A 72,089-nucleotide genomic window follows, 5' to 3' on the forward strand; every position below is an offset into this window, starting at 1 on the left:
TTTAACTCTCTCCATAGGAGAACAATGAAGACGGGGGGAGAGCTTCAAACTGCTTTTTCATGATCAAAAATGCATTTTTTGGCTAATAAACCTAATTACAAAGTTTCTTAAAATCGCCTGGACTATTGATTTCTGCAAAAAAAAAATTCACGACAGTGACACTTTAACTCCTTAACGATCTATGCTGTACGGCATAGCATCCCTAAGTGGGTACAGAGAGGGCTCAAGACATGAGACCTCTCTCTGTCGAGCCATGCCTGATGCTGCGCCATTAAAAAGGTATCCTTTGTGGTCTAGTGGCTGATCGACTTCCCACAATGTAATTGTGAGAAGCCCATCTGTTATATTTACCGGGCCTCAGCAACGATGTGATGCTGATCTAGGCTCGGTGATCATTAAAGGCTGTCTTCAACCGCCCCGAACATTCAATCCTAGATAGTATAGATCAATGCAGTACATATGAACTGCATTGATACCTATTAGCAATCACATCAGCATTGCTCATAAGGGTCCCCTGGGAAACAAAAAAAAAAAAACTCCCATACCATAATAAAAGTTTAAATCACCCCCCTTAAGACACAAAAAATTACCCCTCAAATACCATAGACCAAAAAATAAAAGCGATTTAAGGATTATATATTAGTGCAATTTTGAACACATTTAGTTTTTTTTTTTAATTATATACACTGCCTATTGTAATTGTAATGTAATTGTGTGAGGATACCATGTCAGTTTTACTACAGGGCGTGGAAAAAAAGACCCCCCTTCACTGCACAAATAATTTTTTTCCAGTTTTGCAGCATATTTTATGGAAAAATGTCTGTTATTGCGAAGTACAATTAGTGCCACAAAAACTAAAAGCATATGGCTCTGTAGGTGAAAAATGCAGGCGCTATGGCCATTTAAACACGAGGAGGAAAAAGCAAAAATTGTGTCCTTAAGGAGTTAATAAGCAGGGGGTTGCACTACATCAAAACATTGCTATAAACAATGCGCAGTAGTGAATCAGAGCCCCAATGAATCCCTGTTGCTCATATGTTAAGATGAGTGAACTTGAGCACACTCGGATTAGTCTGAACCTGAATGCTTTGCATATTATTGCCGGTGGCTGATGAATTTTTTATGCAGCCCTAGGGAGTTCTAGAAAACATGTATATAGCCTATGGCTGTATCTATGTTTTCTAGGCAGCCTTAGGGCTGCATCCAACTTCTTTATCCCCTGGTAATCAAATGCAGAGGGAATGAGCTGCACATAAATGGGGATGGTGCAGCTGTGCTGGGGGAGATGTGCAAGAGGTTGTAGGAGTATTTAAACTAGGAATTGGGGGGAGGGCAACTACAACATAGAAGAGGATGACAGGGTTGATGAAGAGCTTGGGCTAAGTTATCAAGCTAAGGGTAGAGTGGTAGGAGGGAATAGAACATTAACTAGAGATAAACACATGCGATAGATACCTGCTCCAGGCCACAACTGCATCTGAGGTTCCCGTCGGTCCCGCTCAGCCAATCAGAGACTGCGGTGGGGCCGTGCACTGAATGGCTGAGCAGGACGGACGGGAGTCGGGAGCTTCAGATGCAGCGCTGAGCAGGTATTGTATGCTGCGGCCGGTAAGAAGTTAAAGGGGCCTGCGTTACATATTCCTTTTCATGAGTATGTAATTTTCATTCTGCTGCGGGTATAAAACCCCATTGAAGATCATTGTACCAGGATTCGCAGCGGATTTCACTGCAAACTTGCAGTTTGAAATCCGCTGTGAATCTGGTACGTGTAAAGCTACCCTAACACTATTTTTGCTTCTTTTTTTATTTTAACAGTATTTTAGTTTTCACTTTAATCCAGTGATTTATCCTTTGGGAGTGGTTCTTAATTTTTTTAATCAATCTGTTAGAATTATAGCCAATTTTTTTCCCACCCCTACTCCATTACATCAATTTTTTTTCTACTGCATGTGCACTGATGACCAATTGGATATAGACTTTAAAAGAACACTTTATTATTTTTCACTCAGTATTATGGCCATATTCACTGTATGTGAACATAGTCAAGTGATTTATCAAGTCTCTATTCATTTGAGTATAATTTTGTCCTTCATGCTGTATCCTTTTTTTTTTTTACTGTGCGGACATGCTTATTTGACTATGCTATTCTATGCATAGATTTTCCACAAAAAGATATACACAGCACTTCTCATACAATGGGATACCTTGGAGCCTTTGATGTTTATATTACCTAATACTTCCTCCGTATACAGAAGTTGCTGTTAAGGAGAAACACATGTATTTCATTTCAGTAAAAAAACAAAATTTAAATATTTTCTAAAATATTGTAGTCTACAGGTTTTATGAAAGCACCAAGCAGCAATAAAGTTATTATACTCCCAGCATGCTGTTCTGAAAGGTTAGATCACTCAATGGGATTCTTGCCAATATATATGAACTACATTCTGAATTAAACTTTACAGATGTACTTTGATGTATAATTGTAATTTATTATATATACATTTGTAAAATCAGAGACATTTATCTACAGGAAGCTGTGATTTTATGTGACTAGATTTTCTAGTCAAAAATAGACGCAAAAATTAAAATGCAGAATCAGGCTGGGTTCACACTACGTAAGTTTCCGGCCGTAGCGCGTTCCGTGAATAAGCGGCCGGAAACTTACGTAGTTTGCGTACAATGTAAAGTATACGATCTACGGCCGCACAGTTCACACTACGTACGAACTTATGCCCGGATCGTATGCGTCGCCGTAAAAAATGAACCAGACCATTATTTCGGGACGGAAATGCTGTAACTTACGCCCGTAGCGTTACATGCGGTCCCATACGTAGTGGTGATTTCTTCATTTTGAAAGCTTTTTGTGCCAATACAAAAGGTTCTGTGGGGTGTCCGGGGCTAGGCGAAGATTTCCAAGTAAAAGACCGCTGTCAGATCGCTACGAAGAGCGCTCAGGAAGCGTAAGTACACTACGGGCGTAAGTTTGCGTTCCGTACGTATCCGGCCGCAACTTGCGTAAAGTCCCGGCCGGAGTTTCAAACGTATATGTCCGGCCGCGGAAAATATGCGGCGGAAATATACGTAGTGTGAACATGGCCTAAATAAGGGAATAATTAGAAGTGGATAAGGATTTAAAATAATAAAAGCCCTTTTGTAGCGACTGTCATTGCATTCTGTAGGTATACTGTAACCCTGATACTTCAGAATTGGAGACCACCTCAGCACATTTGAGAATGTTTAGTGACACATTCACGATATTCTGCCTAATACCTGTATATATTCTTGGATCCTCTAATAAGCAAATGCAAAGCTGGAATGTCTCAAGAATATTACAAAAAGATGGACTCTACCAAGTCCTGTTTTATTTGATAAATAAAAAGTGAACCTTATTTATCATTCTGTGCAATAAACACAGATGCCAAAGAGATGGCAACATGTATTCATAAGCCCTCAGTTTGTGCAAAAATGTTGCAACTTTTTGCCATGTGCGCTGCATGAGAGGCTGCAACTGCATGTGGAGTAGGCCTGGCCTCTGCTCCCTCTGCATTTATCTCAGGTTCCTTCTTCCCATAAATTGCAGCTGAAATCTACTCCAACTCCAAGCACTTGCCTGTCCATAAATCAATCATAGATCAAGGGCATTTAGATGCCCTGGCATGTGCCTAGGTGCAACCATCGGCTATAGTGAGTCACGCCGATGGTAGCAACTGGGCACATGCCAGTCACCTAGGTGCCCTTGATCTCTGTTTTTAGCATTGGTTCACAGGCAAAATTTTACCCCTGTGCAGCACCACTGATTGGCTCTGTCTGTCATTACAGACAGTAAGGGAGGCATTTATTAAGTCCGGCGTTTTTTACGCCGGACGTAAAAATGCCCCCGCAGCTCCGCCGCGACGGAGATTTATGTAGAGGCGGACTGCCTCTACATAAATCCCGTGCGCGCCGTTGCGCACCGCCGAAAACCTACGCCAGCTGAGGACTGGAGTAGGTTTTCGGCTTACATTTTGGCGGAACGGATGGTAAATCGCGCGGACTCTGAGTCCGCGCCCTCCGTTCCGCCCACTTTCCGCCCCTTCTCCGCCCCCTTTCCGCCCCCTGCGTACTCGGCGGAAAGTGCCGATTTGCGAATATTTTATTCGCAAATCCGCCATTTTTGAATAAAAAAAGACGCAAATCGGCACTTTCCGCCGAAAATCATCCATTCGCCGGATGATACATGTGCCCCTAAGATTTAATGTTTATAAATCCAATATGTCTGTGTGATAAAGGTGTATTAGTTACAAGCACTTGCCTATACATAAATCTAACATATGGGTGGGTTCACACTAAGTAATCCGCGCCAATAATTTCCCATGGATTCCCACGCTCATCCCCGCTCACGGCGGTGCGCATCTAGACACCGTTCTATGTCAATTCATTCAGCAGACATCGAACTTTGCCCGCCCATAGAATGGTGTCTATGGAATGAGCGGAGAGCGGGGACAAGCGACAGAATCAGCCGGAACTTATCCTCGCGGATTCCGTAATGTGAACCCACCCTATCTGTGCAATAGTGGGGTATTGCTTACAATCAACATGTGAGATACAAGTATTATTAAACCCCCACCCCTATTCATGCTTAACCCCTTCACGTCAGCAATCTGTATATATACGTTCCTATTGCACATGCCCCGTGCAGTAGGAATGTACATATACGTTCCTGACTTGAGGGGGCTTTGTGATGAGAGTGGGATCGCTGCAGGGACAGCGATCCCGCTCTCATCTGTGTATGGCCCCGGGGGTAATGAGAGTCAGCTGCGATCCCGCAGCCGAAACGGCGGTCACTAATGGGCCGGTGCCGCCGCTATATTTCATTTCCCCCCACCGTCAATCCACGGTGGGGGGAGATGAAATAAGTAAAATCAGACCCCAGACCAGCCCCCTTAGTGCCCCGATCACTATCCCCCCTCCCCGCGGCGGCCATCAGATCCAAGATGGCCGCCGCCATCACTGTGAACAGAGTATATCTGTTCACAGTGATCAGAAGTAAAAAATTAATGAAACACCCATGCTCTCCGCCACCGGAGGTAGCGGAGAGCATGGGGCAGTCATCGGGACCCCCCCTGTGGGGTCCCGGTACAAGCGATCAGCGGTATATACTATATACCGCTGATCGCTTGTGCCATGTGCTCCAGGCACTTTTTATCCCCTGTCACCATGAATGATTGGTGACAGGGGATAAAAAGTGATGTCCCCCCACCCCTCCAGATTGTCCGTAATCACCCCAGATTGCCTGTAACCACCCCAAATTACATTTACCCACCCCAGATTACCTATAAGCACTTCAGTCTATCCATAACAATTCTAGATTGTCTGTAACCCCCCCCCCCCAGGTTGCCCGTAACCACCGCAGGTTGCGCATAACCACCCCAGGTTGCCCGTAATCATGCCAGATTACATGTAACCCCCCATATTGCACGCAACCACCGCACGTCGCCTCTGACCACCACACGTCGCCTATGACCACCACACGTTGCCTCTGACCACCGCACCTTGCCTCTGACCACCGCACCTTGCCTCTGACCACCGCACGTCTCCTCTGACCACCGCACATCGCCTCTGACCACCGCACGTCTCTTCTGACCACCGCACCTTGCCTCTGACCAACGCACATTGCCACTGACCACCGCACCTTGCATCTGACCACTGCACCTTGCCTCTAACCACCCCAAATTGCCAGTCACCCCCTCCAGATTGCCCGTAACCACGCCAGATTACAGGTACCCACCTCAGATTACCTATTAGCACTTCAGTTTATCCGTAACCACAGCAGGTTGCTTGTAACCACCCCCAGATTGTCTGTAACCACACCAGATTGTCCGTAACCACCCCAGATTGTCCGTAACCACCCCAGATTGTCCATAACCACCCCACGTTGCCCGTAACCACAGAGGGTTGCCTGTAACCACCCTAGATTGTCTGTAACCACAGCAGGTTGTCCGTATTCAGCCCACGTTGCCTGTAACCACCCCAGGTTGTCTGTAACCACCCCAGGTTGCCTGTAACCACCGCAGATTGTCCGTAACCACCCCAGGTTGCCTGTAACCACCCCAGATTGTCCGTAACCACCCCAGATTGTCCGTAACCACCTCAGATTGTCCGTAACCACCCCAGATTGTCTGTAACCACCCCAGATTGTCCGTAACCACCCCAGATTGTCCGTAACCACAGCAGGTTGCCTGTAACCACCCCAGATTGTCCGTAACCACCCCAGATTGTCCGTAACCACAGCAGGTTGCCTGTAACCACCCCAGATTGTCCGTAACCACCCCAGATTGTCCGTAACCACCCCAGATTGTCCATAACCACCCCATGTTGCCTCTAACCACAGCAGGTTGCCTGTAACCACACCAGATTGTCTGTTACCACAGCAGGTTGTCCGTATCCACCCCACGTTGTCCATAACCACCCCAGGTTGCCTCTAACCACCCCAGGTTGCCTCTAACCACCCCAGGTTGCCGTAACCACAGCAGTTTGCCCGTAACCACCCTAGATTACCTGTAACCACCTCAGACTGCCCGTAACCACCTCTAGATTACCCGGAACCACCCCAGACTGTCCGTAACCACCCCACATTACCTGTAATCTAATTTTTTTATTTTATTTTAGTAACTGCGCTATTCTAATAACTATTACTAGCTGCGGTTTTGCTCCAACAAATGGGCGCTCCTTCCCTTCTGAGCCCTGCTGTGTGCCCATACAGTGGTTTATGCCCACATATGGGGTACCGTTGTACTCAGAACCTGCGTTACAGATTTTGGTTTACATTTTTTCTCCTGTTCCTTGTGAAATTTAGAAATTTCAAACTAAACCAACATATTATTGGAAAAAATCAAGTTTTTCATTTTTACTGTCTAATTTTGAATACTTTCCTCTAACACCTGTGGGGTCAAAATGCTCATCCTACCCCAAGATGAATTCATTGAGGGGTGTACTTTCCAAAATGGGGTGACTTATGGGGTTTTTTCTCTTTGCTGCCACTACAGGGGCTCTGCAAATGCCCTGGCGCTCGGAAACTTCTTCAGCAAAATCTGCAATGGAAAAGCTAATTGGCGCTCCCTTCCTTCTGAGCCCCACTGTGTGCCCATACAGTGGTTTACGCCCACATATGGGGTACCGTAGTACTCAAGAGAACCTGCGTTACAAATTTTGGGGTGCTATTTCTCTCATGTTCCTTTTGAAAATGAGAAATTAAATTTTATATATATTGGAAAATTTTAATTTTTCATTTTTTTATGGCATAATGGTGAATACTTTCCTCCACCCCTGTAGGGTTAAAATGCTCATTATACCCCTAGATAAATTCTTTAAGGTGTCTAGTTTCCAAAATGGGGTCACTTATGGGGGTTTCCAGTATACAAATCTCCTAAATCAACTTAAAAAAAGAACTGGTCCCTAAAAAAAATCAGTTTTGGAAACTTTCACGAAAATGTGGTAATTTGCTGCTAAATTTCTAAGCCCCGTAACACCCTAAAAAAAGTAAAATATGTTTATGAAATGAAGCCAGAATAAAGAGGACATATCGGTAATGTGACTTAGTAACTAATTTATGTAATACGACTTTCTTTTTTTAGAAGCAGAGAATTTCAAAGTTCATAAAATGCTAATTTTTTCAATTTTTCATGATATTTTGATGTTTTTCACAAAAAACACACAAAGTAGTGACCAAATTTTGCCACTAATATAAAGTGCCATATTTGACAAAAAAACAATCTAAGAATCGCTAGCATACGTTAAAGCATCACTGAGCTATAAGAGCATAAAGTGAGACAGGTCAGATTTTGAAAAATGAGCCTGGTCTTTTAGGTGCAAATAGGCTTGGTCTTGAAGAGGTTAAGTTTGCATATTGTAATTATATAGCTTTATTTCCCTGTACTGATCAATAGTTACATGAGCTAGCATGTAAGATTCCTCTAGTATGAGATTCCTCTAGTGACATTAATTGTGGGATATGTAGTTTTTTTTGCAGTTTTATGAACAGTAAAGTTATCACCACATTAAAGTAGCTAAACACCTTTAATCACTGATAGCTACTCCCCCCCCACACACACACACATACATTCTTGGCCTAGTGTGCATATATTCCTCCGTATTTTTTATTTTGTATACTGTATCAGTATATTTAGTGAGGCGAAAAAGTAATTGTCAGACCCATATGTAAGGCTATGTTCACACTACGTAAAAAAACACGGTTGTATGTCATAACAACGGTCGTATTTGCGCAAACAACGGCTGTTATTTTGCAAATAACGGCCGTTGTTTGTAGGGATGAGCGCACCGAACCGTAACGAACCAGATCTTTATAAAAAGTTTGGTTCGTAACGAATCTAGTTAAAACAACAACAACAATTAAAATCACTGAATAGACCAGGATACAAGGGATTATTACTCCTATAACCCCTAGTATTCTGGTTGTCTGGGAATATCAAGATGTGTGACGTCACCCCTGTTAGGGTAAGACCTAAAATTAGTCTCCTCAGATATACCTGGGTGCTGCCTAATCAAAAATGAAATGTGACAGCTGTCTGTGAGTATCAACCAAGACACATGAAAGCAACGTCAGTGTTCAAGCTGATCTACTTTATTAAGTGAAAATCTCAGTTTATATCTTTACAATAAAGCTTCAAAAAAATAATAGGAGAACCCCGTTAAGCCGCAACCAAAAAAGTTAAAATAAAAAAGGCCAAAAACACTTCCATCACTGTCCCAGAAAAAAGAAAAAAAAAGGCCCTTCGGCTGTCTCATCACTGCACAGTTGTGTAAAAAAATGTTGGCGACTCATTGGGATTCTTGGAGTCCAAGACCCAGTGCTGATGTCTGGTCCTTTATTTATGGGCAAGGGCAGTACATGTCTGTTACTGCCCATTGTGTCAACATCCTCCCAGAAGACCATCAGAAAGTTAGTCCATTCTTCCCATTGTCACCTCCCCTGTGCTTTAGGGGGCCAGTTTTGCCCACACCACCTTGCAACCATCCGCCGCTTTGACTGCAGTCCAACTGGCCCTGGTGTCTTACCAACGATGTCAGGCCCGGCGCTCTCAGGCTGTCCTCCATTTGGTAAGCCTGGGTGAATGGAGCCACAGTGGGCAGGAGCTCCTCTGAACCATCAGGGAGGAGATATATGAATGGCGGACCCCAGGTCAACTAACGGTGGGAAGTGTTGTAGCCCACAAAGGCAGGAACATTGTGTGCAGTGCAGCAGGGAGGGCTGAGTCATACAACTAGTTTGGCACATGTGATAAACCTCATAGTGCACAGGTTTCTTCAAACATGTCCTGCCAATTGTTGATCCCTTTTGAGGACCCGACTCTGTTTGTCTGTTTGTAAGCAGGCATGACTATGAGACCAACGACATCATCCCACTCGTCCGTGTTCTGGAAAGTGCGCTGAACAACATCAGCGAGGATTCCAAGGCCATCACTCCAAGGCTGAACATCCTCCTCCTCCGTTAATTGTCTGCTCTCAACCACACTGGCCTGGGTACAATCAGGTACTGCCTCTTCCTCCTCCTCCTAAGTCTGTTCACAATCATACTGGGCCTGGGTGCAATCAAGTGGTGCCTCCTCCTCCAATAGTCTCTTCTCAACCGTACTGGGCTGGGTACAATCAAGTGCTACTGCCTCCTTCTCCTCCATCAATTGTCTGTTCTCAACCATACTGGGTCCAATACAGTACTATTACTGCTAATGGTTCCACTGTCAAATGTCTGTTTTCCACCCTACTGGGTCAAAGGAACTTTGTGTACTATGTCCCGTGTAATCACTTACACCTTGGCTATTTTTTTTATTTTTTCCACTTCATTGTAATAGCAACTGCAACTTAATGAAACTATACCCTATAAGACTCCCACTATTGTAGCTGCAATTATTCAGCCGTTTTAGCAAGGTTCGTTTAGGTTTGGTTCGTACGAATCTGAACTTCGCGAAAGTTCGTCGGATCGAACCGAACCGAACTTTTCAAATGTTCACTTATCCCTAGTTGTTTGCGCAAATACGGCCGTTGTTATGAAATACAGCCATGTATTTTACATAGTGTGAACCCGGCCTAAATGTGGGTTCTATAGACTTTGCAGTAACATTATCTATTCATAGCATTTTAGTAAAAATAAAGTACAGATGAACACAGCTATGGTAGCGTCACAAAAAAACACAATACCATTAGATCAACCAACGTAAATGAACGCTAACAGGTTCTGATAGTGGGGTATTTGAATCAAGAGAAATGTCAATAGAGCATGTATCCAAATAAAAATGTTCATATGATTACACATACATCATGTTATAAAGTCACACAATTATTAAAACATATTGTTTGAAAACTGTAAATTTTTAGATATATAAAATAGGTGTAAGAAAAGGGGCATTGGCACAATTAAAGAGGGATTAATAGGGAAAATAAAATAACACATTGACTAACAGCTTTCCAAAATATAATGCAGAGATTATGTAAATACAGATAGATGGACTGGAAATGGTATCAATAATTACCTAGTAATTAGTTTGTGGTTTTCAACTATCTGTAAACCTTCTGCATAATATACTCCCAATTTTTTTAAATACACATAATCAATCCAAAATATGAAGATATGTAACTGAGGTAAAAGGGGTCAAACATGGATTTAATTTATTGCTACTTTAAAAAATAATAATAATTAAATCAGATTTACGATTTAAGTTAATTTAGTAAATTAAACTTTGAGGAGTAAATTGGGAATTAAATTACAAATAAGATGCTTCCAATGCCATTTCTAATGTATTTCAAACAGCAAAAAAACACACAGCTTTGAATATAGAGCAATGCAATTATTTTATATAAACATACTAAAATGGATTGAAAGAGGGACTTCATGTACAATGGTCTCTTTGGTTAAACAAATATGGTTTAATTAAATGTAACTTCTTAGTGACCAAGAAAATAATTTCATTCTTGCTTTTTTACATTTATTTTCTCCCCCTCTTCTCACCTTCTAAGAGCCATAACTTTTCCATCTATAGTCAAATAAGGCTATATTCATTAAAACTTAAAAAAAGGGAAAAGGTGGCCGCTTTTTCTATTTAAAAAGACGCCCGTTATTGCCGCGATTTAACTGGCTGCAATGCATTTAAAGCGACTCTGTACCCACAATCTGTCCCCCCCAAACCACTTGTACCTTTGGATAGCTGCTTTTAATCCAAGATCTGTCCTGGGGTCCGTTCGGCAGGTAATGCAGTTGTCCTAAAAAACTACTTTTAAACTTGCAGCCCCGTGCCAAACAAGAGTTTCTGTGCCCTAACTTTGCACCACCCCTCCGTCCCTCCTCCCCACCCTCTTCATCCTTAGGAATGCCACTGGCAGATTGCCTTCTATTCCCCCCCTATGCAGTGTTTAGCATGGAGAAAATGTTCCAGTGGCATTCCTAATGATGAAGAGAGTAGGGAGGAGGGACAGAGAGGGTGTGCAAAGTTAGGGCACAGATACTCCCGTTTGGCACGGACTGCAAGTGTAAAAGTTGTTTTTAGGACAATAACTGCAGCTCCTGCCGAACGGATCCCAGGACAGATCTTGGAATAAAAGCAGCTATCCGAAGGTACAAGTAGTTTGGGGGGGGCAGATTGTGGGTACAGAGTCGCTTTAAGTTAATGGAATGACATACGTCCAGTGCACACAATGTATAAAATGACAGATGTTGTCTGCACGGATGTCAAAATAATGATTATGTCAACAATTTTCGGACGTCTTCTGCAAACAGTGGATGTTATTTTGTTGATGTTCACAAACAGTTTTTCTTTTTTCACCGTCCTTTCTCAGTTTTACTATTAAATTCAATGGACTATTCAATTAAAGACACACCCAAAGGCCAATTAGTCCACCTGAATAAAAAAAAAAAATATGGTGGCTAATCCTCTTTGAAACCAACAAAAGTTTTTGTAGATAAATTGCACATGTATTCAGAAGCAACAATAGACATGAGAAAATGTTTTATGAATCTTGCCTCATCTTCAAAAAAAAATATATAATATAAGTGTTAAACAGGCATATTGCATTTCAAAGGTGGTTCTGCCTTGAAATACAAGTGGTATCTTTCTACTTTTTTCCCAGGGGTGCACAAATTGCCGTCATCCAGCTGTAAAAAAAACTACAATTCCTATGACGCCAGGACACCCTCCATGCATGATGGAATTTGTAGTTTTTAAACAGCTGGAGGACTGCAAGTTATGTACCCCTGATTCTTCCGAACATACATCAAGTCTACCTATGCAACTGAAAATTAAAACTTGTTAAGAATTTGTCTTCAATCCTTTAGTACCTTTATTGTCTTCATAAAACAGTGAAATTTTTAATGACTCATTGTTAATTGTGTTTCACTCCCCTTTAATGCAAATTGGCTTGAAATGATTATACGAAAAATGGCAACAAAAGAGAAAACAGATTGAAAAATGATAATGTATTACCAATTATAGATGAACCTAATCAGCGTGGTGATAGATTGTGGTTATTAAATCATCAAGAGTGATATATTGTTCTTAGTTTTTAATATCATTTTTTCCCACTGTCTATTTGCAATTGTATATTTTTATGTTTTCATCAATCTTTTGTCTAAACTAGGCATGTCATTTTGTTTTACAAATAAGAGAATTAAAAGAGTTACTTTTTTGCTTATGTTCAGCTCACAATTATTAACCCCTTTGTGTCAGCAATACAGTATATATACATTCCTGACTGTCAGAGAATATTGATGTGTGCGAGACCACTGGAGTGTAAGCGGCCCTGTACATATCAGTGTCCACAGAGCCGAGGATATTGACAGGCAGCTGTGATCTTGCAGCTGCCTTTCATTAACCCCTTAAATGCCACAATGCATAGCTATTGCAGCGTTTAAGGAAGTCACAGACAGGTTAAGCACATGTCACTGACTGATCGGGAACCCCGCAGCCATGACACCCCAACCAGCCCTACAGGTGGAAAAATTAAAGAGCTATGGCTCTTAGAAGTCATGGAGGAACATTGCAATAATTTGACTTGGACATCTGGGCATCAATGACCTTTGTCATGAAGGGCTTAACCCCTTAACGACCACAAGCGTACATTTATGCCCCCGCTGCCTTGGCCCTGGCGCAGGAGGACCTAAATGTATGCCCTGCTGTGGTCCCGGGCTATGGAGCTGCCTCAGAAGCTAAACTTGCTCCCTAGCCGGTGAGGACCAGCTGCTATCTGCAGCTAGGCCTTCACCCTCAATGGTCACCGCCCATTAACCCCTTAAACACCCCAATCTCAGCATTTAAGTGTAAGTGACAGGAGCATTTCCTGTCACTTACCGATTGGGACTCCCGCAGCGGGGTCTGTGGGGGTCCCGATCATATGGCCTGACAGCCGGAGGCATACTCCTTACCTGCGTGCAGTCTGATCTTCTGATAGAGTCTGCGACAGGCCACAGGTAGGCTCTATCAGAAGATCGCAGATAACACTAATCAATGCTTTGCTGTGGCATAGCAGTGATCAGTGTATGAAATCTAATGTATTGATGTAAAAGTCCCATGATGGGACCTAAAAAGTAAAAAAAAAAAAAAATCAATAAAAGTTTTAAAAAGTTCCCCAAAGCCTCTCCCTCAATAAAAGTGAAAATTTAAAACACATAAAAATAATAATGTAAATTAACATATAATATACCGCAGCGTGCCGATCTATTAAAATAAAACAATATTATTCCCGCTCGGTGAACGGCGGGAACAAAAAGTGCTGAAAAACCCCAGAGATTGCTTTTTTTAAATTACAATATACTATGTATACATTTTTTTTTATAAAAAAACGATAAATATGATTGATCTAGAAAAAAAAGTTAAAAAATTAAAAACTAGAGATCATGGCACAAAAAATTAGGCCCCATACGACCCCGTAGGTGAAAAAATGAGTCACTGTAGGGCCATTGTAATTTTACCTATTTGCAAAAAAAAAGTTTTACTGCTTAGAAAAATATTCTTCTAAAACAACCCTGTTAGCCCGCCTCAGGCTAGTATGCAATGTTTCCTAAAAAACGAGGTAAAATTCACTGATAAACCACATATAATTTTATTAACAAATCAAAAGTTCACAATAATTAAAATGACACAAGGTGAGGTAAAATTATGCACAAGGCGGTATGATCACTACAATATAAATAGTCTATAACAAATGCATATCTACCATGTATGAGTGGGGCTAAACCAAAATTGTAACTGAATAGTACCAGTGATGTAACCTGACCCTGGCTCTGCTGCCCAAAAAAAACACACTGATAATGTGAATATTGCTAAAAAAGATACTACTGCACCACCCCTAATAAGGCCTGATATAAGGTGCTGTTAGTAAGCAATAGAGAGCCATTCCAAGTGGTGTCCGAGATCTCCCACCCAACACATAGTGACCATACCTGATGTAAGCTGCGTGCTACACCGCCACCAACGCACGTTTCGCGATTTGCTTGCTCACATTTTTTTACCCAAATTCACCCCCAAAAATTAATTTTGTTGATTCCGGCATTCATTTTTTGGCAGATTGAAAACAACAGGCACATGGCCTTGTAGGTAGAAAAATTAAAGAGTTATGGGTCTTAGAAGGAGAGGAGGAAAAAACGAAAATGCAAAAGTGAAAATGGGTCCGGTCCTTAAAGGGGTATTCCAGCAAAAAGCTTTTTCTCAGTAATTGAAAAATATTACAAGTTTATATAACTTTGTAATATGCTTCAATTACCTGTCTGACCCCTTCCCTATCTTTCCCCCCTCAATCTCCCACCAGGAAGTGAAGTAAATTCATTCTTACCTAATGACTGTTAACCCCAGGCTTTTCTGTGGCAGCCATTTTGTGACAATGTCATCATCAAGAGGGAGGCGGGTCTTAGCTCTGTTAGGCCAGCCTCCCTTTGTCAGATGACTCAGGTTGCTCAGCTCTGATTGGCTGAGCAAGATGTAAGCCATCTAACAGTTTTACAGAGTCAGTTAGACATCACAGTAGACAAACTGCATCATGGGAAAGAGCTTCAGGGACCTGCAAACAGCAGGAAATTCAAACAGAGACAGACACAGGAGGGATAGTTAATGTAAAAACGATGTCGACTAATCTCCCTCCTTGCCCCTCCCCTCTCCATAGAACAGACAGGGCCCGAGTCGGTATTTACTGATAATGAACAGTGGATGAGAGAGAGGAGGGAGGGGGGACCTGGGGAAAGTCTTTTTGAATGCAGATAATGGCATATTTGCCTAATAAACCCAATTACAAACTTTCTTAATATCACCTGTACTATTGATTTCTGCAAAAAAAAGAAAAAAACAACAGTGACACTTTAACCCTTTGAGGACCAGGCCCAAAATGACCCAGTGGACCGCGCAAATTTTGATCTTAGTGTTTTCGTTTTTCCCTCCTCCCCTTCTAAGAGCTCTAGCACTTTCAGTTTTCTATCTACAAGCCATGTAAGTGCTTGTTTTTTACAGGAATAGTTGTACTGTGTAATGGCGTCTTTCATTTTACCATAACATGTATGATGGAATTCCAAATATATTATTTATGAAGATATAAATTGGTGAAATCGTAAAAAAGAATGCAATATGGTAACGTTTGGGGGGTTCCTGTGTCTACGTAATGCACTATATGGTAAAAGCGACATGATACCACTATTCTATAGGTCAGTCCGAACACAACCATATGCAAGTTACACAGATTCTCTAATGTTATATATTTTTTTTAAATGAAATCCTTTTTTTTGGCAATTAATTATTTATTAATTATAAATAAAATGGGCCTATTGTGACGCTTATAACAGTTTTATTTTTTCACCTACGGGGCTGTATGGGTTGTCATTTTTTCCGCCATGATCTCTAGTTTTTAATAATACCATATTTGTGAAGATCGGACGTTTTGATCACTTTTTATTAATTTTTTTTATATATAATGTAACATAAAATCAGTAATCCTCGCACTTTTTTCCCTCTTTTCGTGTATGCCGTTTACCGCTCGCAATGACGCTTGTTATATTTTAATAGATTGGACAATTACGCACGCTACAGTATATTATATGTTTATTTGTTTATTTATTTTTATATGTTTTATTTATATAATGGGAAAGGGGGGTGATTTCAACTTTTATTGGGGGAGGGGTTTTGGGGTAGTGTGTTAGTGTTTTTAACTTTTTTTTTTTACACATTTGAAGTCCCTTTGGGGGACTTTTACATCCAGTACTTTGATTTTTACACTGATCATTGCTATGCCATAGACATAGCATTGATCAGTGTTATCGGCGCTCTGCTCCTTGAGCCTGCCTGTGCAGGCTTAGTGCAGCAGATCGCCGATCGGACCGCACGGAGGCAGGTAAGAGACCTCCGGCAGTCCGTTTTACCGATCGGGACCCCCGCAGTCACACTGTGGGGGTCCCGATCGGTAAGTGACAGGGGACCCCCCCTGTCACTTACACTTAAACGCCGCGGCGTTTAAGGAGTTAATGACACGCGGCAGCGCGATCACTGCAGCGTGTCATTAACGGTGAGGTCCCGGCTGCTGATTGCAGCCGGCCCCCACCTTCTATGAAGCGCACTCCGCTCCGGAGCACGCTTCATAGCCGGAGAAACACCCAGGGCGTACAGTTACGCCCTAGGTCGTCTGGGGACAGACTTCCATGGCGTAACTATACGCCCTGGGTCGTCTAAGGGTTAACATTATTTTTTTTCCATATATGATTAATTGTTTTTATGTGGCCTTTCAATAGCTATATCATTTTTTTTTATATGGGCTCGCGCTGGCTCTTTTCAAAGGAGTGTATCTTTGGTCTCCAGCTACACCAGCGTTATCTTGTTGTATTGCTTGTGATTTGACTCTGCTATTCTTGGACTTCGACCTCTGCCTTATCCTTCTGTACTGCATTACCTCGTGTGCTCGACCTTGGACTGGACTCTGTTAAACATTTGCTTGCTGATTTGGATTTTGATGTTACTTCCTGTTGCTGACTTAAACCTGATTTAGTGTTATACCTGTCTGTGTGTTCTGCCTACAGCCCCATATCCCTAGTTAGGCTAAGGGACTGTTGCCCAGTTGATGACCTAGGGTTAGCCTAGGGGGCAAGTAGGCAGGGACAGGGGTTGCGGGTTGAGAGAAGGGACTGCCATCTTCCTGGGCCCCAGGACTCCCTGACAATATGTTCTCTTTAAGCATTTTGGAAATATATTCTTGGTGTAGATGTACTTACTCATGAATGATTAAGATAGCATTGATTTCTCTGTATAATTTTGACCCAACATTCACCAAAAGTAGTAAAGACTGGCAGCACTATAATTCAAATGCAATTCTTAATTACATAGAATAGCCCACAGGTGCAATAATCTTGTGGAGGTGCTCAGTCACACAGAAGCAAGCGCTAGTAATACATATTCATATCATTTTGTAAAGAGGACAGTAGAAAGTAATAGTACGCACCACATGTAAAAAACTGCTTCAGTTTAACCCCTTGCCCCAAAATGACATCCTGGAACGTCATGAAATGCCAGTGCTTAATGCATCATGACGTCCCAGGACGTCATGAAAGTAAACAAGCACCGTGCAAAATTGCACAGTGAAGTTTACTGTTTCTGGGTGCCGGCAGGACCCAGGGTCTCCTAGCAACAGCCAGGAGACAAAGCTGAGACGGGACAGTCAGTTTAACCCTATAGATGCCGTGGTCAGTACTGACCGCGGAATCTATAGGATTCACAGGAGGAGGGAGCTCCCCCTGTCACCCATCGGGACCCCTGCAGTGTGATCGGGGGTCCCGATGTGTGGCTGAGCCTGCTTATAATCAGTGGAGCATGGCCCCCCGGCGTATCTGCAGATCCGAACCCCCCCCCCCCCTCCCCGTGAGTACATATAGTAGTATACAGGAGTGACAGGAGGAGGGATCTCCCCTGTCACCCATCGGGACCCTCGCCGCGCGATCGCGGGGTCCCGATGTGTCCCCAAGCTTGTGGAATCATTGCACCAGTAACTGCTGCTACTACTACACTACAGTAACTACTGCAAAGAAGCCTGTGAGATCGCGCAGGCTGTCACTTAGTGTGTGAGACAGAACCATCGGCGCGATCTCACAGGCTTCTGCAGTTACTGGTGCAATGATTCCACAAGCTTGGGGACATATCGGGACCCGGCGATCGCGCGGCGAGGGTCGCGATGGGTGACAGAGGAGATCCTTCCTCCTGTCACTCCTGTATACTACTATATGTACTCACGGGGGGGGGGGGGTCTGATCTGCAGATACGCCGGGGGGCCATGCTCCACTGATTATGAGCAGGTTCAGCCGCACATCGGGATCCCCGATGACAGTGCAGGGGTCCCGATGGGTGACAGGGGGAGCTCCCTCCTCCTGTCACCACTATAGATTGCACACATCAGGATAGCTAGTATAACACATAGTAGTACATCAGAATTGCTATGTTCTATACCTGTAAATGTCAGGCTATAGCACATAGCAGTACTGATAAACTACTATGTGTTATACTAGCTATCACAGGGTCCTGATGTGTGTGTGTAACAGTATGGTTGTGTAACAGTATGGTTACCTGTGAGAGTGAGCGTTAAGTCCCATAGGGCAACAAAATAATAAAGTGAAAAAATAAAATAAAGTGCAAAAGCATAAAATAATAAAGTTAAAAAAAGTAGATTTTAATTTTCATGGCAAAATGCTTAAGACTCTCCAACACCTGTGAGGTCTAAATGCTCATTATACCCCTAGAAGAATTTTACGTGATGTCCAGTTTCCAAAATCGGGTAATTTCTGGGGGGTTTCCTCTGTAATAGTATCATGGGGGGCGCTGCCAACGCACATGGTCCCTAAAAACTGTTACAACAAAATATGTGAGAAGAGCATCTTTCCTTTCAGAGCCCTGCCGTATGCCCAAACAACAGTTTGTGACCCCGTACTCAGAAAAAATTGGGGAACACATTTTTTTGTATTGTTTATTTCCTTGTCTTTCTTGTTATATGAGAAATTTCAAGCCAAAAATGAATTTTACTGGAATTTTTTTTTTATTTTCATTGCCCACTGCTAAATACTTTCTCCAAACACCTGTGCAGTGCTTATACTTACTACAGCTCTGGATGAATAATTTGAGGGATTTAGTTTCCAAAATGGGGTCACTTGTGGGGGCGGTCCACTTTGCTGGTACTACAGGGGCACTCCAAGCGCATGTTGCACCCAGAAACTGCTCCATGAAAATATGCACTGAAAATGCAAAAGAACACTCCTTCCCTTCTAAGCCCTGCCATATGCCCAAACAGTGGTTTATGCCAACATATGGGGTACTTTTGTAGAATTTGTGTTACACATTTTGAGGTGCATTTTTGCCTATGAAATTTTAAACTAAAAGAAAATATTAATGAAAAAAAGCTAATCTTTAATTCTTTATGTCCTAATAAGAAATGCTTTCCTCAAACAACTGTAAAGTCAAAATGCTCACTACACCTCTCAATTAAATCTTTGAGGGGTGTAGTTTTTAATATGGGGTGACATATGGGGGTTTCTAACATAAAAGCTGCTCCAATTCAGTTCACAAATGGACTGGTCCCTAAAAAAATCGATTTTTGAAATTTTCATGAAAATGTGAAAATTGCTGATAAACTTCTAAACCTTGTAGCGTCCTAAGAAAATAAAATATGTTTACCAAATCATGCCAGCACATAGCAAACATATTTCTTATATGACTAAGTAACTCATTTATGTGGTGTGACCTACTTTTTTAGAAGCAGAAATTTTCAAAGTCATACTAATGCAAATTTTTCTAATTTTTCATAACATTTTGCACTTTTTTCCCCCAAAACACCAAGAATATTGACTAATTGAATACAATAACATAAAGTACAATGTGTCACGAGAAAACAGTCCCAGAATTGTGAGCATACGTTGAAGCATTGCAGAGTTATAATGAAATAAAGAGAGACAGGTCAGATTATGAAAAATTAGCTTGGTCATTGAGGCCAAAACAGGCTGCGGAGGCAAGGGGTTAATAGACAAACATTGTTACAGTTACAAGAATGCAGCACAGGATCACATCCATTTTGCAGCATTGGTGAGTCCTCTTATTCCTGAAGTCACATCAGAAAACCCCACCCTTATATACACAGCTTTATTGACAATGAAACACATCACACGTATTAATGCATATACAGTATCTCTGACATATAGGTAAGTATTAATGTGACCTACACTCACTACATAGATGTAAAAAAAAATGCCAATAAACTAAATGAATGCAAGGAGAAACGTACATTATATAGATGATCATGCTCTTTATTTAGGCCCAAGAGTCCTATAGGCTGAGCACTAAAGATCATTTCCATTTCTTTATGCAATATTTATTTGTAGAAAGATGCTTCGGCAGCTTGGTTGAGTCCAACAATATTTTATTCAACCTTCACATAAAATCCAAATATAAATCAAGCTTCTGACGCATTTCGGTTACAAATGATCTTAGTATATATAGTATCTTTAATAGGGTACAATCCGCCCCCATATGACACCACAGTCCTGATTAAATCACCGACTGTGGAATACTCCACCTCTAACAGTCAACATTCAAAAGCGTACATGACATGTATAAAAAAAAAATAAAAAATACATAAATATATATATGCTGTATATATAACAAATCATTAGGAACAAATATGCAAGAGGTACATCCACAAAAATATATAAAGTGAAAAACATAAAGCATGATATTAAAATTGCTTTTATGACATGATTTGAATGACAGGAGCTGGCATGTAGCAAGGTGTTGCCATTTTTTTGTACCCAAAGTGAACTTTAAGTTCATGGAGTTGCTGTTTAAATATTCTTGAAATAGGGTTATAGCCGCTACATCATCTGACCAAACTTGTAATACATCCACATGTGTAAGTACTGCAGGTCTCATACACCAACTATAATCATTACAATGCTTCTCTGTATGTTTCCTGAGCCAGGATAAGCCTTTTCCAGTACACAAGAATCTCATATGTTTAGAAAATCTCATGTATAATGGGTGGATCACTCTCCCGATATAGAAAGCCTCAAGTGCAAAGCTTGATAAATGTTTCTCCATAGTGCCACATTATACCCTACCCATACTGCAGTTAAAGAAATTGTATTGAAATAAAATTACAACCCCATTATATATAACTTACTAATACGTGTTATTATTAATAATACTGGTTTTAACATGCTTTTGCTGATTTGCCCTTGACAGGAAGTTGAAAATAGAAGAACCACAAAATGAGTATTGTCTCCAGCTCCCAGTCCAAATAATGAAACTGCTTTGTAAGCTTGTAAATGTGTTGCCTGTATTTTCTTGCATATAAATGGCTGGAGCCATAGGGGAGGGGCAAAATAAAAAAGCTGCTGAATGAAAAGATTCTCCACAATACAGTCAATGGCTATGTCGCCACCATGGGATTTTAGTGGCAAAAGGCATCCGTCTATTGATAATGGTGGCCTCAAATAATGATCATGATAATTTTTTCCTTCTGTCATTATTAAAAAACAGACGCCTTTTGCCATTAAATGATGGTGTTCCCGAAGTGGGAACTTATCCAATGAATATGGAACATTGAAAAAACAAACAGATGTTGTTAGGAATATGACTTTACGCTCCTCGTCTGTGTCGGGCGGCCGAGGAAGCGCAGAGTTTCTGTCTGTTTTTTGTCTGTCTGAATTGTGTTTGAATTTACCAGCCACACCCGCCTAGCCTGTCGGACTTATGGCGGTGCAGGGGTTGTTACTGCACTGCTAGATCTATTCAGCTGTACTTGGTGCTGCGATCAGGGCTGGTCTAATCAGCTGCTGGACCTAGTCTCTGATCCTGAATAAATAGCAGCAGGCTACTCATTTCCCTGCTGACTATTAAGAGTTTATTCGCCTGCTCAGCTTCCTGTTCATTTACTCTGTTCTCTGTGTTCCTGACCTTCTGCGCCTGACCTCAACTATTCTCCTGCTTACTGTTTTTGTACTATACCAACCGACTGCTGCTGACCTGGTTTGTCTGACACCTCTTATTGTGTTTGTTTGTCTGTCCTTGCTTTGTGTTCCACGAATCAAGAGTAGGGAATGCCTTTGTGGTTGTCCGGAGTCACCTAGGACTGTCTTGTGGCAAGTAGGCAGGGACAGTGGGTGGGGTCAGCTAAGGGCTCACTGTCCGTGTCTTGTCAGACTGCCTTTGCCATACCTGATGGTAACTGTCAGGACTGACTAGGGGAGACACAGACAGTGTGGTCCCTGATGCTGAACCCGCCCCAGCTGTCCCTACCTACTTGCCACACTCTGCCCTAGGTGCCAGCGGGCAACTGGGTGGCGTTCCCTATACTGCAGCAAGTGGTAACACACAATGAGACAATACACACACAATAAAAGGGGGGTCAGCGGTCCAAGTCAGCAACTTACGGGAAGCAAAGGTACAAAATCAATATCCAGAAGAGAAGTCGAGGTCACAAAAGCCAAAGGTCAAAATACACAGAATAGTCAGGTTACAAAAAGCTAAATCAAGGAGGCACTAGGAAACTAGGCTCTTTCACAGACAACCCCAACAAAAATCCTGCCAAAAATGTCCTATATTGCAACACATAAACCAGAAAACAACAAAAGAAATTGCACAAATAGATAGAAAAATATATAACAAAAGTCTTTATAACAAAAGTCTAAATAAAGACTTTTGTTATATTTTTTTCTATCTATTTGTGCAATTTCTTTTGTTGTTTTCTTTTTTAGGCTCTTTAACAGGCAAAGAACTAGAGACAAGTGAAACAAGTCCCAGCCCAGTCCAGATACCAACAGCTAACTGGGTGAGTCAGTTATCAGTCAAATCACTGTGATAAGAAACACCTAGTGCTGATCAGAAGAGGGAGAGCAACACTGGACTCTGCTACATCCAGGAATAGCAGAGCAGAGAAAAACATAAAAACAGTCTGACTCCTATGGACGGCGAGCTGAACGCACGGCTCGAGTCCTAACAGTAACAGATGTCATGACAATATGAATTGCATCCCTGATAATCAAGAATAGCTGTAATTTCCAAAAACTACTAAACCTGTTGTAACTATGACTTTGTAAATCCACCAAGCTGAAGATCATAAATGTTTACTTAATCATAACTTACTCAAGATCATAAATGTTTAAATAACTATATGGCCAAGACCACATAATATCTTTAATAATAAATCATAATATTTAATGGCCGTGGCCTACAGTATCTCATTATTGCCACTGTGTCATTCTTTTGTGAGGCAGTTACCACAAGACCCCTCACCTTGACTAATCTCCTTACATTTCAACTCTCTTAGATTTCCAATGTATTAAAGAAAAATTGTATTACTAGCAGAGTTAAAAAGAAAGAAAGAAAGAAAGACATAGACAATCATGTCATGTGACTCCAAGCTTCTGAATTAGTATTTCACTGGTGTTGATGCCAGTTCAGTTTAGCTTGTAATGCAGACTAGTTGTTGGTAACACCAGGGTCCTAGCTAAGCAAAATATACAGTTTGCTGCTGTAGCATAGTACCTATATAGGCTATGTTCACACAATGTTTTTTCAGCTCAGTATAAAATAAAATCCGTTATTTTGAGTCTAAAATAACGGACGTCATTTAGCAGCCTGGCCTCCCCATGACGGCTGTTGACACATTATTCTAGTTTTGGATTACTAATTGGCCTTTGGGTGTGTCTTAATTGAAAAGTCCATTGAATTTAATAGTAAAAACAGAGAAGGGTGACAAAAGAAAAACTGTGCGTGAACAACTAATAAACAATGTCTGCTGTTTGCAAAAGACATCTGAAAATAATGATTATGTTTATTATTTTGACGTCTGCTGTAAAAATGTCCGTTATTCAATACATTGTGTGCATTGGACGTTTTTTTTTCAATTACAATTGGATGCCTTTTCTCTACTTTTGACACAGTGTGAACATAGCCATGCCCTGGTCAAAACAGAATGGCTTGTGTGAGTTTTGCTATAGTCATGTGGTAGACTGACTAACAACCATAATCTTTTTAGTCGGGTGATATGTTGCTACCAAGCAGTCTTTTGCAAGCAAGCTGTCAGGTAGAGGGTCTGGGAAAACAAGACAAGTGCAGCCTTACAATAGCCCTAAGTAGCTGCGGACAACTTGGCGGTGTTCCCTCACCTGGCACAAGTGAATACATGAAAACAGAGACCAGACTAACAAACGAGCATGGGAAAGTCAGAGGTCCGAGTCGATAACAGCCGGTCAGTAAAGGTACAAAATCTTGATCGAAAGAATAGTCAAAGTCCAAGCCAAAAGGTCAGGTATCAGAAGTACAAAGTCACAGTAACACTAGGTCAAGATACACAGGAGGAACCAGGTTCTATCACAGGCAAGAAATGAGACCACAGGGCTGATATTTATGGAGCCTGGAGTCCCAGCCCCAGACTTGATTGGGGCTGAGGCTTCAGGTCCTGCCAGATACAGACAGCTAACTGGTAAGTCAGCTGTCAGTCAATAATCAGTGCACACACACACACCTATGCTGAACAGCCAGGGGAGAGAAACCCTGGCCTCTGCTATAACACAGAACAGCAGAGCTGAGTATGTGAAAAACGTGAAGCATTATGGCTGAAATGAATGCCGAGCCGAGCGCACGGCCCGAGTCCTAACACAAGCATTTCATAACAATATTTCAATTTGCATGTATCTACCCAATAACCTAACATTTGATCTTCCGTAGTACAGCATGAGGCTACTATAAATATGCATTTAAATATATGTTAATGTGTGCCTTAAATATGCAAATATATTTATTGTCAATCACTGGATGCAAACATTGCTAAACAAGGGACAAATAATTTACTTGCATGTTCATAAAAATAACAGCATTTTGGACGATATTATTGGACCCCAGAGCAGTTCCACAATGTGGTGTGTACATCATTTTTTCAATGACTATAACCTGTTTGCATTTGCTGTAATGTGTCCTTAACGTATTGTCCAAAACTGGGAATGAGAGATTTAATATTCTGTTCTCCCACTGAGGCAATGAAGCTTGAGAGCGTTCATTAAGCAGTTTCACTCTTCACAGCTGCCAAGATGAAGTTTGCTGCAGTTCTAAGAGTTCAGCATATTTGTAAATCTAACTTGCATATTTTACTTTCTTGCAGATTGACCCCTTTTTTAAGTGAAAATAACAAATTCACATTTTCATTAGAAGTTATTTGTATTGGAGATTGAGGCTATGTTTCCACGTTTTGTAGGTGAAATAACGGCCATTGCTTTCATTTTATTTCATTTTATAATGATGGCCGCAAATAACGATCATGATTAGTATTTAAAAGAGAAAGAGACAGGTGCGTCCCACTACTATTATTACTATTGTTAAAACCGAATGCAAAGTGAAAAATATAGAACAGAGAGAGTCCTCAAGGAAAAAAACATACATACATGACCAAAAATGGTAAATTTAATAATAAAGTATAAATAAAACTAGCGAATGTAGAACATAATAATATGTGTATATTTAGCAAAAATAAAACGTCAATAAGATCATCATAGAGTACACATTAAAAGTCCATAAGGATAATAAAAGTCTCTAACAAATCCATATGCAACTGAGAAGACGCTCACGCAACAGCTAACTGATGATGGCTAACCAGTCTCCCTTTAAGCGACCATTGTTAATAACATTATACAATGCCTTTTATTTCGATGGGACAACAGCCATATTGTATACACACTGTATATACTACTGCTATTGTTCACTGCAGCAGCAGAAAATAACTGACATGTCTATTTTCTACCATCGCGGTCCAGTGAACAGCGGCCGTAGTCTGTGCTCACAGTGTAAAGTATGGCTCCTGGGCCGTACTTTACACTGTGGCCAATGGTAAATTGGATTGCGGGCACACCCCCGAAGGTGCCCGCAAATAAAATAGTAAAAACATAATGTTCCTACGCCTGATACTGCAGTATCAGCCATAGGAACATGCTACATGCCGGCTGGTCCGTAAGTTGTACGGATGTTAGTATCATCTTAAAAAGACAGCTGTAAAATAGCCCAAAATGACATTACATGAACATAGCCCCGTGCGGCGTATTTTGTTTTTCATAATTTTTCAGGCGTTTTTGACTTTACGTGGTTCAGCTGTTTTGTATGCACCAAGATGTCTGAACTTTCTTTTCCTCGGCCATCACATGACATAGTAGCTGGACCAAAACGCCACAAAAAAAAAAAAAGGCATACATACAGCAATGGTGTTTTTGAGATTACCAGAACATGGAATTGAAGTCTATGGGAGAAAAGAAAAACACAGTTCAGGGGGAAAAGCCACACCCTCAGCATGCTGCGCTTTGGAAAAATTGTCCCAGAGCCTCAAAAATGTCAGAATGGAGGGGGGAAAGAACACCTTGCCAAAAAAAAAACACCATTGGGGAGATTTATCAAACATGGTGTAAAGTGAAACTGGCTCAGTTGCCCCTAGCAACCAATCAGATTGCACCTTTCATTTTCCAAAGAGTCTGTGAGGAATGAAAGGTGGAATCTGATTGGTTGCTAGGGGCGACTGAGCCAGTTTCACTTTACACCATGTTTGATAAATCTCCCCCCATGTGTGTAAGGCATATCATAAACTTCCACTGACTTTCAGCTAACCCATGGTGTTTTTGCTGGCATTTTTGCTGGCGTTTTTTCCTGAAGTGTATAGCCTGCCTTAAAGGGGTTTTCTGGTTTAACAATACTTGATCTGTTATCCAAGAGAAAGTACAAAGTATATGTTAGTTAGCTATGATCTAATAGAGATTACATGGCTGCATGCATGGCAACAATACATAAAACAGCCTACCAAGGAAACTCTACTCTATACATGGCATGCTGTCATATTTGTGACCCCCAATTTAAAGAAGATTTTTATTAAATATGACAAAAAGTTTTTGTGTAATTAAAAACTGTATGCAGTACTACACTGTGTTAGAGGCAACTCACATAGAAATGCTATGGGGGGGCTTGTTTTACAGTACCAAACACTATCACCCCCCCAACCCCAGGCTTCTATCTTCTCCCTCTTCTCCGGCTGGGCGGTGGTGTGGGTGGTCCTTCCATAGCTCCGTCCCTCATTGGTAAAGCAGGCGGGCTGCTTGTTCTCTACTGCTCCACTAATGGCAGGAGGAGCTGCAGACAGACTAGCCATGGAACACAGGTGCCTAGTGGCAAATGGGGCCCGGTCTGTTAACAAATAATCTTTGATCAGAAAGTGTTCATTTATTCCTATTTGGAGAATATGAGCGAATGAGTGAATCTATGAGTGAATCTATTAGTGACCCTGCCAAACGTCCAGGTCTGTATTTTACTCCCAGCTGCTTGAAAAGTTGTATGACTGTATGCATATCTTCCTGATTAGACTTGAATCTCAACACTAGAATCTACTAATTTGTATAGGTATAATATAAAAGTGATTAGTTATCAAAAACAAGGGGAGTAGTGTTATTATGCATTTTGATTTTTTTTTTTTTTAATCAGCCTTTTGTAGAGCAGGTTGAGCAGGTTGGAGCACTGCAAATTTACTCTAATTATAACAATAATTTTGCTCATCATTTGCAACTATTACAAAAACAGGTAATGAAATGTCTATCAGTACAGTGCAGTAACATATTGCGCAGTACTGTGGAGTTACCTACACAAGTCATCACTGCCATCTAGTGTTTCGAGGTGGCGTGCTGTATTGACAGGAGTTTTCTGTACGCTTGGTTGTTTTCTTTTTAGAGATGGCTTTTCCCTTTATTTCTGTCACTTCACAGTTAAGGAGTACAAGGCAGATTAAAACAATTGAGTATAAAAATGTGGATATTTTTTTACAATGATTTTGCATGGGGAAAATCGGCAACATTGTCAAAGAGAATTTAAGAAATAGGATTGCCATTGAATAAGAAGCACGTACTGTAAGTTTATGCCAGTTATATCATTTAATGCTGTAATGTCACGAGGGGCCTTTAAATGTCATGGAGCGTTGTGATGTCATGGAATGTTTTGAGGCCTTTTGATATCATAATATGCTGCTCATGGTAAACTGTGATGTCATTGAATATTGTGATATGTTTAACAAAAATGTATTTTGATATTGTAAAATTCCTTTCATATCACAAGTATACACGACAACAAAACTGCAGTACAAATCTTAATGATAAAAGAGGTTTCAACATTTCATCCCTCACATATTTCGTAAGAAAAGTGACTAATAAAGATTTAAGGGTGAAGTCCAGCCTCCAGGTTTTTTTTCTGTTTTTTTTAAAGGCAGGGGCACAATGGAAAGTAACAAAGGGTACTAACTCACCTCTCCCCATGCCTCTTTAGCCCCCGATTGCTGCACAAGTCACAACCCGGCTGATGGACTGGCCACTCAGCCATTCATTGACTGGGATGGGACGAAGCTCCAGTCACTGATTGGCTGAGCGGGCTGTCCACCAGCTGGGATGGGCATTTTCCCCAAAATTATCATAACTCGGGGGAAAACGCCTTCTAAAGGGGGTCCCGAGGCCGGCCCGCTCACCACAATACATTAGGATTCACGTTCCCAGCTGTCCTTTTTGAAAATAGCCGGACTTCTCCTTTAAGATTTGATCTAACTTGACTTTACAGTATTAACTGTATAGAGATCTATGCAAAATAAACAAATATATATATAGTTTTATATTAACCCCACACCATGACCCCACTCTGAATGGCACTGCTCTCAGCTGCTATCAGCAACCGGGGACTGCGACTATCGTACTGATCGTCGTACCCGGCTAATTTACAATTTAAATGTAACTGTCAAAACTGAAAGCTGCATTTAAATGCTAAGAAAGCCCCATCCGTGACAGTCTTGAGGCCAGATTGGGACTTCTAATTACAGTGTGGGGAAAAAAAATGTCATTAATATAAAAATCCCATATCATAATAAAAGTTGAATAAAAATTAAAAATTAAACATATTTGCTATTGCCAAAGTGAAAAATTGCTGATTCTTGGTTTCTTGGTTAATTAGATCAATATAAATTGTTGTAAAAATTTATCAAAAAGTTGCATGCAAGCTATCATGGTGCAAAAAAATATAAATTGTTGTAAAAATGTATCAAAAAGTTACATGCAAGCTATCATGGCTCAATTTCAACATTGTGTGAACAGAGCCTTTCTGTGTTTTCAATCCACTCCTGGTTTTGGTTGCAATATGAAGACCACAATACTGACTGAAATATACGTAGTGTGAACCCAGCCTCAGGATGTAATAGAGCATTTTTAAACCCATTTAGTTTTTTTTAAAAGGTTTTAATTATTTAAAAGCAGTCAAATAAAATAAAAGTTGTATGAGTTTCTTATTGTTGTAATTGTACTAAATTGAGGAACATAGAGAACAAGAACCCCCGAAATAAAAAAAAAAACGCTAAAACATTTTTTCCACATTTCACTGCACAATTTTTTTTTTTCACAGCATATGGAAAAATTAAGTTTATCATTGCAAAGTACAATTGGTGTTGCAAAAAAGTAAGGGTTCATGTGGCTCTGTAGGTGAAAAAAGGCAAGGGTATGGGCATTTTAAACATGAAGAGGAAAAATCTGAAGTACAAAAATAAAAATTGGCCCCGTCATCAAAGGACAATGGACAGGTCAATTAGTCCTTAAAGCAGTCACACTGGCTCTTGCCAGCCATTCTGTTCATTGTTCTGTCCATTGTTATAATCTAGATCCAGGTAGGGAACGTTGGCTCTTCAGCTGTTGCAAAACTACAACTCCCATTTTTGCAACAGCTGGAAAGCCAAGGTTCCCTTCCTCTTATATAGATACTGTGAATCAATGCTTGTGGAGCTTTGAAACCCACAAAAACAGTCCAATGTACTTTCACAATGTAGAAATGCATGGTTGGTGCGCTTACTGTTTCCACTTGACAGATGTAATGTATTAATTTCAGGTCACAGGATACAAGTAAAAGCCATTTCACTACAGATTAGCTTCTTCAAGGCCAAGGTCAAGACTGTTCATTTCTACTTTGTAAAAGTACATGGTGGGACTGCTTTGTGAACAGCCTAGGAGCCTATGGTACACTTAATCCATCACTACTTAGGATCCAGGAAGCTGTGTAACAATACAAATAAAATCTTCTGAGATTAGAAAGGCATGACCTGGGTGACGACAATAAAGATATGGTCATATTTCCCTTATTCCGAAATCAGAGGTATGCTTTAAGTTCTAGAAAACATCTGTGGGAGCTCATTGCACCCCTAAATTAATTTATTGAGGAGTGTAGATTACAAAATGGCATAAATTAACCAGAAATTATCAGAACATAAAACTGTGCCTCCAGTTTATGGGATAATTATGTAGCAATCAATACATATAGTATTCAAGAGATAGGTGGGGGTTGTAAAAGAGAGGGGAAAATAAATGGGGGGGGGGGCAGCATAGAAATAGGGACCTTCACACTGGTGAGGAGAGAATGTCAGTGGTCCAAGGGATCCTGCTATATCTGCTTTTAGATACCACATTGGGTAGCTAAATAGCTGCACAACTTGTTGTATTTCCTCAGTACAGTAGTGAGATAGAAGAAAATTTGCCACTTGAAAAAACTGGCTTTGCCCTTCTTTTTGTGCTTCTCCATTTCAATTCTATCAATCGGGGTACAGATTATTCAGGAACATTTATAAAAATTGGAAAGGGGGAGGGGTTCGCCTCTATGAAAAGTCCTGTCTAAGATCCATACTTTGGGAACATATAAGTGAGAGAAATAATAATGTGGACCTAATAGTTACCAACAAACCTGACAGAATAACCAATGTGCAGGTTGTAGGACATCTAAAAGCGACCACAATATAATACATTGTAACTTATTCTTCAGTTGGAAGTTCTGTCCAGGAACCACAAAAACAATAAACTTAAGAAAGGTGTACTTAGATCAGCCTGGGGAAACCCTCAACATTATTAGAGATAATATCCTCAAAGGGGTTGGCCATTTGTTAGTGAAATTGATCAGTGTACAGTATTTGTAAGTGTACTCACTGCACTTACTGACAGCGGCTCTCTGTGTACCAGTGGCGTAGCTACCATAGAGGCAGGGAAGGCGGTTGCTATGGGGCCAGTAGAGGGAGGGGGCCCAGGGAAGATAAAAGTCTCTTGTGTCCTTTTGCTTAACCCCTTATGTACTGCAGTGTGTAAGTGACCCACTGTGTTCTCTAAAATGCTAAAATACAAAAAAGGGTTAATACAGAAGACAATTAGCTCTCTCCCTCACTACTCTGATAACCTCTGACCTCTGTTCTCTGAGCTCCTGCAGAGGTCAGGGTTTATCAGTGCAGGAGTAGTGAAGGAGAGAGCTAATTGTCTTCTGTATTAACTCTTTTTTGTGTTGCAGCATGTAAGAGAACATTGGGTCACTTACACACTGCAATAAATAAATAAGGGGTTAAGCAAAAGTTAGTCTGCTCCTGCACCTATGTATATAACCATGAGGCTCTTAATACCCTGTTATAGTTAAATACAGTGGATGGACAGAACAAGTAGACATTAGCTTTCTGCTTTGCCAGTCACTGTTGTGGCTGCACGCAGGATTCTGCCTCTGGCCACAAGAGATTTATTTTTGGCCTCATCCTCGAGTATGTATGTATGTATATGTATATATATATATATATATATATATATATATATATATATATATATATATTAAAGTTTGTAGTGGAGGGGGGGCCCCATGCAGTTTTTTTGCTATGGGGCCCCATGAATCCTATCTACGCCCCTGCTGTGTACCTCATTGGGCTAATATCACACTCCCCTCCTCCAGGCTGTGCTGTCCTGCTCTGTGGTGATTTTGTCCATAAGATCGCCGACGTTTCCATGAGATGACCGACATCCGTTTTTGCCAGCAGCTGAAGAGTCAAACTAGTAGTGCTGAGCTGCACTCCTCCCCTTCCTGATCAACGTACAGGGCTCAGCTCCAGCTTTGTATGTTAAGGCCTGTTTCCACTTAACAAAAGAGGAAGAATCTCAAGCGGAATCCACTGCGCAGACTCCTTTCATAAATTCAGCCTCTTTTGCTCAGTGGGAATGGGCCCTCAATCTGTAAAAGTAAGATAGGATGGGTAAGAAGGAGGTGTGCTACTGCAACTCAGCACCACCAGTTTTATCTCCCAGCTGCTAACAAAAAGCCACCTTCACCACCACCAAAAATCAAACATCAAAACTATGGTATGGTTAGTTTTATTCTCAATTATTAAATCACTTCTAAAACATTACTTTTATTGATACTATTAAAATCCACATGACAAATAACATGCAAGGATATAGTCATAAAACCAATGCATGGCCCTCACTTGGGTGGCTGGAATGGGGACAGGGTTATCTAGACCATGGGTAGTAGACAGTAAGGGCTCATAAGAAAACTCACCCTTTCCTACTACAAAAGACCAATAAATGATGAAAAATGTCTCATCTATCACTCGAAAAAGTGCAACACAACTCTTCATTGCTCAGGTCTGGATGCTTTTGCTAAGGAGTTCCATTAGGGTTTTTTTTTTCCGGAAGAGATAGTGCTCTGGGTAATCTGCTTTCTTTCTTTTTCCCCATACAATTCTTTATAGGATATGGCGTTCTTTATGATGGGAACAAATACAGATTTTTCTCCGAGTGAATATGGGGGGGGGGGGGGGGGGTGAGTCACTCACCTGAATACTGTTCTATATCTGATGCAAGATGTTTTATTGAAGTTTATGCTTTTTTTGAAATACTGGTCTATCCCATTCTTTTAAGTAGCTCCGCTCGTTTGAACAGATTCTTGCTTTTCTCGCAAAATCTGTCATTGTGACAATGAGAAGGAATCAGGAGAGAAAGGATTAAACAATAAATAGATGAGACAAAATAAGAAAGAAACAGAAAACTGACAGAAAAGGAAAAAAGGAAAAAGATATAGAATTTGGAAAGGGTGCTCTGTGCTTTGAAGCTCCAACAACTAAACAAAGCGTTAGAGAAAATAAAAAACTCTCATGGGAAGAGCAGTCTCAGATTAAATAAACTGCAATGTAAAGAGTGCTAGAGCTGTTTCATCATACATTCTGTACCAGGCTTATAATAATTCCTTTTTAGTGCTGCAGACATTTCCTTTTATTTCTTTATTTTTTATTTACCTACATACTACCTATATATATATATATATGTATCAAAGCTAAGATATTGCTAAGATAGAGATTGGAAAACTGTTTTCAGATAGACAAATATTTTTGAACTTTGTTTAACAAGTGTATCTCTACAAACTCTGACACTGCATGCATTTATTTTACATTTTTCAAAGTGCGGTTAAGAGAAAAACTTGATCAAATTTGATCAAACTTGAATTTCCAGGTCAGTACGATTGCTCAAAGGGATCAATGTATTACTATAATATTACATTGAGCCATTAGATCAGTACTTAGAGCCCTTGTTTAGGCCCCAGGCCAGGCCACCACGATAGCTGAAAGACTTTTTGCGATCTTGTCTTTGGTGTTGATCCATCCCACTGTATCCTATGAGGCACATATACTTTAAATGCTGCTGTCGGTAAATGGCCGGCACAGAGTAATTGCTCTTTGCGGCCTATTAGCAGCCGTTCTAATAGCCTATCCGGAGCCACCAGATATGGAGTGGACAGGACCCTCAATCACCTAGCATACAACTCTAAAAGCCCCATAAGGTACCAGTACGGCCCAAGGGATTAATGACAGCAAAATGTCCTTTTTTTTTTTTTTTTAATTTGATACAGGTTTTCAATTTTAGGTTGTCAATTTATTCATACATTTTAAGGAGGAATAAAAGATTACACAATCCAAAGCCCTAAAAAAACAGATGTATTATTGGCTGGGGGAATTTATATATTTACTAAAAGGGGCAAATAAGAAGTAAGAGTAAGAAGAGCAGACAGGAACTCTTTAACTATCATTTCAGCCGGTATATTGTTCACTAAACATAAAGTTTTATTTATTGCTATTATCGTACAGCAAGTAAAGTTACAATTTTTATCATAATAACAGAGACTCTACACATAGAATCATGAGAAGTATATTCATTCTGAATGGGCTCTGCATTTTAACATTGATCTTTTCTTTTTTTGGTTCAGGATAAAAGTTTGTTAAATCCTTGAGGAACACCGGCGTGTCTGGAAATAAACTTGCAAATTCGTTTGCTAGTATGCACAAAGAAGCAGAACAGAAATAGAAATGTTCTAGAAGTGGGAGAACAGAAAAGTTTTACACATTGCTGGAGCTGGATAAATAGACCAGCATCAAATACAAGTACTAAGGTGGAATAGACATATCTTAATTGATTGTTTTCTCACTGTGCCATGGGAAATAAATAGTAACACATTTCAGATAGGAAAAATAAAATGTGCCGGAGCCAAGTAGGTTCCTTAGAGGCCAATGTGTTGAGCTGCAAAAACAATTTGCTTTTCCCTTTTCTGTAGAAGACACTGGAGGCCTTGGAAGCAATGACAAGTTAACAGATATTTGCATGCTTTGCAAGGAGACCAACATCTTGTCATTACTTACTAAATACATCTGTAACCCTTCTCTGGTAATGAGCTTAAGTAAGGTGTCCTTTAGAGAGTACGGTGGCAGAATTGGCTGGTGACAGACGGCTTCTCCGTCTTCTTGCCTAGAAGTGGAAGTTTGTATTCATACAATGTATTCCTTTTTCTCGCTATAGCCGAGGTCATAAATTCTCCGAGAGCTTAGTTCATAGACTGTCCAAGGAAATTTCATTAATATGTGGGTGTGGAGTTGTTGTGCAATAAGTCTATGAATTTTACTAATGAAAAATTTACTTTGGGCACTTCATAAATGATTGTAATCTAGCTAATGATTATTCAAACAGCGTGTTTAATGAAGACCAGTTGAAGCTTGTATGTATTTTCTGGCAATCTCGATTTGTTTTATTTTTCAATGTAAAAAGACAGGAGTTAAAAATGGGGTAGGTCGAAATGTATTCACCTTCTTTGTTATTATACAGATAAAGCATTTTTATTATTGTTCCAAAAAAAAAAAGACACTCACCTGTTTAACCTCTTAAAACCCATGGCGTACATATTCATCCCTGCTTGCAGAACGCCCAAATATGAAGACACAACAATATTGATCCCACATGAAGATTGCTGTAAATAAAAATAAAAAAAAATATCAAATCCCAGAATTGCTTATTTTTGGTCACATCCCATAAGAAAATTAAAGAGTTTTAAAACTCTGACTCCTATCGTATTAAGGGTAAGGTTTATTTTACTATCATCCTGTTTCTCCAGGTTTGCTTCTTCTCTCCAACAGCATTGGTTTACCCTTAAACATCCCTTTAAGGGATGAAATATGCAAAAATTTTAATGAGAAAATGCAAAAAGGTAACCAGGCACCCTGCGCATTGCAGAGTAGGGGGCACCGGGTTAAATGTTTGAGCCTCCCATAAATTTCAATGGTGCTCGTTACTCAAGTACTAAGGATTGTGCTTGAACAACACTACATCTAAATTAAGTGAAATAACTTAAAAAAAAACAAAACTGCTACACAAATAGATGATAACTTATGTGTAAGGACACTTATTTCTTTCCTTTTCTGTATGGTGATATCTAGAAATGATTACTGCACAAATTTCTGCAATTGCATTTTTCTTGATGAATTTTACCTGTGAAATAATAATACCAATGTTATGGGCAGTATGGGAGCAAGGAGTCCGGAGGTAAATCCCTGCTCCTGTACATAAATTTTGTATCATGCTAAGTAATGTATGTACTGAAGCAAGGACTCCCTGCTCCTGTACATCAGGGTGGCATCCCTCTTCTCCTGCAGGTCATGCACGATGTCATTTCACTGCGCTCCACCCAAAGGAGAGGACCTAGAGGACCTGAAGGAGACAGCACTAGAGTTAAGAGGGTGGCCTCAGCAGAGAGAAGGTAAGTGGGATTTAAATTTTTTATTTGATAAGGACCTTCTACAGGCATCCTTGGGGTTACCTACAGTACTAGGGGCATCCTGAGGGAGGGGGTAATTACAGCACTTGAGGCATCCCGGGGGGGGGGGTATCTACAGCACTAGGAGCATTCTGGGGGGGGGGGGTAACTACAGTACTAGGGGCATTCTGGTGGGAGGGAGTTAACTGCAGTACTAGGGGCATTTACCTAACTTGGGGGTTAACTACTTACTAAAAAAAAAGGCCACCTGGTCCATATTGTCTGCCCTTTTGACAGGTGGGGGGACTTATCAATTTCTTATAGTAATATTCTCTTTTTTTTGGATAACAAGCTGATTCCTGGGTTGTCCAGACTCTGCGACCCCCCACCAATCCCAAGAATGGGGATGCAGTCCCCTGCAAAGAGTGGACCACTCTATATATTCTCTATGGGGCTGAGGAAAGATTCAAAGTGTTTTGTAGGCTGCTGTAAAACTGAGATATATAACCTACACACTCTATAGTTTTAAATTGAGAGTACAAGGAATTCACGATGGGTGACAGACATTCAAATAAGCCCTTATCCTGAAATAATATTTCTTCATCAGTAAGATCAATAGAAGGTTCATGGTCCTATCATGCTTTGTATTGATTAAATAACTGCCAATCACTCCAACAAACTATCAGGTCTCTGCCTAGGGAATGCAAGATAAAGGATGTATGTTCTTTTTTTTATAAACCTCAGATGGAGTGGAATATTAATGTAGACCATCTTCAAAGTCAGCTATATCTGTATCTAATAGCATTGGGGAAAAAATGCATTTGTTGACATTTTGGTTGCATACCATCATATTTTTTACCATGTTCACAGTACACAGTTCTACATACTCTGTACATTGCACCCGGCCAGGCGATCCATGTCACTGTAGACAGTAAAGCAGCATTGGTTTACCATTAAACATCCCTTCAGGGGATGAAATATGCAAAAATTTGAATGAGAAAATGCAAAGAGGTAACCAGACTCCCTCCGCACTGCTGAGTAGGGGGCACCTGGCTAAATGTTTGAGTCTCCTATAAATTTTAATGGTGTTCGTTACTCATATCAAGCACTAAAGCATTGAAAAATGTAATAAGCACTTGAGCATTAAACTGCTTGAACAACACTACATATATATTAACTGAGATAACTTAAGAAAAAAAAATTAAGAAAAACAAAAAACAGACACAGAAAAACTCTGGGATGGACCATACTCACAAAATAAAATTGCTGCTATCACCTGAATAAACAATAAAGCAAAAAGATATAAAGAATTTACTCCAGACCCCTCACTAACCAGCCAGCATCCTGCTCTGCAATGAAGAGGGGCAACAAAACCGAAACAGTTGTCTGCAGATGGGAAATATTTTCTTTTGGAAAGATTGTTTGGCTTGGCATATATCACTAGAAAATTTTCTAAGACTCCTTGATTGAGTAATACTTGACTTGACGGGACATCTCTTTGCTTTGAGATCACAGAGAGCTGATTCATTGTCAGTGCAGCCTGAGGGTGCCTGACTCGATGACTGTTTCAGTCCGTCTCCAGCAGGCTGAAGCAATCAAAAGCCAAAATCATAGCAATATGCAGGACCTTGAGGTATTACTCATGGAAGGCCCCTAGGGGGACTGCAGAAGTGTATAAAAACACTATATACCACAATTGCATATTTTTGCAAACATGTCAACTCCTCACAAATAACAATAATTGTTTTTTAATTTTTTTACAGTATACTTTATGGCAGGGATAAGGAACCTTCGGCCCTCCAGCTGTTGCAAAACTACAATTCCCATCATGCCAGGACAGCCAAAGCTTTGATGGGAATTGTAGTTTTGCAACAGCTGGAGGGCCAAAGGTTCCCCATCCCTGCTTTATAGTAAAATGTAGGGTGTAATTACAAAATAGAATTAGTAACACACAAAATAAGCCTAAAGGGGCTTAAGGGTCTTGAATACCTTTCTGGTACTCGGTTCTTTTTGCTCCAGACATGACCTGCTACTGAAAAAGGACACTGGTTGACCTCAGGGAGATCAACCAAAACACCTAAGAGACACAATTATGTGTCTCGACGTCAGTGTATTCTAGGACATTTCCCCCTGGGAAATCAAATATGCAAAAAACACTGCAGAGACTCCATCACATGTCTCGACGTCAGTGAGCTAGCCAGACCTTCCTCCAGGAAGGAACAACTAAGCCAAGGAATGTGTCCAGTCAAGGAAACCACCCAAGCAAGGTATCCATCCACAGACAGCTGTTTCATGGTATTTGCCCCTCATCAGTGTGGAGTAGGATTCTGGCTTGTGGGAGCAATGCCTAGTTAGTGCATGCAAAAGGACACTGGTTGACCTCAGGGAGATAAACCAAAACACCGCAGAGACACCATCATGTGTCTCAACGTCAGCGTATTCTGGGACATTGCCCCTTGGGAAATCAAATATGCAACAAACACTGCAGAAACACCATCACCATGACCTGCTACTGCTCAGAAAATTTGCTGACAACAAAATAAATCCTTTAAAAAAAACTATGCTCTGCTATACTCGGTAGTCTGAAGAGAGAATTGTTGGATGCACCAACAATTACCTTTACAATTACAATTACCTTACACAAAAATGTATGTAGCATTAAATAGATATAAAATTCCTTAATCATGAAAAGATGAGTCATGCAGCTGGATTAGTTTCTCAGTATAGATCATGGAAAGTTAAGCTTCTTGTAATGTAATCTAATGCTCTAAGTCTAGCTGCTCTTTGTATTCCTACATGCCGGGAATGTAACAGATGATTCTCTGAAGGTGATTCCTGTGCATTCATTAATCTTTTGTGATCACTGAATGACAGGGAAGGATGGGGGTGTGGTGTGCCAGGAGCTAAGCAGCGGGAAGGAGCAAATCTGAGTCTACTTGAGATGAAAGTTTTACCTGCACACTAATCTTCCTGTCTTTCTGATATGTATCTAGCTGCAAAGGTCATTTTTATAAAGATTTATCCTAATTTTTTCTTTTAGTTTAGTAATTTGTAATATCCATAAAACAATCTAGTCCCTGTGATACCAGGTAAAGAATAAACCAGACAGTGCTATTCACTTATAGGGTCTCCTCCACACACTGCCAAACAAATTCACATAGAATCAGTGAGGAAAGTAACCTGAGATATGGATTTGAAGCTTGTTAATTGATGTTGCTGATTAGTGATGAGCGAACATCCCGATGTTTGGTTCGGATTCTGAACACGAACATAAAAATTATCTTGATCAGTTCGTGTTCGCGGAACATTCACGAACAAATAGCGAACATACAGTAGAAGCGTATGTTTTGGTCTACGCACATGCTTACAGAGTATCAGGTGCAAAGTGTAAATTATGCAGTTGTGTATACATTTGCGTACACATTTCATTTGAATTCATTTGCGTACAGATTGCCTATGTTTCGGTCTAGAGTTACATACATGCGCACAGATTATCAGGCGCAATTGCAGTTGCGTACGTTTGTAAGTTCGAATGTGTTCGAAAATTATCGTTATAAGAATTCCGATCACTGAAAAAAATCGGCCGAGATCAGTGAACACAAACATTTAGCGTCATGTTCATACAAACATACGTGTTTGTACATCACTATTGCTGATATGCCATGCATTTATTAAGGGTTTTTCTCCCAATGATCTTAATAGTAACATAATAGGACAAGAGTCCTTTAGGCTCAACCTAGAGAAACCCTATTGTGTTGATCCAGAGGAAGGCAAAAAACGCCTATGAGGCAGATGACAATTGCCCCATCACAGCGAGAAAATTCCTTCCCGACTCCAACGGCAACCAGAATAATCCCTGGATCAACGTATCACTGGAAATCTAATTCCCATAATCCTGACCTGACTTGAACTTATTTAGGAAAGTCACAAATTCAGAAGAAAAAGTTATTGTTGAGAATCTTGCTGTGAGAACACAGCCAATCACCAGTTAAAGGACAACTCCGGTGAAAAAATTTTTGGGCTTATTTAACACACATTACAAAGTTATATAACTTTGTAATGTGGTTAAATACCCGGTCTGGCCCCCTTCCCCCACTTTCCGACCCCCGACCCCCCACCCCGGAAGTTAAAGAATATATACATTACCTATTACAGTCGTCACGATCCTCTTCTCTGGTGTCGAGTGACGTCAGAGCTGGGGGGCGGTCCGGGTCTTCTTCCTCCTCTGCGTCTTCATTGAGAGTGAATGGGAGAGAAAAGGCTGCTGGTGCACATGCGCACCAGCAGCCTTTTCATTGGCTGGAGCGCATCACATGGCTTCCAGCTTGCTCAGCCCTGATTGGCTGAGCTTGCTGGAAGCCATGTGATGCGCTCCAGCCAATGAAAAGGCTGCCGGTGAGCAAGCGCACTGGCAGCCTTTTCTCTCTCATGGACCTGGAAGCAAGAGACATCGCTGGACGGCGGAGGCAGGTGACGGTGAGGCGGACGGCGGGCGAATGGAGTGGCGATCGTCACCGGAGGGATGGTGAGTATGGTGTCTGTGTGTGTCTGTGGTTTTTTTTTGGGGGGGTCCCGCCGGAGTTGTCCTTTAAATCCACACCTAGATATCTAGATGTAACCAGCACCAACTTTATAGTTAGCTTTTTGTATCTGTCACCAAACACGCTATGCTATTTGTCAGGGGCATCACTAACATAGCCATCTGGGGTGCAAGCCCTAGATTTTTATCCCGATGGGGCATTATTTATGAATGAAGCACTATTACTGTATGATGTACAAGGGACATTGTTATTGCATTTAGGGTACAGTAAGGGCATTACACAAGGAGACAGGGAGGACATTATGAATAACTGTTGTGTACTGTTGGTTGGAGCATTATTAGTTAGTGAGTAACATAGTGGGGGTAAATATTAACTAGATTTGCATTTCCAGGGAACCTGGCCATGGCACATGCAGAATTGTTTTTGTTATCTGATAACAATAAAATAACTCCTGATATGGTACATTTACCTCCGACCCTCACTTTTAGACTGTGTTCACACAACATTTCACAGCCATCTTTAAACAAAAAAAAAAAGCCATCTTTTTATAATTACAGTCGCAAATAATGTCCATGATCATTAGTTGTGGCTTTAATTATATAAACAAACAGGCAAAAAAAAATCTGTCATTTCCACGTCGTATAAACATTATATTTGTCAAATTTTCAAATCAAATACCAACTAATATGATTTTGGTAATAATGATATCCCATATATAAACTTTAGCAAATCATGCTACAATATATGCTCATAAAAATTTATTCAGAATCAAATTTCCTCCTGAAACAAATAGCTAACAAAGAGAAATGCATAAAGTGGTTGTACCAGCAAAACAATTAACCTCATAGGCCTTCTATATCAAAACTGTCTCAGAGAAAAAGTGGTCTTGGTGCCTGGACTATAGCTGCCGACCACAGTCTGGCTTTAATTTTGAAAACTGCAAAATTGAATGGGGATAACCTGCCTTGGGCTACAGTTTCTGAGACAGTTTGATATATGAGGACAGTGCTGAATTAATGAATTCACTAACAACACTAATAGTTGACTTTTCTTTTAGTCAGTGTATATAGAGTTTTTAGATCAGTCACATACAGACCAGGCACCTTGTTCTCTCCCCTATTTACATGTTTAAATGAACATCTATGTAATTGCGTAAGTACACAGCTCTCCTGAACTGTCCAGAGCAGGAGAGATTTTCTATAGGGATTTGCTGCTGCTCTGGACACTTCCTGTTTCAGCCAGAGATGTCAGCAGAGAGCACTGTGTCAGACTGAAAAGAAAACATTTCCTGCACCACATACAGCAGCTGATAAGTATGGGAAGACAAGATTTTTTAATAGAAGAAAATTACAAATCTATATAACTTTCTGAAACCAGTTGATTTGAAATAAAAAGATTTTCTCTGGAGTACCCCTTTAAAGCGAATTTACCAGCAGGTACAGATGTAGCCACAATTGTGTCAGGGAGCTGTGTTAAGTAAATTAGAAAGTTGAGTTAAATGCATCAATGTGATGAAGTTAACACAGGCTACATCTGTACATTGCTTTAAGATTTTTGCATCAATAGACTGGTGTTGGTGCAGGGATATCGGGGTTGCAGTCCTTTATTTTTAACTGTGTCCCGGTTCCCACGCACGACGGCAGTCTATTCCAAGTCACTGGCTGGGCATGAAGCACTGGGGATGGGCCCACCCCCTGTGACATTCTGCCCTCCCCTCTGTAATGTGGCTCCATTGATTCTAATGGAGCCACAACAGAGACGGGAGGGCAGAACATCACACTGGGGGCAGGTGGGCCCACTTCAGGCGGTGTCGGTGACCGAGAATAGACCAGCCCATGTGCAGGAACCTGCCACGCCTCAAAAAAAGGACTGCGACACCGCATTGGGGCAGTGTTTCACTTTTCTTTCAATAAAATATACTTAACATTTTGATGTATAAATACATTTATTGTTATTATGCCAATGTACCAATACTTTGCAATGACACTTTTCTATAGCAATACTTTCACTGGCGTTCCTCTTGTGACAGCTTAGGTCTATACATTTTAATTACTTTGGCAAAGCTTACAGTTCTTAAACAATAGAGAAAAGGAAGAATGAAACGGTATGAAATATCCTTAATGTTAGTTTTTTGTGTGTAATAAAGTTAACAATAAGTCTGCTTGCTCTCTTCTTATGCCCCTTCTTTCCATGTAAAAGATGAAACGGCAATTTTCAGATTGTTTCTGTCTACATCACTCTTTATCCTACCTTTCAACTATTGTAAATGTTTTGCCCTTGAATGTCATTTTCCTTCAAAATACATTTTAGTGAAGATTTACTGTATGGCAGAAATGAAGAGAAGTGCATTAAGAGTGTGGACTTAAACCCAAGCACTGGAATGTTAAACCTGTACTGAGCGCAGTCAGAGTGCTTTATATCATATTATTGCATTATGTATATTTGAGAACTGATAGCTAAAACGGCTTTACATGAGAAGTTCTATTCCTTTTTGAGTTGGGATTTTTAACTCCTTAACCCCTTCAAGACAGAGGCCTTTGATGCACAAAAGTCAGGGTCAGATTAATGCAATGTTCCTCCCCGCCTTTTAAGAGCCATAGCGCTTTTATTTTTCCACCTGCAGGGCTGGTTGGGATGTCATTTTTTGCGCCATGATCTCTAGTTTTTATTAATATCACATTGGTGTGACAGAAACATTTTGATTGCTTTTTATAAATTTTTTTCTGATATATAATTTATTAATATCAGCAATCCTGGTGTGTTTTTCCCCCGTTTACGCCGTTCTTCGTGCGGGAACAATAAAATAATATTTTAATAGAGCAGACAATTCCACACGCTACGATATGTGATATGTTTATTTTATTTTTTTTAACATTTTTATTTTTATAATGGGTAAGGGGGTATTTTAAACTTTTATTGGGAGGGGGTTTATAAGGGGTTTTAAGAACTTTTTAAAAACTTTTTTTATTGCGTTTTTTTTTTACAATTGGTTTTACTGTACAACATGCAATCATTAGATTGCATGTACTGGTCTATGCTATGCCCTAGCATAGCATAGATCAGTGTTATCGGCGATCTATGTATATAGCCTGCCTGAGAGCAGACTCTATACATGAATCGCCAATCCGACAGGACGGAGGTGAGGAGCTTACCCCCGCCTGTCGGCACAAGCAATTGGGACCCCACCTGCATGTCACTCAGTGACAGATGCTTGTTCTGTCACTGAGTTCCTTAAACGCTGCGATCGCTATTGATCGCAGCATTTAAGGGGTTAATGAGACGCAGCTGCCTCTCATTACCTCCTCCCCGGACACACTGATGTGTGCGGGACCACTCTCTCTGCAGCGGTCCCGCACACATCAGTAGCCCCGTCAGTGAAGGAACCTATATATACATTCCTACTGCACGGGGTATGTGCTGTAGGAATGTATATATACATGTTACTGACAGGAAGGGGTTAAGAACACTTTAGACTTGTCAGAGAGACATCAGTCTCACGATCAGTACGGGTCTGAACTCTCTGAACTGGACCGATCAAAGCTTTTGACATGTCTCTCTTACATGTCGAAAGTTTAGTTTTTTTATGATGACAGTCACACTTTAACCCTTAAAAGGACCGGGCCAATTTAAATTTTTGCGTTTTTTCCTCCTTGTGCTTAAAAGGCCATAGCACTTGCATTTTTTCACCTAGAAACCCACATGAGCCCTTATTTTTTGTGCCACTAATTGTACTATGCAATGACAGGCTGAATTTTTTCATAAAGTACACTGCAAAACCAGAAAAAAATGTAAAGTGTGGTGAAATTGAAAAAAAAAACACATTCCTTTTATTTGTTTTTTTTTTTTCGTTTTTACGCCATTTGCCCTGGGGTAAAACTGACTTGTTATATATATATATACTACCGTTCAAAAGTTTGGGGTCACCCAAACAATTTTGTGTTTTCCATGAAAAGTCACACTTATTCACCACCATACGTTGTGAAATGAATAGAAAATAGAGTCAAGACATTGACAAGGTTAGAAATAATGATTTGTATTTGAAATAACATTGTTTTTACATCAAACTTTGCTTTTGTCAAAGAATCCACCTTTTTCAGCAATTACAGCATTGCACACCTTTGGCATTCTAGCTATTAATCTGTTGAGGTAAACTGGAGAAATTGCACCCCACGCTTCTAGAAGCAGCTCCCAAATGTTGGATTGGTTGGATGATCACTTCTGGCGTTCCATACGGTCAAGCTGCTCCCACAACAGCTCAATGGGGTTCAGATCTGGTGACTGCGCTGGCCACTCCATTACCGATAGAATACCAGCTGCCTGCTTCTGCTGTAAATAGTACTTGCACAATTTGGAGGTGTGTTTAGGGTCATGTAGGGAGATTTATCAAACATTTACACCTTTTTTTGGAGTGGAAAAGTCGCAAAATTTTGAGCAACCAACACAGGATGCTGGGAAAGTTGGGTGACCTCCAGCATGAGCGTTACAGTCTGGCTCCCAGGGTACTTAACCCCCTGGGAGTCAGACTGTTCTGGCACTCTACCTGCACCAGCAAAGAAGGGGGTTAAGTGCCCCGTTCCTTGCTGGGGCCGATCTCCATGGGGAACAGGGGGCTGATGCTAGGGGCTGGGGGTTACCTGCTGAGTCTTCTTCAGCAGTTGGCAGCAGTCCCCGAATGTCCCGTTAAGCTCTGCCCCCGCTACGGTTAGCCCCGCCCCCGAAATCGGCGCAACAATTTCGGGGTGGAGCTTATCGCCACAGGGGGCGGAGCTTACCAGGACATTCGGGGACTGCTGCCAACTGCTGAAGAAGACTCAGCAGGTAACCCCCAGCCCCTAGCATCAACCCCCTCTTCCCCATGGAGATCGCACTGCATCTGCCCCAGCAAGGAAGGAGGCACTTAACCCCCTGGGGACGAGACAGTTCTGGCACTGCACCTGCACCAGCAAGGAAGGGGGTTAAGTCCCTGGGAGCCAGAATGTAACTCCTATGCCCATGCTGAAGGTCACCCAGCTTTCCCAGGATCCTGTAAGGGTTAACCTTTCAGGATGCTGGGAAAGCTGGGTGACCTCCAGCATAGGCATGGGAGTTACAGTCTGGCTCCCTGGGACTTAACCCCTTATTTGCTATTTGTTTTTGCTTGTGTCTTTTCTTTTCCAGATACCGGCATGCAGAGGACTACGTCAGATTCGTTTGGACTAAGTCGATGACCGGCGGACTTTACTGTTCAATAAAATGGTCAACGAGGGGTGTGGGGGTGTTTTTATTTGAATAAAAACATTTTCTCGGTGTGTTGTGTTTTCTTTCATTTCTCTACAGACTTAGTAGTGGAAGCTGTCTAATAGACGGAATCCATTACTAAGTCGGGGCCTAGTGTTAGCCGGTATAAAATGGCTAACACTAACCCCCCATTATTACCCCAGTACCCAATGCCACCTGGGGTACTGGGAAGAGCTGGGTGCCAGTGGTCCCGGAGCGCCAGCAGGCTGGTAAGATTTAGGCTGGGGAGGGCCTAAACCAATGGCTCTTCCCACCCTGGTGTTACCAGGCTGCTGTCGCTTGGTTTTTAACCCAGCTGGTTAAAATTATGAAAATAGGAGGAACCCTACTCGTTTTTTCTTTAATAAATAATAAAAAAAACACGTAGGGTTCCCCCTATTTTCATAACCAGCCGGGTTAAAAACCAAGCGACAGCAGCCTGGTAACACCAGGGTGGGAAGAGCCATTGGTTTAGGCCCTCCCCAGCCTAAATCTTACCAGCCTGCTGCCGCCCTAGTCCAGGAGCGCCAATTTTGACGCTCCGGGACCACTGGCACCCGGCTCTTCCCAGTACCCCTGGTGGCATTGGGTACTGGGGTAATAATGGAGTGGTTAGTGTTAGCCATTTTATACCGGCTAACACTAGGCCCCGACTTAGTAATGGATTCCGTCTATCAGACAGCTTCCACTACTAAGTCTGTAGAGAAATGAAAGAAAATACAACACACCGAGAAAATGTTTTTATTCAAATAAAAACACCCCCACACCCCTCGTTGACCATTTTATTGAACAGTAAAGTCCGCCGGTCATCGATGTAGTCCAAACGAATCCGCCGTAATCCTCTGCATGCTGGTATCTGGAAAAGAAAGGGAGAAGAAAATGCTCATTGCCCAGGAGGCAAACCAGGGCCAATGAGACGATTTAGAGACAATTCTGAGACTATTCAGAGACAATTCTAAACCAAACAAATCAGCACCACAGAAAATAGACCAGGCTTATCCCTGATAGTAAATTGCACTTTAACCCCTTAACGACATCTGGCGTAAGTGTACGCCCCCGCAGCGTGGTACTTAACGCAAACGGGTGTACACTTACGCCCAATGTTAACCGGATCGCTGTGTGTAAACACACGGCGATCCGGTAACGATGGCTGCTGTAATACACAGCAGACCATCGTAGCTTGTCGGCACAGGGGGTGGATTACACCCCCCGTGCTGACAATCGCTGTAATTGGCTGATTTATTCAAATCAGCCAACTACAGCGATTTTCCGGTTCCCGAGTCATCGGTGACCCGGGGCCCCGGAAATCAATGGTGATTGGTGCTGTCCGAGACAGCACCAATCACCATTACTGTGTATATTAAAGGGGGCCATGGTGCCACCCCCCAGATCGCCGCTATTGGCCGGCCAGCCCCGGCCGGCCAATGGCGGCAATCACAGTAAAAATAAATATTATTACTTTTCTCTGCACCCCTCAGCTAGTTAGCTAAGAGGTGCAGAGAAAGTGTGTGTGGTGTGTGAGCACCATACTCACCGGATCCCGGCGCTGGAGAGAAGATCTGCGGTCCCGCGGCATCCCACGTCGTTCTCCGTCGTCTTCCCTCGGCTCCGCTCGGCTCCCGTCGTTTTTCGTCGTTTTTCTTCGGAGATCTTCATCCAGGTACTTGTACTGCCCCCTAGCGGCTGACTAGTGTATATAATACACTAATCAGTGGCTTTGGGGTAAAGAAGTAGCTTTTTTTTTTTTTTTTTTTTTTTTTTTTTTGTGCCCTTCCGCCGCTGAGTGCTGATCAGCATCGCACGCAAGTGCGCCACTGATCAGCAACTCCTCTTTTTTGGCGTAGGGTTTTTTTCCCCCTCCCCCCCCCCCTTTTTTTTTCTATATCATACCGCCACTGTCTGCTGATAAGTACCACACATAAGTGCGGCATTTATCAGCAACTCCTTTTTTGGCGTAGGTTCCCCCCCCTCTCTACTGTGAAAAACACATATTAAACACTACATTACACTACACTACCCCACATTACACTACTTGAAATAAAGTTTTACACTACACCACTACACTACATCACATTTACATACCCCCATACACCAATCCCCGAATAATGTCCCAGAGAGTGTTTTCGGCGGAGGAGGCATACGCGCTTATTGCCTCCGACACCGAAACGGCCAGTGAGGATGAATGGGGGGATCCTTCTTTCCTCCATTCATCCTCATCATCATTATCATCATCATCATCCAGTGATGATGACTTTCCACCTAGGCGTCCAAAGAGGACGCCTCGGGCTGCCCACCAGACACGTCATCCCATCCCGCCCCCTGCCCCCCAGACAGGTGACCCCATCCCGTCCCCTGCTCCCCAGACACGTCATCCCAACCCATCCCCCGCCCCCCAGACACGTCATCCCATCCTGCTTCCTGCCCCCCAGACAGGTGACCCCATCCTGCCCCCCAGATAGGTGACCCCATCTGGACCCCAGACCCCCCAAATCATCAGCCCTTATTTCCTGGCTTTATGGCAACTGCGGGAATCCAGGTTAACCCCACAGGTCTCAGAGAAATAGGCTTTTTCAAGCTCTATTTCTCTGATGACTTTGTAAATTTGATGGTGGCGCAAACAAACTTGTACTCGCACCAATTCCTGGCCCAGAACCGCTCCTCTTCTTTTGCTAGGCCCATGGCGTGGACCCCTACTGATGCAGCCGAAATGACAAAATTTTGGGGGCTCCTGCTGCACATGGGCCTAGTAAAAAAAAACACAATTCGGCAATACTGGAGTGGGGATATTATGTATAATACCCCACTTTACAGTATGGCCATGGGACGGTTTCGATTTGAAGCCCTCCTAAAATTCTTGCATTACAATGACAATGCAAGGTGCCCCCAGCGAGATGATCCCTCATATGACCGACTGTACAAAGTACGGCCGGTCATAGAGCACTTCTCAGCCAAATTTACTGAGATGTATATCCCAGAGAAATACATCTCAGTAGATGAGTCCCTCCTGAGCTTCAAAGGAAGACTCCATTTCCGCCAGTACCTTCCCAATAAAAGATCGCGGTATGGCGTGAAACTATACAAACTCTGTGAGAGTACCTCAGGGTACACTTACAGATTTAGAGTATATGAGGGTAGGGACACCCAAATCCAGCCCCCAGAATGCCCCCCCATCCTCGGAGTTAGTGGGAAGATCGTTTGGGAACTGATCTTCCCACTGCTGGATAAAGGTTATCACCTGTATGTTGATAACTTTTATACCAGCATCCCCCTGTTTCGGTCCCTTGCTGCCCGAGCTACTGTAGCTTGCGGCACGATCCGAAAAAATCAAAGAGACCTACCAAGTCACCCTGTTAGACAACTAATGCAAAGGGGGGAGAGCAAGGCCTATGCCTGTGAAAATATGTTGTTGGTCAAATATAAGGACAAGCGCGATGTCCTTATTCTGACCACAATTCACAGGAATAGCGTCACCCCTGTCACTGTACGTGGTACCACAAACGTGTTGAACAAACCTGATTGTGTTCTAGAGTACAATCAGTATATGGGAGGAGTTGATCTCTCAGATCAAGTCCTGAAACCATATAACGCCACGAGAAAAACCAGACGGTGGTACAAAAAGGTGGCCGTATATCTGGTACAGACAGCGATGTACAACGCTTTTGTGCTGTACCGATATGCCGGCCACCCAGGGAAATTCCTTGAATTCCAGGAAGCAGTGATCAAAGCCCTGATATTCGGCAGCCACGGAGCGGGCCCCAGCGCTTCTGGATATGAAGGACCCCGTATCGTACAGGGACAACATTTTCCAGGTAAAGTCCCCCACACTGAAATTACCATTACCATTTACCAGTGTGACACCTGTCCTGATCACCCCGGCCTCTGCATAAAGGATTGCTTCAAGGCGTACCACACATCCTTGGAGTTCAAAATTTTCAATATTCTGTCCCTTATTCTTATTCAGGGGTCACGTTGATCCAGGGATTATTCTGATTGCCATTATGGAGTCGGGAAGGAATTTTTCCCCTGTGATGAGGCTACTGTTTTCTGCCTCACAAGGGTTTTTTGCCTTCCTCTGGATCAACACAGGTTGAATTTGATGGACACCTGTCCTTTTCAATGTTATAAACTAATGATTGGCCTAATACCCCCAAATTAATTAAAATTGTCCCTTTTCCCCAGCTAAATAGGTATGGCCGCCATTCCCATTAGAGGCTTGCCATGATGCAATTAGAAAGCCCCTGTGCGGCCAGGACAGTACAAACCCCCCACAAGTGACCCCATTCTGGAAACTACACCCCGTAAGGAATCTAACAAGGAGGGCAGCGGGGATATGGCCCCCTGGTGACTCACACATTTATGCCGTGAAAATGAAAAAAAATGGTATTTTTCATCTTCACAGCACATGTTCTACATATGTGCCCGTCACCAGTGGGGTCCATATGCTCACTGCACCCCTTGTTAGATTCCTTATAGGGTGTAGTTTCCAGAATGGGGTCACTTGTGGGGGGTTTCTACTGTCCTGGCAGCACAGGAGCTTTGTAAATGTGACATGGCCTCCATCCTCCATTCCAGCCTCTAAATGGCGCTCTGTCCTTCTGGTGGCTTGCCCTGTGCCCATATGGCACATTATATCCACATGTGGGGTATTTTCGTACCCTTTTGTACCCTACACGTTTTGCATTTATTTTCTCTTTTAACCCCTTGTGGAAATGAAAAACATTTAGGCTAGACCAACATTTAGTGTAAAAAAAAAAAAATTTTTACACTAAATCATTGATCTAGTCTTTATTTTTTCTTTTTCACAAGGTGTTAAAAGATAAGAAAAAACACTAAATGTGTAGCGCAACTTCCCCTAAGTATGAAAATACCCCACATGTTGACATAAAGCGCCAGGCGGGTGCAGGGTAAGCCTCCGCAGGGAGGAAGAGCCATTTGGCTAGAATGGATGGTGAATGCCATGTCACATTTACAAAGGCCCTGTGTTGCCAAGACAGTGGAGGCCCCCCAAAAGTGACCCCATTCTGGAAACTGCACCCCTCAAGGAATGTAACAAGGGGTGCAGTGGGGATATGGACCGCTTGATGACGGGCACATTTGTGCTGTTAAAATGAAAAAAGGAAATTTTTCACTTTCACGTCACATTGTTCCCTATTTGTGCCCATCACCAGTGGGGTCCATATGCTCGCTACACCCCTTGTTAGATTCCTTGAGGGGTGTAGTTTCCAGAATGTGGGGGTTTACCACTGTCCTGGTGGCATAGGGTCTCTGCAAATGCAACATTGCCCTTGAAATCCATTTCAGCCAAATCCAGCATCCAAAAGCCAAATGGCGCTCCTTCCCTTTAGAGGCCCGTCTTGTGGCTGCATGACGCTTTATGTCCACATGTGGGGTATTTCCGTACTCGGGACAAACTGCTCTACACGTTTTGTGTTTTTTTTTTTCTCTTTTAAACCCTTGTGAAAATGAAAAATTCACGGCTAGGCCAATGTTTAAGTGTAAAATTTTTTATTTTTACACAACATCATTGATCTAGTCTTGACATTTCTCATTTGCACAAGGGGTTAAAAGAGAAGAAACAGAACAAAACATGTAGAGAAATTTCCCCCAAATACAGAAATACCCCACATGTGGACTTAAGGCGTTATGCGGCCGCAAAACAAGCCTCCAATGGGAAGGAGCGCCATTTAGCTTTTTGGGGCTGGATTTGGGTAGAATGGATTTCAAGGGCCATGTTGCATGTAAAAACTCCCTGTCTTGCCAAAGCAGTGAAACCCCCCACAAGTGACCCCATTATGAAAACTACACTACAGGGAATGTAACAAGGGGTGTAGTGAGCATATGGACCCCACTGGTGAAGGGCACAAATGTGGCGTGAAAATGAAATATTACATTTTTTTACACTATAATGTTGGTTTAGCCTTGAATTTTTCATTTTCACAAGGGGTTAAAAGAGAAAAAAAACACACAATGTGTAGCGCAATTTCCCCGGAGTCCGTAAAAACCCCACATGTGGACATAAAGCGCCATGTGGGTGCAGGGCAAGCCTCCGAAGGGAAGGAGCGCCATTTGGATTTTGGAAGCTGGATTTCACTGGAATGAATTTCATGGGCCATGTCGCATTTACAGAGCCCTCGTGCTGCCAAAACACTGGAACCCCCCCACAAGTGACCCCATTCTGGAAACTACACCACTAAAGGAACCTAACAAGTGGTGCAGTGAGGATATGGACCCCTTGATAACAGGCACATTTGTGCCGTGAAAGTGAAAAAATTAATTTTTTACTTTCACGTCACATTGTTCCACATTTGTGCCCGTCACCATTGGGCTCCATATGCTTACTGAACCCCTTGTTAGATTCCTTGAGGGGTGTAGTTTCCAGAATGGGGTCCCTTGTGGGGGGTTTCCAGTGTTTTGGCAGCATGAGGGCTCTGTAAATGCGACATGACCCTTGAAATCCATTCCAGTGAAATCCAGCTTCCAAAAGCCAATTGGCGCTCCTTCCCTTTGGACGCTCGTCCTGCGCCCGCTTGGCACTTTATGTCCACATGTGGGGTATTTCCGTACTCTGGAGAAACTGCGCTACACGTTTTTTTTGTTTTTTTTCCTTGTATCCCTTTGTGAAAATGAAAAATTGAAGGCTAGAACAATGTTTCAGTGTAAAAAACTTTTTTTTCTTTTTTCACGCCACATTATTCTGAAAATCTGTGAAACACCTGTAGGGTCCAGATGCTCACCGCACCCCTTGTTACATTCCTTGAGGGGTGTTGTTTCCAGAATGAAGTCACTTGTGGTGGGTTTCCAGTATTTTGGCACCCCAGAGCCTCTGCCAACCTGAAGTGGTACAGTCAAAAATGACCAAATATAACGGAGCCATTGAAATTCACTAGGCGCTCCTTTGTATCGGAGGCTTGTGGTTGCATCAAACAGCGCAATAGGGCCACATATGGGGTATTTCTATAAACTGCAGAAACGGGAAAATCAGTATTGGGGTGCATTTCTCTGGTAATGGGTTTATAATTATGAAGAATATTGAATTACAATAAAATTTCTGCACAGAAATTCAAATTTCAAATTTCTTACACACTTAGCTTTTATTTCTGTGACTCCCCTAAAGGGTTAAAAAACTTTCTGGATGTGCTTTTGCAGAGTTTGGGGGGTGCAGTTTCTGAAATGGGGTGCTTTGTGGGGCTTTCTAACATACAGTCCCCTCAAATACACTTTAAACCCGAACAGGTCCCTAAAAATATCTGATTTTGAAATTTTGCTGAAAATTTGGAAAATTGCTGCTAATGTTTAAAGCTTTCTATTGTCTAAAAAATATTAAAGATAGTTTAATAAATGCTGCCAACATAAAGTAGACATGTTGCTAATGCTATTTAATATATAATTTATGTGGCATAACCATTTTCTGTATAAGCAGAAGAGTTTCAAAGTTGGAAAAATGCATTTTTCACAATTTTTCACTTTATTTTGGGTTTTTTCATAAAGATTCGTTATGAGTATCGACTCCAATTTACCATAAATGTGAAGTACAATATGTCACGAGAAAACAATCTCAGAATCAGCCTGATAGGTAAAAGCATGCCGAAGTTATTAATGACTAGTGACTTAGTGACACAGGTCATATTTATAAAATTTGTCTCTGTCCTTAAGGCCATTTCAGGCTCTGTCCTTAAGGGGTTAAATAGACCAGTCTATTCATGCCAAAGCAGAAATAGACCACATCTAGAAAAATCCCCTGTTGATAAATCTCCCCCATTGTCCTGTTGTAGGATGAAATTGGCTCCAATCAAGCGCTGTCCACTGGGTATGGCATGGCGTTGCAAAATTGAGTGATAGCCTTCCTTATTCAGAATCCCTTTTACCCTGTACAAATCTCCCACCTTACCAGCACCAAAGCAACCCCAGACCATCACATTACCTCCACCATGCTTAACAGATGGCGTCAGGCATTCTTCCAGCATCTTTTCATTTGTTCTGCGTCTCACAAACTTTCTTCTTTGTGATCCAAACACCTCAAACTTGGATTCATCCGTCCACAACACTTTTTTCCAGTCTTCCTCTGTCCAATGTCTGTGTTCTTTTGCCCATTTTAATCTTTTTCTTTTATTGGCCAGTCTCAGATATGGCTTTTTCTTTGCCACTCTGCCCTGAAGCCCAAAATCCTGCAGCCGCCTCTTCACTGTAGATGTTGACACTGGTGTTTTGCGGGTACTATTTAATGAAGATGCCAGTTGGGGACCTGTGAGGCGTCTGTTTCTCAAACTAGAGACTCTAATGTGCTTATCTTCTTGCTTAGTTGTGCAACTCGGCCTCCCACTTCTTTTTCTACTCTGGTTAGAGTCTGTTTGTGCTGTCCTCTGAAGGGAGTAGTACACACCGTTGTAGGAAATCTTCAATTTCTTCGCAATTTCTCTCATGGAATAGCCTTCATTTCTAAGAACAAGAATAGACTGTCGAGTTTCAGATGAAAGTTCTCTTTTTCTGGCCATTTTGAGCATTTAATTGACCCCACAAATGTGATGCTCCAGGTCAGTTTTGTAGCTTCTGTAACGAGCTAGACTGTTTTCAGATGTGTGAACATGATTGCACAAGGGTTTTCTAATCATCAATTAGCCTTCTGAGCCAATGAGCAAACACATTGTACCATTAGAACACTGGAGTGATAGTTGCTGGAAATGGGCCTCTATACACCTATGTAGATATTGCACCAAAAACCAGACATTTGCAGCTAGAATAGTCATTTACCACATTAGCAATGTATAGAGTGTATTTCTTTAAAGTTAGGACTAGTTTAAAGTTATCTTCATTGAAAAGTACAGTGCTTTTCCTACAAAAATAAGGACATTTCAATGTGACCCCAAACTTTTGAACGGTAGTGTATATGTAACATGTATAACTTTCATTGTATCTGATGGCCTGTAAAAAATTCAAAACCACTGTTAACAAATATATGTTCCCAAAAATCGCTCCATTCCCAGGCTTATAGTGCTTTTATCCTTTGGTCTATGGGGCTGCGTCCGGTGTCATATTTTTAGCGCCATTGAAGTGTTCTTTCTATCGGTACCTTGATTGCACATACAGATATAGCCAGGGTTTACATAACCCCTGACTCAACAATTGTGTCAGGGAGCTATGCTAAGTCAATTAAAGTGTCGAGTTAAATGCGCCATTGTGAACAAGTTAAACTTGGCTACATCTGTATGCGACTTTTTGATCGCTTTTTATTACAATTTTTCTGGATTTGATGCAACCAAAAATGCGCAATTTTGCACTTTGGGATTTTTTTACGCTTACGCCACTTACCGTGCGAGATCAGGAATGTGATTTATTTATTTATTTTTATTTATAACATGGGAAAAGGGGAGTGATTCAAACTTTTATTAGGGGAGGGGGCTTTTTATTAATAGCAACAATTTTATTTGTACTTTTGCACTCATACTAGAAGCCCCCCTGGGGGACTTCTAGTATAAGTGCACTAATATCTCATACAGATCTATGCTGCATAGATATGCAGCATAGATTGGTGAGATAGGCACATCGATTGCTTCCGGCTGCTGCAGCCGGAGGCAATCGAGTGCCGAGCCAGGATCAGCGCCATTACGGCACTGACCCCGGACGGGGTAAGATGTGTGGATCGCTCCTCCGGGACAACCTCCCGGAGGAGCGATCCTCCCCACTAGACACCAGGGAACGGCAGCATCAAGTAATCAGATGCAGCTGTCAACTTTGACAGCTGCATCCGATTACTGCATTAGCGGGCACGGCAGCGACCGTTGCACATTTATGCTTAGCCCTATGATAAAAAACCAGAACACGAAGGTCACTTGAATACTTAACAGATAAACATATGTTACAACTGATAAACACTAATGTAATGGGAGTAATTTCCGTCATATTTCATCATGAAATGCACAGCTTTCAAATACAAATTAAAATGAGCTTGTGCTATTAAATCTAATTAAATAATGTGTATTATAAATGGCTTTACAGCATTATATCATTTGGATAATTGGTATCACAATAAATTAGATAGAAATATATATATATATATATATATATATATATATATATATATACATACACACATATGTATAGTTAAGAACATAATTATGTTGATACGGTCAGCAAACATGCATAAATCATTCTAAATATTGTAATCAAATAATTTTCTAACTATCTTAGAGAAATGTACAGCAGACTGTGGGGTTAGGTTATGTTCACACACGCTGTAAGATAAATAAAATATGGCCTTAATTTTGAGGTAAAAATAAGTCTGTATTTTCAATATGATTATGCGTTCTATTAAAGTCAATGGGAAATTGGCCCGCGCTGCACACATCGTATATAATAATGTCGGAAATAGATTACGACTGTCCAAACAATGAATAAATAATGCTGATTATTTACAACCTGCTTTTGCACAATATGCCCATTTTTGACATCTGTTCTCACATCTGTTTCGTATGTTTAATTTTTACTCAAAATTACGGTTGGATTAAGCTCTTAATTTATTGTATGTGAACCTAAAATCTATATAAACCTACCAAATGTTCCTAATATTGCTTAGCATATACTGCATGAACATATGTCTATTCCCTGTGTCTCTACCCATTCTGCCCTGAAAACTTTTATTAACTCCCTTACGCTATGTAAATGCGGCTGGACTAGGCATTAGGGGTGATCCAAGTGGCCTCAAGGACACAAGAACACAGCGCTGTGAAACAGAGAGGCGTAACTATGGCGCTGTACAGCCTAAGGACCATGACTAGTTAGGCCATTGGGACCACCCCAATGCCTAGGTCCCATACATATGCCTAGTTCACATACATACAGCATGGGAGTTAATAAAAATAGGTTTGCAATGTAAAGTGTAGTGTATGCTGGGCAGTATTAGCAACATTTGATAGGTTTATATCGATTTATTTTTTATTGGTTCCCCTTAAAGTGAATCTGTCAGCGATAATTAACCTTTCCAACTACTGACACTGTTAGCTGTTAAGACAGGATAGACATTGTACTTTTCATATATCCGTCTTCATTTCTATGAGGTAGAAAAGTGCTTTTATTCTCCACTGCAAAGAGTCAAAGAGGCTTTATTAAGTTCCTGAACTGGCGGGGGATGTAATGCGTCTTCTCACCTATTCCTGGCCCAGCTTGATTGACAATCATCTGAAAACCAATCTGAGTCCCAGGAAGGGTCAAGGAAGGGAGGAGGAGTAAAGAGGTGTTCAAGCTGTTCAGGAGCTTGGTAAAGCCTCTCTGACTCTGCACTGGAAAAGAAGCATTTTCTTATTTCTGGACGCAATGATAGATATATTAAGGGTATATGAACAGCTGTCTAACAGAACCAACAGTTTAGAACATGAATTGCAATTGACAGATTCCCTTTAAGGCTGTTTTCACACCATGTCTTTGGTGTACAACTAAATGCATCGGAAAATCTCCCAACACATATGGCTTACCAATCTCCAACATAAATTAAAATTATTTGGTGATTTCTTGTGGAGGTTTTGTTTAATTGTGGAATGGTATTATGTAGAGATGAGCGAATACGATTCGATCGAGTAGGTATTCGATCGAATATTGCGGTATTCTAAAAATTCGAATTCAATCGAGTAGTGAGGCGAATACACGGGAAACATTCAAAAGCCCTCCCATTGCAGTTGGCGCTTTTTTTAATCCAATGACCATGCAGGGAGGCAGTGAGGGACCCTGGGAGTACGCACGCAGCGTGAAAACGGCATCTACCCTCATTGGATAGCTGAACCACATGACCTCGAATCTTAAATCCTTGGCTCCCGCCTCTCAACCGCAGATGCACTTTCAACCTAGTCAGGGAAAGATCTTTCAGCAGGGAGAGATAGGTTTTAGTAGCGTTTTGGTTAGGCAGGCTTACTACAGAACCCAAAAGTCCTTTTCAGGGCTAAGATCAAGCGAAAAAGTCATCTCTGAATCAAAAACACTTCTCAGTGCTAATAAATAGATGATATAACAGCAGCATCAGCAGCAGCAGGTGTATTCATTTCAGTACCCTGTGTGTACAAGTGACTTATAGTGTCCCTGTTTAACACCACTAGGGGGAACGTTATACATATTGTTCCAGTAGCCCACTAAGGGCACCTGATATATACTGTTTCAGTAGCCCAGTAAAAGGCACGTGATACATATTGTTCCAGTAGCCCAGAAAAAGGCACGACATACATACTGTTCCAGTAACGTTCGTACAGCATTACACGTGATACGAGCGAATAACATGACGCTCTGCAGACGCACATTGGAATTATGTATGTAACGCTGCGCAAGAAATCCGAACGAAATGTGTGAACATTGCCATAAATGTTCGTAAAGCGTTTGCAAATATTTTTCATTCGCAACTGCAGAGAGGGGCATTATACTGTGATTTTGGAGTGTAAGCTGCACCCAGGCATGCTCCCCCTAATGTCCCAGTGTCATTACGGAGGTGTTTGCATCGTTTAGGGAGGTTTTATGAGGGACTTGGTGACCTCCAAGTGGTCGAATTTTGATTTCCAAGTGCCACAAATTTTTTTCCCGTAGACTATAATGGGATTGAATATTCATTAGAATAGTCGAATATCGGTGCCTATTCGATTCGAATTCTCAAAAGTCAAATATTTCACTACTCGCTCATCTCTAGTATTATGTAGATCCAGTAAAAAAATGGTATACATTTTCTATACAGACAAAAACAGTGGGAAAGAGCCTTACTTGTTACTGAAGTTATAAGTTAAAATTAGAGATGAGGTAACCTCAAGCACACTCAGGTTTGTCTGAACTCGAGCATTTGGATTATGATTACTTTTGGCTGAAGACGTTGCAAAAAGCCCTAGGAAGTCCTGGAAAACAAGTTTTCCAGACAACTTTAGGGCTACATCCGACCTCTTCAGTCACCAGTAATCAAATGTATTTTACATTTTGTTTTTACTATCTCTATGATATAATATTTCTAAAATCCTGCTTTTTTATTTAAGTCAACAGGCCTAATAATATGCTATCCTTTTTTGAACTGCAGAGAAAACTTCAGTTGTCTTCTTACTATAATCGCAGACAGTATCATAATATAAGAGTATTTGAACAAGAAGGGATCAAGCCATTCACAATATCTCATGGTAAAAACTCAGCCTCCCCTCTTACCTCTGCACAGCTCACAGAGCATGTCAAGAAAACTCTTCAATAGAAATCAATAGGTCATTTTTTTTTTTTTTTAGAAATAGTTAATATTTTCCTCAGTTGTGTGACATTCCAAGATAAAAAACAAACAAACAATCTTTCATGTGTCTGCTGTGAGCATTATTAAACCGTGTATCTAAGAGTGATGTGAAATGTATTCTAGCAGCATTGACTCAGGCTGTATTAGATTACAGTACTACACATAAACATTACACCATACATGAAATGAACAGTCTTACATTTTCCACGTATCAATGTATTTTCTCATGGTGATTGTATGTCTTTTAAACAGCTAGCTACGATTCATCAGAACCATAGTTTAGTCATTACTGCGGCCAAACATTGTCCTTGGATGAAATAAAAAAATTGCCATGTTCTTTTTTAAATGTCAGATTTGTTTTTTTTATTGTAGTCATAAGACATAAGAAAAAAGAGTACATAAATAGAAGATAGACTAGTCTTATACAGCTTATCCATCAATATTTTCTGAGCTGGGAGAGACCTTCACAGCTCAGTAATGCCTGCTAAGTTATTGCTTACGAGTCTTTTATGCTCATGAAAAAAACATAACACTCATCCTTCATGGGTGAAATATTCTGTATGTATTCTTCTAATGCCAAAATAATTTGGATATATTCATCTGTGCCTATTTTTTTTCCATAGTCCTAACACTGTAACGGGTTTTAAGATGTGCTCAGGGGACTGCATTTCTCAGTACAAAAAGAGAGGAACATTAATCTCCAAACAAGGAATGAGATTCCTCTTTTGGTTGTAATTCTCTCTATTAAAGTGTACTCTGCAAAAAAAAAAAAAAAAACGGATTGTTAAAAGCAAATGAACGTCTTTGGGTAAAGATAGTAAAATATATTTTTATGTTATAATTATGACGTAGGATACAAATATCAAACATAAGCTGGAAGGCTTTTCGCTTAAGCTGTTTTATCAACTGCTTAGCCCTTCTGCTCCCAGCAACAATATATTGTAATAGGAAAAAAAGAAAAGAAAAGTAATACGGTGCCTGGGAAAAAAGATGAGTATAGTCTATAGCAAGCAGCTGATAATAGCCTGAGCCAGCATAAAAATCACACTACTGTAAAGAAGAACAGATTTAGATGATCTTACACACTAAAGACAATAAAACAAACTGGAATTTATTTTATTATGATATACAAACCCACCATATCCCGCTCTGCTTGTACAGCAAATATAAGCAACAAAGCCCCTTTAGTGTTTTATCTTACTGCTATGTTATACAGTATTGCTATACAATCTCTTAGGCTGTACTCGCACATTCAATTTTTGCTTTTATTTTTGAGCTAAAGCTATAAGTGGACCAACAAGAAGACCCCTCTTTTATTTTCCCCTTCTTTTTGTATGCAGCCCTGGCTTTGGTTCAATAAACAACTTTAGGTTTTGTTTGCAAACTGTAAAATAAAATAAAATATATGGCCCATCATTTTGAGGTTAAAATATGGCTGTATTTTCAATATAATAATGAGCTCTATTAAAGTAAAGGAAAATTGTGCACACATAGTATAGAATAACGGCCATCAGACAGCCTACACATCCCTTCTGAAGACCTACTGAATATATCGTAAGGTTAGTTAGCGGTTACTTATATTGGCAACAATTTGTAATACTGACCTATATAGCAGGGGTACTATTGTTGGCTATAGAAGTGCAGATAGACCCCTTACTACTTACCAAAATATATTATTTTAGGGTATTAGGCAGTTGCATACAGCTAATTTTCTGTATGCTAGCTTTGCATAGACACAATCCCTGTTTATGCTGATTACTTTCTCCCCCGCCAGCTTCTTTTGTGTATATTTAGTTATCACAGCATGTTTTCATTCCAGCATTGCTGTTTTTTATTTCCAACAGCAACATTGAAACAAGCAATATAATATTTTATTGCGGTTTGTTTAACCCATTTTGGACCAGTGACATAATTGGACGTCCCTTTTTGCAACGCATTTTGGACCTTTCAAGTTATGACATGCAATAACACATGGTGCAAGAGCAGTGCCCGCGCCATCCGTGGCGGGTCCCGGATTACAGTGATAGCTGGGTATCTGCACCTGGCCGAGCCCAGATCGAGGCAGTTAACACTATAGGCACTGTGATCAGTGCAATCACAGCATCTATAGTGCAGAAAAGGAGAATCCCTCTGTTCTCATCGTTCTCAAGCGATCACACAGCCCAATGCTTGCTATGAAAACAGAGGCATCCCTGAGCTACAGAAGCTGATCAGACTCAACACTCATTACATGAAGTTCAGTACATGGAGGACATGTGTCCCAGAACAATTGGATCTGTCCTACTGTCTACCTTGTAGGTCCTGTAGGTTGGTTAGTGTTTAATAGTTCTTTATTTTCATACATATTTTCTTTTTGTAGTTTTAGGCTATGTTCACACTACGTAAAAGTACAGCCGTTGTTGCCGATGGCCGTACTTTTGGCACAGTGGAACAATGCCTTAGTTTCAATGGGATCCTGGCCGGAGCGTATACACACCGTATACGCTCCGGTCGGGATCCAGTAGAGGGCCTCAAATAACTGACATTTCAGTTTTCTGCGGCCAGAATTCAGTGAATTCCGGCCACAGAAAGCCCTGTCAGTTCACACAGTGAAGCAAGCGGCTCCGGCCGCTCGCTTCACTGTGCGCTATGGGAAGCTCTGATGCAGGCGCGCGCTGATGCGCCCGCATCAGAGCTCTGAAGCCAAAAGATCATCCGGCCAGTACTTAAGTACCGGCTGAGAAGATCCGGCCGGGGTCTCTTACGTAGTGTGAACATAGCCTTATATTGTTTATACGCTGTTTCCCACTACTGTTATGCTGTTATTGTACTAATACCTTATCTTATTTTGAGTAAGGTGCAAACCAATACACTATTCAGAGTCCCATGCACTTACATTAAGAACATTCTAGATTGGGTAGCAATAACTTCGGTGGTGTGTAGTGTAGAGTAGAGTAGAGTGAGGCAGAGAGATTTTATAGCCAAGCCTAAAACCTTGGATTGCTTGCAGCTAAACACATTAGCCAGAACTGCTGAATTAGCCGAATCTGGAGTGCACTGCAACCATACAGCCAGCAGGACAGCAAGCAGTTCAGAGGAATGGATAAGTGCGAGAGAGGGTAAAGATTTCATTCACCCCATCCCTGCTCTTCATGTAAGGTTCCTAGACGTGGGCTCCAGAGGGCTTTCTGAATTGGGATGAAATGAATGGGGAACGTATATTTAGTGTAATGAGCCGGATGGGTCATTGGAACAGACATTGCCCTCTAACATTAGCCTTAAAATATTCCACCGTAGGCACATTTGCATTAATATAAGAAACTTAAATCAATAGAATAGGAGTAACTGTGTCTTGTAGATATTGTAAAAATTATTAGAGACTAAAATAAGTTTTTAAAAAAAGTAAAGCCTATAACTAATCTATGGCTTTAAGACTGTCAGTGCAATATGCAGATTTTCTAAACATTTCATAAGTCACAAGTGAAAAGAAATATATTTCTGTATTAAAATTAATAGATTAATTACCCTTCTTTCATTTGATGAGAATAGTTCTTTATTGAAATTAAGTGTGAAACTATACTGCATGCCTCAGAATATATTTACTCTCGTTTGTTTAACTGGCACATTGGCGAGAGTCTCTTTGATATATTGATCATCTTCTCCAATTATTTTATGTTGTGCTATGTGATTGTCTAGAACCTTGTTTTGTAGACTTCTATGAATATAATATGTCTCTACTAGAAAGTAGAACTCCTGGCAAGCATAATTATTTTTAAATTAAATATTAACATATGAGTTCAGCTGCGCGACCTTGCAAAAATTAATGTACTGTATTATAATGCAGGCGGAATGGAGAAGATAATAAAACAAGACCAGCCAGAAAATTCCAAAAGGACACATTTAAAAATATTCTGAATTGCCACTTCATTAGTGACACCCATCTAATGGCACATTGGACTTCCCTTGGCCTTAAAGGAGAAGTCCTGCCCAAACTATTTTTTGATATGTTATTACTTACGGAAAGTTAGACAAATTTCTAATGTACATTAATTATGGGAAATGCACATATAGGGCTATTTCCCTTAATTTAGTAGATCAGGGAGACTTCAGATTCCCTGCTGGACACTCCATTGTAATTACACCCCCATTTCGTGACGTCACTTTTTTTTAGAGAATCTGAAGTCTCCCTGATCTACTAAATTAAGGGAAATAGCCCTATATGTGCATTTCCCATAATTAATGTACATTTGAAATTCGCCTAACTTTCCATAAGTAATAACATAAATAGTTAAAAATAGTTTTGGCCGGAGTTGTCCTTTAACCCCTTACTGACACATGACATACATGGACATCATAAGCCAGGTGACTGACGCACAAAGCTGAGGAGCTGCGTCCAATGGCCACAAGCCAGGTGCCAGTTTTATCTTCTGACAGCCTCCATCAGTGACTGGCATTTGAGATCAGTCAGATATCTAGATGCTGCAATATAGTTTTGATCGGCACCCGCACAATGTAATCTGAAGGCTTCTGTGGCTGTTATATCAAATTTTCTATTGCAGCCCACTACAGCCCCCAAAAATGAGTTTTTACATAGTTCTGTAAATGGAAAAATAAAAAAAATTATAGGGTAGAGGTAGATACATGGAGATGCAAAGCAATTTGAAACCAAATATCATTTGGGCATTGCTAAAATCAAACTGACCCACATAATAAAGATGATACATATTAAGCAATCACTAATTACTTCACTGTGTCACAGGCTCCAAGACCCCCACTAGAAGCCATTGTCCTCCAGGTTCTGGTGTCATCATGATAAATACCTGACACAGCTGATGGATTGCCCCATCAGCCAATCAGTGACTGCAGCAGTGTACAGCCCCAGCCACTGACTGAGAGGGCAGTCCATCAACTGGGCTGTGACATTTCAGCAGCAAGAGATCCGGCAGCCCAACAGGAGTACTGGAGCAGAAAGCCAGTGATGCATAGACATGGGGAGAGCTAATCTTTTGTGTCTGACCAGCCTTACCTGTCCCCTTTTATACCTATAAGCCCTCCCCCTCTGGTAACCTTATACCTCCCCCAGGTATTCCCTCAACATAGCTAATCCCTTTGTTCCCACACAAACCCCCAGATACATTCCCTCTCCCTGTCTGCCCTCTGGCAGCCATCTTAAACATACAGCAATACTGAACCCATTTCCTACCCTCCTGGGGCCAATTTAACCATACATCACTATCTCTTCATATCTCCATCCTTGACCCATTTCCTACCAAAACAACCCCTTAATAACCCCTGGTCTTGGTTGCAGAGACACCACTTACGGCTCCCCGCCAGTAGGCCCGTTTACCTCATCTCGTCACTCTTCATGTTCGCCCCTGCCCCGTGACGAATTTTAACAATCGCCAGACCTCTCTTTTAACTCTCTAAATGCAACAACAATGGCATCTTGTAATTTATTTGAAAGGCGCCCCTATATACTACTCTATCAATAAAAAAAATAAAAATGTATAGATCTTAGAACGCAAAAAGGAAAAACAAAAGCCAACAAAAATATATATATGATGGGAAGCAGTTAATAACCAGACCAAATTTTTGGAGTATGGATTCCACTAGGTGTTTAAATTGTTCTGCAAGAACTTTGGCCTACGTGGATAGTATAGCTTCACACAGTAGATGGAGTTACTGGTCTGCTCCGAACCTGTACCCACAAAATGAATAACCTGTTTCCAAACTAAAATCCACATTGCAGGTCACTTTGCACTTGGATTATGTGCATATTTTTTTCTTTTTCATCCCCGGTACTGCAATCTGACAAAAAACTCTGACATATAAATAATAAGGGGGTTTGACTGCCTGATGATATTTTGTACTAGTGCTATTTGCTAAGTTTGATACCAGCTGTCACTACTACAGGGAAAGTGGCACTTATTCATAGATGCCATCAGCATCCCCTGACATTGGCACGGAAAATGGCTACTGGTTCCCAGAAATAGGAAGATATAAATGATAGAAATGCACTGGGGCAAATTAAAACCTATTGTCAGGTATCCACGTAACTAAACCATAGGCCTCATAAATGTATAAAATGGAATATTAATGAGGACATTTTTGATGTAGTCTATAGAATTTTCATTCCTACCTGACAAAGGTTTGTAACTAATATGCTATTATGTAATGGGCCCCATATCTCACTTACACACAAGCTAATCGATGATACTTAATTGCTTTTTTTTGCATTTTTATCCTCAGCCTTGCTGACTTCTTACAGTATGCGGAGAAAATACCAAATGACTCTCCATATTGTGTAAGCTTTAATTAGTGTATTTTTAAATAAAAGATCAATGTTGTGTCCTCTGAAGTTTGCAATGATTTAGCATGTTAATGAGATTCTAAGATGTTTGAATTCACTCATCTGATTTGTGCCTGGAGCATTTACAACCTCTGCAGAATCTGTATATGCGAGAGCGAAAGAGCTGTACATCGACACTGCAGGAACTGAGATACAGTATGGGCATTTAAGTAAATTGATACTTAGTGTATTGAACATGATGACAATTATTTAAGCAAGAATTATGCCAACAAATATGTCAACAGTTAATTTTTGCACAGCCTTCACATAACAAAAGAAGAGATGAAAAGTTGAATTTTTTAAATAGTTTTCCAGGATTTTAATATTTATGGCTTATCTTTAGAATAGGCCAACTAAGCACTCAATGAATCTCATTGTAGGAGGTGGGCTCTTCGAACTCATCTCTATAAGTTTTTCTTGGCCGTATCAAGAGTTTGGAAAATGGCTCCCAGTCAGTATATTTGCAGGCCATAAGCTTCTTTAGACCTGTGCCCTATGATAGGCCCATCATTATCCTTAACCTTCTGCTAAGCATGGGAATGGGGAGAGGTCAGTTTAAGTATGTTATGGGAGGGGGGGGGGTTGTGCATAAGGGGAAAAATTTAGAGTAAGGGTTCAAAGGGGGGTCTACACTACAGATTCAAAAGCCCCGCCTTCTGAAACGTCGCGTCAGGAGAAATGCTTGAAACACACAGCCAAATCTTTATTTAAGAAAATAAAAAAGAGTCGTGGTGAAGACTACCAAAACGTGAGTCAATCCTTTTTCATTGTGATACTCACAATATTGAAATAAAAAGGGAACTCGGATACTAAAGGTGTATATAGGACTAAGAGCCAAATAGTGGATATTGGCAGTATTCTGGAGAACACACCGTGGTACACACTATTGGACACAAGACCAGTACAACATAACTGTTCAGGATACAGACATTGCCACTTAACACATTATACTAAAGTCCTTATCATGCTGGGAGCCTGACACTAGTGTTTTATACAAGGGTTTATATTATGCCGGGGACCTGATTCTGGTGGGTGGGATCCTGTGTGATCACATTGGTCTCACACAGCTAAGGGGGGTTACTTGGATGTGCTTAGGATAGTAATTTGCTTGAACTATCTCTTAATATTCAAGATGGCACTGGCAAAATTGGCAACTTTGCATTAATTGAATTATTCTTCCATGTAAACATTTATGACTTCTGCATTAGAAATAATTGCCAAAGAACTTTACACAGCACAAACACACACACACACACACACACACACACATATATGTGACTACAAAGATGTACAAACCAGAGGAGTAGAAAGAATAAGAGCCTGTCAGGTATGTAATACAATTGTAAATGTGTCAATTAGAACCAAATTTGGTCACACAGAGACTTCTGTACACTATATAGATATTCATGTATAGAGTGCAACAGGAATAACTGTAGCACAACCTAGTGACTACTACAGTATGTGCATGACAACTAATAAATTCAACCTATGAATGTGGGGGTTATATATGTAGAGTGCTGTAATCAACCAGTTTAATATGATATTATATTCACCAACTCACCTACCCCAAACCGCTGGTACCATCCGTTTGATGAAAGTAAGGCTCCATCTTCACACACAGATAATTGACCAATTAATCTTACAGATTTTGTAAGCCAAAACAAGGAACAAACTTTAAACAAATAAAAGGTCATAAAAGAAAGACTCAGATATCTCCTCTTTTTCTGGTCCATTCCTAGCTTTGGCTTTGAAAATCTGTTAGATAAATTGGACAGTTATCCATGTGTGTAAACACAGCCTAAGTCCTTCTCAGGCATTACTGTTAAAATGCGCTTGGCGCTTTAGGGTAAATAATTTGGTGGGCCTACAGTGTCTGTGCCCTAGGCCTGTGATGCCTCTCCTTTCTTCCTCCTCAATAGGAAATCCCCTGGGTAGGATTTCGCCTATGCATAACCTGTCTAAACAGTGAAGGAAAAATTCCACTGAATCCAGTGAGTAAACGAATAATTTTCTTTTTTGCCCATAAAACCACCATAGTGACAGTATTCACAGACACGCATTACTCCCTGGCTGGTGTATACTGTCACTATGGTGGTTTTATGAACAAGAAATAAAAGGGGAAAACTATTCTTATCTTGTGATTGCTGCACTTATTGGAGTGGAAATCCCTGCGAATCAAGCCAAATGCGGTAAGCTGGACTTTCTTCTACCTTTTTCTTGTCTAAATGTGCAAATGTGCGTTAACAATCTGAAGTGGCACATGTGCACTGTTAAGATAAGCAATAAATTGGAGAAATCGTGCCTGGGGGCGTTCCTAATGATGAGCCGAGTGGGGAGGAACAAAGGAGAGTCGTCGCAGACCTGGGGCACAGACAGGCCACATTGACTCGACTGCTGCAGTTTAAAAGAAAACTTTTTATCCTAACCAAGGCACCGGATGCATTTTAAAAGACATAGCCACATACTCTCACCAAACGGACGGTACCAGTAGTTTGGGGGGGGGTTGGCGGATACAGTATCGCTTTAAAGGCACTTACTGATAACTATTTCAATGCAAGATAGCAAGACTATTTTGAAGCTTGCACCTTAACCGCAAAGGAGCAAATCAAACAAATGCCATGATAACATAAAAAAGTGGTCACTATGTCCTCACCGGTCTCGTTCCCTCCTTCAGAATAGAAACAGCCCAAACTATGTTTCGCTTACTTCATCAGGTGCTTTTTTGCATCACTATAGTTATAAGTGACTGCCTTTAAACTGTTTTTTTACACCACTCTATGTATATGACCCTTACATTCATAGGTTGAATTTATTAGTTGCCATACACATAGTGGTCGCTAAATTGCGCTACTGTTATTCCTGTTGCACCCTAAGGCGTCCGCTTTTGCTATTTAAAAAAAAGTCTGTGTTTGCCGCGATTTAACTGACTGCAATGGCAATTCATTGAAGTCAATGGAAAGATGGACGTCCAATGCACACAATATATTAAATAATGGACTTTTTTACCGCGGACGTCAAAATAATAAACATGATTGTAATTTTCAGACGTCTTTTGCAAACAGCGGACATTTTTTATTAGTTGTTCACACACGGTTTTTCTTTTTTTTACCGTTCTTTCTCCGTTTTTTACTATTAAATTCAATGAACTTTTCAATTAAGCCACAGCCAAAGGGCAATTAGTAACCCCAAACTAGAATAATGTACCAACGGGATGCCAGACAGCTAAATTTGGTCACACAGAGACTTCTGTACACTATATAGATATTCATGTATAGGCTATGTTTACACCACTTTTTCTTTCAGCTCCATTTAAAATGACGTAATTTTAAACGGAGCTGAAAAAACACTGTGTGAACATAGCCTGTATGTGAATATCTATATAGTGTACAGAAGTCTCTGTGTCACCAAATCTGGTCGTAATTGACACATTTACAATTGTGTTTTATACCTCACAGGCTCTTATTCTTTTTACTCCTCTGGTTTGTACATCTTTGAAGTCAATCCATGAAGTCTAATATATTTTATTATTGTTTATAATATATAAATAAAGAATAATTAATATACAGTATATATACGCTGTATATAGCGATAGATAGATAGATAGATAGATGTTTGTTTGTTTTTATTACACACCAGTATTGGAGTATTGGTATTTGCCAGGTCTTTTTCTTGGGTCACTTTTTCTACTAGAAATTATAGCAATCTTATTTCTAATGTCAGCTCTCAGTTATCCGGCTCTCTGGAATGTAGTCACATGGTAAACATCACAAGTCTAAAGACTCCGAGCTGTATCTGTAATTAACAATGAACCCAGTCATACCTCTTCAGTTTTGTTCTATGTACATTCCTCTTCTACACAAATTCATTACAATACATTGCACTTGTCATATTTCAGTGTGTGTTCATACATTCACTTTTTCCAGTACATTTTCCTTTCATTATCCAGATGCGGAATGCCTTGTTTACATAGTATTATAGAAATTAACTCTGACAACTGTGAGCTATCCTTGCATTGATTATTTCATCCTTGTAGTACCGTTGTTTGGTATCTTGGCCTCGGCAATTGTCTTGGTAACACTGATTATGTTAATGCATTTTATTCAATTTTTTAGTTATGTGCATAATTATTGCCTTGTTTTGTTTCTTGAATTTATGTCTCATTATATAACATCTATATTTGCAATTAATATCATATATTCAAGGTTAATTTTGCTATACGACTAGAAAAATCAGTGGTATGAATAAATTATTAAGGATCATCTGTTTATTTAAATTTTTTATATTTTACATGCTTTTACGCCCACTGAGCAGTCATTCTCCGGATGGGAAGGCCGTTGTCAGTACAATTTCCCTCTAGGCTGACCAGAAAAGAGTGAATCGTATACATAGTTTTAAGAGAACTGAAAATGACAGTCTGAATAATTTGCAGATATGTTTTCCATATGCCACTACTCCCTCCCACCAAGCAACTAGGTGCCCTATTGAGAACTCCATAGTGACCGATGATTTTTGGAAATGATCACAAACTGTATCTTTGAAACTGACAATTTACAATTCAAAACATTATCATAGAATATAAATTAGTCTGAACAAGTACAAGTCTTGTAATACATTAAGTGCTCTCATAACTTTTTCAGCAAAACGCACTAAGGATATTAAACAATAGACAATTATACGTAACAAAAAGGAACGTTTTTCCTGTTAAGTATACCTGATCAATTATATGAATCCCAGGAAGATATTCTTATATTTTTAAAATCTATTTACACCCTATGAACTTTCAGAAGTAAAGGAATTGTATGAATTTGTCATAAAAGGAACTTCTTGTGGAGCTATTCCCATTGACATGAACTCCTAATGATTCTTTCAAAGTATGTACCTAATATGATTTTATATAAAGTATGTAATATAATTGATGGTTCTTGAGTAAATAGCCACGGCAAGGGCCCTACAGGATTGGCTACTTTTTACAATTTGGATCGTGGAAGGATTTTACACTGCAAGAAAATGTAATAAATTATCATACTTTAATGGGTGTTTAGAAGAGATAGTCTGCTTGTTTGTGTTCTATAAAAGATTAATTTAAAGGGTAACTATCAATCTGCAACAGTGGAAGGATACGCATTCAAACTTTGCAACTCAATGGTCCTCTGCTAAAGCAAGCAGTATATGCAATTGAGGGAGGTCTCATGGACTTGCAAATTTATTGCAATGCAAGTCTATGGCGTAACCACTGGGGTCAGGAAATTACCTGATTTTGAGCTTGAGATGTAATATAGATTGTAATACTAGCATGACATATAATGACTATTCTCTAGTTAGTGCATTTCATATTTTTTATGTGCCATTTTCTTCAGGTTGACTTGATGTATTGTATTTTACAAAGATCTTGGATGAAATGTAATGTAATGTAATCGAAAGAGAACCTTTTACAAATATGCTTAAGTAGTGACGTCTCCTTCCCCAGATCTCACATAATTACAGTAACAGGTAACAAGAGCACAAGCGTGGGATCTGGGCTGAGGAGGGATAAATATATATGAATATGGATATATATTTTCCCCACTACCCAAAAACTGCACCACAGAGGAAGATAAGAAGATAATCGCTAGAATCTGCATCTATTCCCCTACAGTTAGATAACAGCAAGCTTGTAGTTACTTTAATATACAATTACTTGGATAAGGTTACATCCTGAGTATCTCGTTTTAGGTACTGATAAAACACATTAGTTGTTTATTACCATATAATACTATCTCCATCCTACTTATAAGGTTTTAGCACTGTTTCTGAAAATACCTGTGAACTACAAAGTTTGAAAATAAATATTTTCCACGTATTGCACTTTTCTTAAAGGGAATCTTTCACTAGGTTTGATCCCCCTTAAATAAAGGCCGCATGATATGACTGACAGCCTCTTCAACAATATGTCTTTCTTAGAAATCTAGTTCTACAAGCTGCTAGCACTGTGGCATCACTGCTTACTGCTTGCTTATATTCCAAGCTCTACAGTTATGTTGAAACTAAAGGACCTCCATTCATTCTAAATGAAACATTGACCCATGCCAGCAGCAGAGACAATTTCTCTATAAGCTTTCAACATCAACTGACTGCTCCGGACGGGAAATGTGACACATTATTGCTGTAAAATACTGGAAGTGAAGAGACCAGTGAAGGCTAATGGAAGAGAAAGAGATCATTTAAAGATAAGCATATAACAATGGCTATTATTTTTACAGTTTTTAAAGTGGGAGCTTCAGGGTTGTCCTATTCAATGGTTGCCTTACAATACCTTTTACACGCAGTCATAACATTTACCTTGATGTTCCTTGATGTTATTATCTCATCCTTCCAAAGGAAAAATGTTAATTATACTTTGAAACTAATAGTTATGAAGTTTAAGGAATATTCCCATAATAAATTAGTGTGGCATGTTCATGGGATATGTCTAATTGGGATCCTCACCTATTAAGAAATAGCATCCCATAACCCTCACTCACTAATTCACAGTTGACTTTGTCATATTTTAATCTTCTAATAATACTTATCCAACTTTCAAAGTTTTCTAACATCTTCTATCTCTTTTGTCCACAAAAATGTTTCTAACCCATACCTATGTCTACTCATTAAACCTTTCCTGTCAACTCCCCACTTCTATGGAACTTCCTCATCCATGAAAGTCTTTTGGCATTCAACTGCTAGCAGATGAAGAAAGAAAGTGACATATGGCAACCAACCTACTCCATCTGTTTTAGGCCCCCTGTGAATTTGTATACCAATATTCTATTCTTGGAAGAGTTAGAATGTTGGTTTTTATGTATAAATAT

This window comes from Dendropsophus ebraccatus, chromosome 5, assembly GCF_027789765.1.
Source record: "Dendropsophus ebraccatus isolate aDenEbr1 chromosome 5, aDenEbr1.pat, whole genome shotgun sequence".
NCBI classification, from domain to species: domain Eukaryota; kingdom Metazoa; phylum Chordata; class Amphibia; order Anura; family Hylidae; genus Dendropsophus; species Dendropsophus ebraccatus.